We start from the raw sequence: 71,821 nt of genomic DNA on the forward strand, positions 1-71,821 counted from the left end.
TGATATACAGGGCACCACAGTTTATACAATGTGCTAGTATGTAATTATTGTTTTCTACGTCACCATAATACAGCAAGCCTGTAGTGCGCTCGGTCACTTCTGCATTCACTCCTTAGCCGGCAGATGGGCCCTGATCCCTCAGTCTTACTCAAACTTTCTGGATGCCCTGTTATGCACATTATCATAGCCCTTTACTTGGGCCTCGTATTTATATACACTGTGTGTGCGTGTGTGTATGTATATATGTATATATGCATAAAATAATTGTATATAATAAAAAACATGTTATGACACAAAAATGACACAAAATATTGTAATGCATACATTTTCACTGCAGTTTAGTATGCTGCTTTTTGAAAGCTATTTCAATATGGGTGCACATGAAAAAATATTATTTGAAATGCTTTTTTTATCCAATATCTGAATTTGCATTAACTCGGTCGATGTTAATCAGAATTGAAATCTAGAATGCCGAATACTGACGTCACCTGGCAGTTTTATGAATCACACTATATTAAAGGTCTTTCTGATTATTCAAATCAAATGCTTCAGAAGCTTGTGTGGTCCACCGTAAGGCAAACAGTTCTTCTGTGGCTGCTGAAGGATCCTTGAAATACAGTAATTTCTGGCTCGTTTCATTTCATCCAAATCATCTAGTGTGCGTTTATTTTTTCCGATAGAGAAGCCATTTTATTTACTCAAAATGGCCACTGATTTGAATCTGAGCTACTTTGAAATGGAGATGTCATGTTAAACATTGAACCATTCACACGAATAACCTCTAAGAAAGATAATTACGAGGGCAATCCATCACCGCTGATGTGGATGAAAATGAACAATGAGTCGCAGCCAGCGATAGGGTGCAGCGATAGGGGGCCGGTTGGAGGTTTTGGGCGGCGGGCTCTCACGCGCTCGCCCACTGATCTAAGCGCTCCTGCCACATCGGGGCCCGCAGCCGGACTCCGCCGGACCCCCAAATGCGGCGGGGCAGCGGAGGATGACCCCAGGCCGCCCCCCGACGCAGCTCACAGGGGGGAAAAAAAACAGATTCCCCCTCTCTCCGCCGATGTGCGGCCGCTGTCCTCGCCGCTTTGATCTCCGTGGCGACGGGCGCCCCGCAGCAGATGCCCGTGCGCCTGGGCCAGCCGCTGGAGCCCTGACGTGACGGTTTGGGACCGGTGGGGGCCGCGGGCTCGCCCCCAGCAGCCAGGCCCTGTCAGGAGCAGGACGGCGGGTCAGCGGCGAGGGCCTGGGCAGGGCTGGCGGTACGGGGGGGGGGGTGCAGGGGGGTGCGGGCACGCTCCCTGGAACCCCTCCACACCAGCCCCCCAGGCTGCGGCCATTACTCTCATTAGCGAGGGGGTGGGCTCCCTGCCTGATGGAATCACGGTCTGCGAGACCCGCTCCTTTCAGCTCCGCCAGGCACGCAAAGCATTGTGGGAATCCACCAGCCCCGCCCCCTCTGCACAGGACACAAAGGCCTCCCATTCCTGTGTCACTGGTCTTCTCACTAGCATCATTACACACAGACCTTCTCTCGACCCTGGATACTAATGAAATTTAAACAGAGCACTCAATGCCTTCTTGCCATACATATAACATAAACATTTAAACAGTCTAGATCCAATCAACATTTGTCCTTAACTCTGACTAAATAAAAGTTTGAATTTCAGAAACTGTTATCCAGCTCCAAAATTTAACTTGCCACCTGCGTTTGTGATTAGATCACTTTAAGCTAATTTAGTTGTAGGCTTTACAGATGAACATGCTGCAGTTTATACTGCAAAAGAAAGCGCCAGCCAATATTGCAGAGGGAGATCTCCTGAACCTCTTTACAGAAGGTGGTTTTGTGTGCATTTCTCATGTGACCGGAGGTCATCAGCTGTGTCAGATTGGTCTCTTCTCTGAAATGCAGCGGCACTCACAAACGCATTCCTCCCTGACCCTCAACAGATGTTGCATCATCTCTAAAAACTCAACAATTTCTCTCTCGTCTCACAGGCAATCACTTAACGAAGCGTCATCCAAATCCATCCTTAAATTTTTCATTTATCCAGCTGTCAGCACACACAGGGGCGGTCCCAAAACCTCTCTCCCACCCCCCAGTGGCACAGGTAGCCAGAGTCACAGTAACTAGCAATAGAGGTTCACTGTACATTACCTGAGTAGCTATTGAACACAAGATCATTCACTCCACACAGCAACTGTACAGCTTCCTGTTCCTGTGCTTAAAACTGTAGAGAAAAGAATCAAAGAAAAGTATTTTCAGCACTACAGCAGTGCCAAGGAACATTAACATCTTTCTACTATGTTGGAATTATAATAAGTAATCAAATTTTAAAAATTAGCCAGGTAATTCTGCCAAAACCTTAAATATACTGGATATGAAAATGAATAATAAGAATAATGATAATGAAGCATACATATTTGGTTTTAAATCATTGAGATTTTATTTGATACGCTTTGCCATTATTGCTAACTGGGAGGCATAATTGTTTGAGACTTATAACAGTACCCAAGGCAGCACATACACACAGTGAATGTGTTACATATAATGTTGAGGATTTACAATAGATCTGCTTAATCTTTTTAATGTAGTGAACATTCAAGTTATGGTTTCCAATAGGTGAACACTGATAACCTAGGAGAAGCTGAAGCACAAACATGTTACACAGGGAGATACAGTTTTGGCAGTTCAAAGTATGAATACCTTGATAACACCATCTGGTCATTTAAAATGATACTGATATCAGACACATTTTAAATGATATTACATTCATTATTATTTTCAGACTGTTTTAAAACTGAAAGATTTGTGCATGGCAGACGGTGAAAAAAATAACATACAATACTGTACCATTGTGTATTACACAACACACTCTGTACCAAATTGAATTATTTAAACAGGCATTACATTGGTATTTGACAGTATAAATATTTGCTGGCTTTTCTGCTGCTAGTAATGTATGTCTACTTCAGTAGATAATACTTTCCCTTTATATATTTTATGAAATACTTTCATGCTTCAAAAAAAAAGAAAAAAAAAACAGGCATGGAAAACACTCACAATGAGTTATGACCAAGCGTTGTCGCTTTTAAAATGAATCAATGGCACTAAAAGTAAAAATGCCAATATAATTAAAGTTAAAAGAAAAGTCTATATAAGCACCTGTTAACATGCAATCAACTACTTTTTTTTAAAATAGAGTACATTCCCACACATTAACCATGGCAAGAATCACACACAGACCTTCACACAGACAGGGTCTGTGACTGTACAGACTTATCTGACTGAACGGTGCACTAATACAGAGGTTCTCTGTGCAATGGCTGGTGCCCCAGGATAGCACTGTGTCCACTGGCTTTGTGCAATACCGTACAAAAAAAAAACCATTCAAGGCAACCAAGAACACCAGGCACCGGTTACATATCAACTGCCCTGATCTGAAAAAGCTTCTACAGCATTTATGAAAGTGGCACGGACGTGTTTGTGACTGCTTAAGCTTTAAGGACACCGTTGGCTGCACACACAAAAAAAAAATCAAACTATTTTAATTCAGAAGAAAGGCTTTCAGTTTGCACAGGAGATAACACTGAGGAGGTGGCATGCACGAAAAGCACATTTGGCAAGCGAGCGGCTCCTGTCCATCAATCAAGCACAGAGTCTCGCTGAGGGTACAGATAAAAGGGCAGCACACGGTGAGCACAATTACACGGGGAATTTCTGATCTGATCTTTTTTTTTAGGCAGGCTCGCGATGAGAGTAGGGGACTCAGGGGAAGAGTATTATGCAAGTGGCTGAAAACGACACGAAATGAAAAGCGCTATGGAGGCTACATGAACAGCGTTGCTGCTCGAGCTAAAAGCTAAGTGCTACACATGGCAGCAACCACAGTTCATAAATTCATACCTAAGCCTGTCAATTCCCCAAGTTTTACAGATATAATCAATCTTTGTTTTCAGCATATATTTACAGGTTTATTGCGGTTTATTTTCACAATGTCTCTCGCACACAGCTCTCAAATATACCAATTTAAAAATGGAAACAAGTGAATCAGCAAATTGTTTTAAAGGAAACCAATAAAGAATAGCAGAATGTACCCTCATTTCATGTCAGAACAACAAAACTATATAGCGCCCTTTAGCTGGTTATATTTTAGGAACATTACATTACATGTAATGTAATGTAACATACACTCATTTTATCCAAACAAGTACAAGTCTACATAACACGCTAAAACAAATAACCCCCATATTATCCAGACTATGTAGTTGCTTGGAAAATTCAACCTGTTGTATAAACATACAACAGGTCGATTACATTCAAAAGTGATTTCATTCATTGTTCTAGTTATATCAATTTTTTTTCATATGCTGGTAAATTGAAGTTCATTAGAAATCCTTGATAAGCACTCACTTCACAAACACATCCAATCCTGGCAAGCCTACTCACACTGCTAGTATGAATAGAATACTGTGGGGCACATTTCATTTCCACATCACTTATATTAGAGGAAGAGAGAGAGGTAATGCAGTGAGAATAAAGGTACCTATTGCCACAGCTCCTCGTCTAATACACATCAGCAGCAATTATCTTGTTCTTTCAGCTAGATAGCAGCAATTGTTTTTTTTATTTAATTTCTACAAATACAGGGGTTACGCATTAAAAAGCACAGAGCCGCTGCAGCGATTACAATCTGCACCACCGATAATACAGCGGGTGTCCTTGGAGAACTGAAGGTCTGAACGGAGGGGAAAGCTCAAGGAGCTAGGGAATACAAAGACATTAGGGGCACATGCTGAAAAGTTAAAAAAATAAAATAAAATAAAAAACATGCAAGTAAAACATGCATTGGACAGAGGAAAAAATTATTTAAAAATCTAAAATTAAAAATCTGCGGATTAGAAAATAACAAATGAACTAAGTGAAAGTTAAATTCAAAATTCCACAACATAAGAGCAACAAAACTCATGCAAAAAAAAAAAAATTAATTAAAAAAAAAAAACATTCAAAACATTCCTTGCTCGACCCGTTTCATCAGTGTGCTCTGCCACATTGCTCAAGGCTCCACTGCAAGCCCACGCTAAAGCTTCTATCACAACACGTTTCGGACTTTAGAGAAATAGACCAATAAAAGAACCGGAGACATATTTTTTGATTTACAGCCCACGTAAATAAAGTGGATGAGGATCCTGTTCCAGCGCGGACCCTGCTCTAGATCAGGACCCTGCTCTGAGCCTGGTGGTGGCGCTCTCCCCCTCCAGTGGCTCTGTGCAGAATGGACGCGGGCAGCACGGCATGCGGATGTTGCGGGTGTGTGCCCGTTCGAGATCACTGCGAGCCGCGCCCGGCGGTCCGGCGCCGCGGCGACTCGCGGCCCCCGGAGCGGACAGTTACCCAGAGGCCCCCGGCGGCCGCACTGTCACCAGTAGAAGGAGCGGGACAGAAAGTTAGCGGCGGCGCTCAGCCAGCCCACGCCATCCTGCATGGAGCCCACGCGCGACACCGCCTTGTCCAGCCCCCGGGAGGGGCTCTCCTCCTCCGGCAGGTAGTCGGGGAGGTCAGTGTTCTCCTCCACCACCACCAGGACATCCTCCTGGAACGGGACTATCACCTGACGCACACAGGCACAGACACACACAGCTTAGCCAGCCGGAATGAATGCATATTTTGAGCACTAAATGTATTTTTATCTTAGTTAAGTCTTCCAGAATATTTTCCAGTGAAGTGAGACACCAGAACAGGAAGTGTTTGCATCTTTTTTTTTTTACAATTTTTAAAAATAGTAAATTGTCCCATTCTGAAGTACTCCCACAGATCTTTCATTAACTCAAAAGCTACTGTGTGTAACATCCTCTCGTTTGCACTGTCTAATGATAATTCATCCAACTCTGCCATCTGCTGGCCAACAGCAGAACAGCAGGCCTGACAGACGCAGCAATGCGGTACCAGGAGCTACTGCCTCAGCACTTGGACGTTTCAGGTCGAGGCTGCGCACCTCCAGGTGGCGAACGTCCTTCCAACAGTACACGAGGAGTAGTAATTTAATTATGGCAGAAGCGCTGCCTAAGCGGGTCCCTGCGTGGGCGCGTGGGGGCCCGCGGGCGGCCCGCGGCTCTGACACGCCGCTCCCAGGCCCTACGCGTTGCCTGGGACTGATCACGTCGCCGGGCGGCGAGCGAGCGGCTCTGCGGGCCGGCTGAGGGGAAAACACCCCGGGCAGACAGACCTCATGAGCTCAGCACGTCAAGCTGCATCTCTCTCATCTCTCACCACGGGGCTGAGGAGAGGCTGACAAACCAGCGGTTACCTTCGCTGGCACGCGGGCCCCAGCCGAGACCTCAACCAGCCTGGAGAAGCACTCTGCTTCCAGGGGGAGTAAAGATCAATGGCCTGGGCCACAGAGCTCTCGGCTGCCTGTTGTAACGCTGCCCGTTCACATTCTGCGATGGGCAGCAAACCCCCTTGACCACTGCAAGATGGTGACGGATACAATGGTGAACATTCTGGTCACCACTGAAGCCGTTTGAGGCATCAAGTGCTATTGTGAAGGGATGCTGGGTGCCAGGGACACTTTTTGACCATAAAAGGTCAAGCGCATTCAACAATGTTGTCACAACTGGGGCGATATATCGGGGCGATATAGCTCAGGAGGTAAGACCGATTGTCTGGCAGTCGGAGGGTTGCCGGTTCTAACCCCGCCCTGGGCATGTCGAAGTGTCCTTGAGCAAGACACCTAACCCCTAACCTCTAACTGCTCTGGCGAATGAGAGGCATCAATTGTAAAGCGCTTTGGATAAAAGCGCTATATAAATGAAGTCCATTTACCATTTACCATTTACAACTGAAAATCTGGGATGATACTCAACTGTACTGAAAGCTCTACTGTATCTGTGTATGTGCCTTGCAGTATAACGGACTACTCACCTCATCACCTTCCTCACTCTTTACCACTTGCTGAGCCTTCATGACTTTGGTGGAGGCGATGGCAGTGCCCAGGGCCTGTGGAACAGAAGATCCAATTTAGTCCCGCCCACCAGCCCCACCCTGTCCCACAATGCCTAGTACTGACTGGAAGGCCCGATGCCCAGACTCACCTCTGCCTTCAGGTCCGACCTGATCCTGACGACGCACCTCTTGACCGCCATCTGGAAGGTGAAGCTGATGACGCCCCTGATCCTCAGGAGCGCTTCTTCACAGAGGCCCCTCCGACTCTGAGACAGAGAAAGCGAGTCGGAAAAAAAAAGGAAAACCCGTGCCCCATCCGAGCCTGGTGAGCCTTCGCTGACTGAGCACCGCCCCCTCTGACCATCTCAAGCACAATTACACAGGGATGGGTGGCCTTAATTCATTATCAGCCTGCCGCGAAATCTGCTGACTTACGGAACGGGGCCGGGGCAGGTGCCGCAGACCCGGAGGGAGCACGTCTTGGGCGTAAGTGCCGCGCTGTTCAAATCCCTGACACTTAGAAACGGTGACCCTCACGCTTGGCAGCATGCGCTAAGCAGGTAGGCGCTGTGGGACCGCAGCTCGGAAGGGCCTTTATCTGCGGCGACGGGCGGAGGAGCGGGGGGGAGGGGATTACTCACGGGGTCGTCCAGGCCGTCGATGTGCAGGACCACCGTTTTGGCACGCTTGTTGGTGGCCCCCAGGAAGAACTGGGCCTTGCGCCGGTAGGAGGCGGCGCCGTCCACCTGCTCGGCCTCCGCCTTGCCTGACGCCTGAAGGATCTCGTAGATCTCCGAGGCCAGCAGCTTCGTCTCACCAGGAGTGGTGGGCCTGAAGGGGGGTTGAGTTTGGAAAGGTCCAAATCCCAAATTACCTTCTTCAACCAATGACAAATCACTGTTATTTACAACTGTCTGTCAACATGCACGCTTCAATGCAGATTCAGCCAATTTTCTGAACTTTTATGCATATTTTTGCAGTGTGAAACCCTGTAGCTTTATAAAATGGAGCGTAAGAGCGCAACATTATGCTTCAATCACAACAGGTTTCAAACCAAATTTTTGGTTAGTCATGAAAACACTCACAGAACATACTGGAAGTGAACTTGTGAAATGATGTAATGGCAAATAAAAATAAATGATAATGTGGAGAACATCTAGCACATCAGCAGGGTGTAGGTCAGAACGGATGCCATGTCTCAGCAGTGCTCATGCATTTTGCAGAGCCCTTTAAAAAGGTCATGTCTGCACCCAAAGGGAGAAGAACAATGCAGCTGTGAAGGGGGGGGGGGGGGGGGTGTTTCTGGTCTGACCGGCTTCACAGAGCAGCACTGACAGGGCCGTCGCACGCTAACCTTTCCACTGTAAAAATAGACGCCCTAACAGACTGGTAAACCATACAGGTTGCAGGGCCACACAACAACACAACCCACACCAATGCTCATTCTGATCAGATCTCTAACGAGGCCGCCAAAGCGCCTGCCCTCCAGTTGACACACTGATCCATTTGTCCATTTAGCCTACACTTTAGCCATTTTGCAGACTCTATTCATTCATACAGCTGGCATTTTTTGCGAAGTAATTCAGGTTTCATACCATACTCAAAGAGACAAAAGCAGTGCCCCACTTGGGAATCAAACCTGCAGCCTCTTTGTTGCAAGCCTAGTTCCAAAACCATTACACTGCACCACACTGCCCCCACACTGATCTTGGCCCGGCTTCACAGAACCACTCTCCCGTCTCAGATTGACCCTGGCTGCTTCTCCCGCGACTGTGGAGAAAACGTAATGCACGGGGCAATCGATGCAAGACGGAAACGGAGCGGACAGCCGGAGTCGGGGTCAACAGTGTAATAGCGTGCATAAGCATAGCAAAGCGCCATCATCGCCGTTCCCACAAATTGGACGCCGTTTTTAATGTATTGCTTTTGACAGATTGTATTCAGCTTTGCTGAGGGAGAGAGAAAGGGGAGGGGGGGGAAAAAACAGCAGCTCTCTTGGCACATTCGTACGAGGTCAGTAGTGCCAGAAGGGTTCGGAAATGCGCCCGTGGGCCGTAAAACACGGGCCATGTCACCAGCATATCATTCACGCTTCGTGACTGGAAAAGGCATCTGCTCCACAGCACAATTCCAGAGCCCCCTATAGGCTCTGAGCAAATTAAACTTACTGGTTTTGCATTTGGGTTGCAAACCGAACCCAAATAATTTACCCATTACCCTTAGAAAGGATTAAATAACAGCCCCTAAGAACAAAAAACACGTATGTAAATATGCAAATGGAGGTCTCAAAACTTTTCTTCCGAAAAAGTGGGTACAACAAAAAAAAAAGCACCTGCTCGTGAGGAACACAGAGAAACGTGGCTCGAGTCAGGCCCCAAGTCTGAGCCAGACTTTGTGCGAGAGCCCACACAGAGACTCCAGCCATGAACGACCTCTACCAAAGTCACAGAGCTTGGACTGATAAGACGGGGCCTGCTGGAACTCCGGGGCACTGTTTGACGAGCGCAACCCTAACTGAAGTGACTGGCCAGTTACAGGGCCTTCCGGGGACGAGAATCAACAGCGCGCTGCCAACTGCTGGCACGTTAGTCCAACAGCGTAATTATTAACAGCAGTGGCCTATCGCCACAGTCCCTCCCAAAACCCTCACTCGAGAACCTGGATGCCACTCCCCCAAAATATTCTGAACCGGTACTTTGACGGACCGCCCTCTAGTGGATGCTCCTGCATGACACGCTCTCGAGTGCGAACCATAGACTGTGAGAACACGGAGAATTTTGCACATGCTCACATGCCCATATGAGCCATGCATCAGAGAAACACAAGGGGGCAGCATACAATAGCGCAGACTTTGCTTTACAACTATTTTCCCCCCAAAAGTTCCTCAAAGGAAAAGCACACCGACTCATCATCAAAATTTTATAAAGAGCTAATTCGGATGAAACAGCAAATCATCTCAAAAGAAAACAACAGGTCAACCACGCACTGTCAAAAACCTAATATCAACAACATCCAAATTCTCCTGTGAAAAATGAATTTCTTGCTATGGAATTTTGCAGACTAAACCTGTTACATGCAGTGGCATTCTTCTGGGGGTCGGGGGGGGGGGGGGGGGGCATGTATTATAATTCTGCAGGGGGGTTCATGCATTGGCATTCTGCAGGGGGGGGGGAGGGTCCATGCATTGGAATTCTGCAGGGGAGACTTACTTCTGCATGACATTCTGCAGACTCAGCATCATCCCCAGCTCGCCCTTCATCTTCTCCCTGTTGGCACGGCATTCTGCCAGGTAGCGCAGGGCCTGGGGAAGGACACAGCCGCACGCTAGGGGTCACGCCCGCACACGCCAGCAGACGACACCCAGCACTGCGCAAACCAGCGCAGACGATGATACAGCGCCCCCAGGGGGCACACAGCTGTCCTGCAATAATGTGTGCATGTGCCTGACTGAGACCAGAGCACTGTATCCAGCCCCGCATGCACGGTTTGGTGGTTCAATTACACTTTAAGCAACTGACAACCTTCTCAATGTGCGCGTCTTCACCAGCTCCTCAACAAATCGCTGGGCACGCTGGTACAAATCAACAGGGCCCAGGGCTGATGACCTCAGTCGGCTGCCTGCATTAACATGTTGCCGGGTAAATACGCGGTGTTGATATTTCTGCTGAGCATGCGTGCTGTTGCCTGTTCGCTTGTCTGTTGTGGCCCAACAGCATTAAGCAGTAGGGGGAGTCACATGATGCTTTTAGGCGTTAATCAACACAGCCAGAGTGCCTGGCATCGCTCTGATGGAAACACAGTGCTTGTGTTTCCATGCACACAGATGACCTCGATTTCATAGCTAAGCAATAGAACGCAGAAGCACCAAACATCACCTTCATCTACGTACAACCATGCATCCATTCATCAGTCAGAACATATACTTTATTGTATTGATTATGTGTATTTAACGGGTCGGGGACAGTCAAGACTAATTTCACCTGTAGTCCCTGGGAAGGTTGATAGTCTTATTCTATATTCTTCCTCCCTGAAGACACAGTTTCTTCTACTCAGCTGTGTTCAGTTTAGTTACCTGTCTCACAAAGAATCAGTGCTTCTTTTACACCAGAAACAAAACGAAAGCACACAGCAAGTACATCCATATCAAATATTTCTGATGACACAGATGCAATGGCCAGATTCCCTGTTGAACATGCTGACAAACTGCTAAAAAACCCCAAAATATGACAAAGGACAATGTGTCCCAGCATTATTAGAGAACCAAAACATAACCTTTCACCCATGTCACTGTTTCATCTCTTTTGGAAAAACTAATACAACAATTTGCCCACATAATCCAATGCCATGACACCTACTGTAGCACAGAATCACAAAACAAATCTTATCAACTTGATTAGTGACTTCTAGGATAATAATTTAAATCCAATCCAAATGGTGATGCAAGTACAGTAGTGAAGTGCTGTGTCTTATGGCCGCAGGTTACAGTAGATTACACAGGGTTAACAAAGATGTCAGGAAGAGACTGATGTGACACAATCTGAAGAACACGTCCTTGTTGTGCATGAGTGCCTTACCAAAAGTGCAGAGTAGACCACCTGTGGGTTGGGGTGGTCCAAGAACAGGATGAGGCCTGGCAGGCAGCCTTGATCCTGGACAATCGGTCGCCTGTTGAGGGGATCAGCGGCTAGGTCCCGCAGCTGGTTCACCACGGCAAGCGCGTCCGGCTGCCCGCTCATCATGTGGTCACTCAGTGTGCCATGCACATGGAAACTGGCTACCTGCGCTATAGAACAGAAGCATCAGCACTGACCAAGAAACCTTAAACCCCCCAGTCAACAAGCTATGTCAAATGAAAGGTAAGATAACTGGCTAGGAACGTAGGCTAACTACTTAGCTACCCACAAAAGCATTAGAAATGGAACATTTAGCTGATTAGCTAGCTATCCACCAAAACCAGTTGGATAGCCAATTGCATTCAAGTGGACTGCTAGCTAACTTTAGCCAATAATCTTTTCACCCTAAGCACAACGAGCTGCACTATGGAGTCAGATCCCAAGCTGTAGCAAAACTAGCATAGTTACTAGCTAACGTTAGCGATGTATCACTTTCTCGTGCCAGCAAGGCCACACTACATTGGCTAGCTAGCCTTGCACTCCAGTTGTTGCGACATTGCTGTACACCCACATTTTCAGTCAGCGTAGCTAGCTACCAATCGCAACCTAAAGCAGCACTGTTAACTTCAGCTAGGTATTAATTAGTTATATACACATAATGTCATGTCCTACCTCACGGATCCCTCTTCAAATAACCACAACAGACAGCGTCAAGGTCAGAATAGAAGAACAGTAATAGTAAAGTGATAATCAGATTAATACCGTTGTTGCGCTGTCACCCTTAGTAATTAAACGCAGAAATTACAAAAGGGCAATGCAACCGATAGTCCGCTGGTTAGTCCAATCTTTTTTCTTTTCTTTTTTTTTTTACAATCTATAGGCTTCCCACCTTCCACGTTTTCAATTGGACAGCCCAACGCGAAACACCCTTAAATACCAGCCAATCAACGAAATCTTTCTTGAAAAGGAAAACGTAATCACAACACTACCACAGTCCTGAGACGGGTCTGGCAGTGTGGCAGCAACTTCAGAGACCCTCCCTCTAGAAAATCTCTGGTAACCACTTGGGTGTGGGTACAGTTCTGTGCTCACTACCACTGGTGTGTGTGTTCTGCGGAGATCCAAAGACACTGGCGTGTAGCTACGTATGGTTGCGACAGTAATCATAAGAAGGGGAAAGGAAAGAGACAGAGAAGGGTAGTGAGAAAAACTTATTGTATAATTATTTTGGGTGACAATAGCAGGTGATATTTTACTTGAGACTTCTGAGACTGAAAAGGATTCCAGCCACCTGTTTATTTGTTAATTTTAGGTTACCTGCTGCAAAAAGCCTGTGAGTGTGAAGAGAAGGAGGAGGAGAAAAGGAGAGGGGAAAGAGGGGCTAAGAGTGAGCACGTTAGTAAGAAGAACCTATATTGCATAACATCTAAAGCTGAACTGGCAGCTGATCTCCTGTGTGGTACCGTCATGTTTGAACTGAGAGCATGCAGACAATGTTTACTGGCTCTTGATTAGCTCTCTATTGTCCTTAAATTGGTTCTGATGTTCCTTAGATGGCTATTACAAAGAAGTCATAATGTGAAATTAGCAAAACTGGACTGGCATCAGATATTCAGGTCATAAATGAAACAGGAAACACCCATTTTAAATAGTTTAATAGTCTTTTGGGCCGCTAGTGTGGACACGGCATTGACTCTAACAGCAACTGAAATCCTAAATCCTATGGTACTATTTTACAGCAAAAAAATAATCCCTTAGCTAATGGAAATGAAAAACACTGCCATATTCACTTTTCCAGAATATCCTTTAAATGCTTGATTACACTCATATCTGGTGAGTGATAAAGCCATTACCTACTGTATGGATAGCATCAGTATCATGCTTCTCAACCCGCTGAGTAACAAATTATGCTCTGTGGACTGGGACATTGTCATCCAGAAAAACACTCTTTGTAGGAAAAAAGAATCTTTCACACAGTTTTAATATGATCGATTTAAACATTGCTTTTAAGGGCATGTGTAACCCAAACCATTCCAGAAGAAGAAAATAATTTCACATATTTTGTCATGATGGAGGTTGAATACATAACTTAAGAGGTCGCCCATTTGGCTTTGATTTTTAAAGTGATATCGGAGAGGGGTAAGGAGAAGGAGGGGGTAATGAGAAGGAAGATAGGGAGAGAAAAGTATAGAGGGTGAGTGGAAAAACATACATTGTGTCATGATGAGCTGAGTTGGCAGCAAATTATATGCATTACATTGCTGTGGCATAATTTTAACCAGAAGTATGTAGGCTACAGTCTTGGTATCCCCGCAGTAAGCCAGCAGCGAACTAGGAGTTAGATTGAAAGGAGCAAAGTGTGTTTGTGTGTGGCGGGGGGGCGGGGGGGGGGAGATATAAAAAGGACCAGAGACTCTTCATTGACTACTTTGCACTGTCAGGTTTTCGCTAACGATTCATCAACTTAATTCATCACTGATGGACAGTGACTGGAAGGAGAAAGGGAGAAGGAGAAAAATAAGTAGAAAGTAGAAAGAAAGAGTGGGTGGTATAGGTAGGGAAAAGTTGAACCTTGTTGTGTAATAAATAGGTTTTATTTGAGGACCCACAAGAAAAGAGATATTTAATCCAAGAAATATCGATTGGTCGGGAAACCTAGGACTCTTGAGAGATTTAACCATATTTTATCCACAGAGATAGAGAAGGTTGAATTTTTCCAGAATTTCCCCATGGAATTTTCAATCACGTGTTACCTACTTCGACGTTCATTGGTCTAAGAAACTGCGGGTCCACCCACACGCCGACGTAGAGGTTGGAGTGTCTTAGGACTTTGGAGAACACCATTCTGCATGGATGTCGACGTTGAGAGTAACATTTAGTAAGTAATGTCTCATATTATTTACATAGACAGTTACTTATTTCGACATCACGCTATATCACTTTGTTAAGATCAAACTGACAAATTAATCAGTATTTTAAATTGGTAGTCTAGGTGGAGATATGGCCATTATTTTAGTTTTTCCGTTACCTGGTCTTTACCCTGCTAGCGTATTTGCTACCCTTGACAAACTAACGAAAGACTCGAATCGTGGATAAAATAGTTTTCAAGGTAGTCTAAGCCGCTAAGTAAAGAATCGAAAAGACACGATTATCTCTCCAGCTAATTTAACTAGACATCACTCAAGTTAATTACCTAGCCAGTTAACGTTACAATTCCCGGCCTTTGGCTTTACTTGGTCGAAGACACATTGTTTCCATGATACATTGCGCGCACTCAGTTAACGTTGGCTAGCTAACTAGCTAGTGCTAAGTAATAACGAAACTGACAGGCAGCAAGCCGGGCAGAAAGGCTTTTTGTTTGAATGTGGTCATTATCATTGTAAAATATTTCAATTAGCGTTTAATAAACTGCCAAACTGGCTACTTTACCTTTATGTCAGCTAGTCACGGATACATAGCTGTTAAATAACTAACGTTATTTCCGGCTATCTTTTGTTGTTTTTCTGTTCATTGTAACGTTAATCGTTGTTATGTTTCAAGTCAATAGATAGGTGACAAAGTTAACTAATGAACGTTAGACTAACGAACCTCGCAAAATGCTAGCTAGCTAACATATAACTGAGGGAAATCGGTAACGTTATCTAACTAGCTTGCTTGGATTGCAATAGAACCTATTAGCGAGGTGGCTAAATAGCTCTCACTACTGTTGACAGTTGTTTTTGTTTTGTCTTTTTACTTTTCTGACCGTGCTAATAAAAAACAATGGTTTGTTCTGAAACTGCTCTTGTAACTTTAGGCAGTGCAAGTTTTAATGTTTTCATATTCCTGAGAACAAAAACACTGCTATTCATTAAGCCCTGTTCATGCCAGTGAGAATAAACGGGCTAGCTGAAAGCGAAAACAATTAAAATAAAGGGTCCGAAGCTAATTGTCTAGCTAATTATCTTTTTGTTATAATGGACGAACTAGATTCTTGAATCTTTTCAATGAATTTCAAAATCAGACCTTGTGGCCACAACAGGTGAGTTGTTTATTTTCGCTGTTGTGTTACGTCACTGCGGCAACTTGGATGAAGACACTGATGATAATCCCTTCCGTGCCCAAGAAACTAGTAGCTAACGTTATTATGATCCGTAGTATTTTTTACTGATCCTACAATTTGCTGCTAGAAATGTACCAAACTGTCACTGCATTAACAGAACGAGGACTTTGATTAGAGCTGACCACATTTATCTGCTGATATGCATTTCTGTGACCATTTTATTGTCCTGACCACCTGTTTCTTTGCTGTTTTCAGAGGTCTACAACTACCTAGACAGTCATGCCTTGCTTCACAATGCTATTAACCGTAACTGTAGTATGCTGAAGATGTACCTGTTTGGCTGCTGTTCTAACTTTGTGTTGGGCGGGCAAAGATAAGATGACCAGGGAACATGCTGGAATCGAAATGGACCTCGTAAGTAATGTTATGTTTTATTGTTTTTTAGTTTGATTTATTGGAAAACATATATTTGTTCATTTATAAATCACTGGGTTTGTAAATGCCTAACATTCAGGAAACAGTATCTGTCATCTTGAAATGTTAAAAATTGATTTATTGAATAATTCAGTGATCATACAATATGCATACAAATGATCATACAAATGTATCAATATACATTAAATGATTATACAAACATACATACACCCAGTTATTAATATAAAAAATTATACGGTAATGTATTTTGTTGTCTTTCAGGCTTTTGGATCAGTTAAGCCTTATGGGTCCTCTCGGAGTATAGTTAGAAGAATTGCTACGAGCCTTCCTCTGAAACCTTGCCCTCGTGTTCACTTTCAGGTATGGAAGTGTGCCTGCACTGCAGTGTGTTAGGTTAACTTTGGCCTGCTTCACAGCCAGTTTTTTCTACTTTCACACAAGCAACTGATATTACAATTATTCCCATCTGACTGAAGACAAGCTCTTTAAATGCACTGTGAAATGAATTTGGTGGAGGGTGGGGGGAGGGGGGGCACAAGATATGATTACTCAGCTCCAGAACACTCCCACTCATATTCCTGTCAATGGTATATAATGGGACATTTAGTATTCATTTTTTTATCACAAGCTCCAGCATTCGTGTAAAACTTTTTTTTTTTTTTAACTTGACAGACTTCAGAAATAGCCTTTCTAGATTGACAAATAAATTGGTACAGCACATGTATTATAGAAATGTTTACTGGCTGAGTTTGCATTTGACCTCTATATGCATATCTGAAATTTTAATGCATTGTTTAAATGACAAATACTGTGAGGACATAACACACTATTAACAAAGATACTGAATTCTCTGTCTTATTTGCTTCTCTACATTTCCTCAATTTACGGACCAGCTACCTTTACTCTGGTATTGTACTCTAAGCATTTTCTTATGCTGAGAAAATGGCTGCATTTTAACTGCGCGTGCATGTGTGTGTGTGTTTTACTTGGACTCACATGGATAAATGATTTTTATGTTTTTGAAAATATGAAACCTGTCCATATTAGCAATAGGCATGTTATGAATGCGCTTTGCTTCATGTTGGTCTTTGCAGTGTCTCTTCTGTTTCTTACTGTCTGTGCACGCGAGTCCAGTGCTGCTGTCAGCCTGGAACCTGTCTGGATTACAGTGCTTGTATCGTTCTGCTAGCCTTGTTTTGCGTTGTCCGTTTAGTTCTATGCTTAAGCTCCAGTCTGCATGAACGCTTGCCAACATTGCATGCCTGGTTGCACATCAGATTCACCACACTCTTGCATGCTGCCTATACATGGAACAATCTGATTAACCACAGAGTATTGTGACATTGCTTGTACGCACTAATGAATATGGTGACGCGCTTTTCTGCTTGGCTCTCTGTCTTTGACATGGCCTGTTTTACTTAAAGGTGGGGTGCTGTTTTTTAATGTACTTTTTGAAAATTTCTCAACTAGTTTTCGGACATATATACACACAAATTAGCAGTCTTGATTGGAAGGTGCTTAAAGCCCTATACACATTCAGACATACAAGTGTCCCATATGGCTACAGTGGCTCGGTGTTTAGAATGTTCTGGAAGGTCGAGGGAAGTCTCCATTCCTCTGACTGCACCCCACCTTTCCCATTCCTTTCTGTTGTGACAGTCAGCAGTACTTGTCTGTCTCTGTCTCTCTCCTTCCCTCAGTGCTTTCTCTGAGGAATGCAGCTTACCTGCGCTAGGTCAGTTTCTTCTCTTACCGGTTTGAGATTGCAGTGTGTTGACGTGTGTCAGCCTTTCTCTTCTTGCCTGACAAATGAGTTGGTGTTTAAAAAAAGGAAAATCCACATTTTCTGAATTGAATTATACATATTTTAAACATACTGTGCTTGTTATTCTTTACAAGATAAAATAATTCGATATAAGAATTTCAGGTACTCTAGGCTTAGGCTATATTTCTCCTCCCAATAGAGACTGGAATTGTCGTATCCATTATTTATTTTTTCATGCACCACAGTAAAACTGTATGGTTTCAGAATATTATTTGTTCTGAAACATGAAATAATTGACATCAGCTACTGGAGTTCAGTCAACCGTCAACTATATGCATGTCTGTCCTTACCATTACAACACTGGGAAGCTGGGTTCTTGATGTCAGTGGCATTTGTATTGAGTATAAAAATGTGAGGAGATTAAGGTTTGTATTGTGTATTCTTTTGTGCGTGTGTGGAAATGCACCCCATTGTCGTCATTACATAGTTTTGTTAATCAGTTCAAGTTATTTGTCTTGTGCAAAGTTTAACAGTGCAAACAGTGCAATATAAATCTTTTTTTGTGCAGTCTCTTGACTGTGTAAAACTTTACAAACAATAGAATCCCAACTGTGTGTTTTTGAACACTCACAGGATTGACCAGCTGTGCTGAATGCCCATATGAGGTTTCAAAGGTCTCATCTCCCAGACGTGTACAATGTAGACAACCAAAACAATAGAATGAAATGGCTTATGTCTTAAACCCATGTGCAGTCATCCTCATGTGCGTTTATCATTTTGGAGAAAAATTCTTTACTTTGCATCCATGGCTTTGGTCTTGGTCTTTCATATCATTTGCTCTGGCATGTATATGATACATGATGCGTTGATTTATCATTTTGTAGCACATGTTCTTTGGGCATAGCTCACAAAGCGCTTACCTGTTCCCCTGTAAACCTGTCCTTTAGCTTCATCCTTATACCGAAGGTGCCAGCAGTCTCAACAGCTCCGCTGAGCAGAATGGGTTTGTGGCCTCGCTCGCGGATGTGGCCTGGATCGAGAGGGGTGCGGGCGACACCCCCGCCAGACTCCGGTGAGATGCTTATGTGAGGCGGAGGTTATTTGGTGACGGTCCCTCAGACCTGAGATCAGCAGGACAGGCATAGTTGCGGAACGTGTCGCATTCATGACGTTGTCTTGTGTGTGAACAGGTCGGGGGCGGAGGCGGAGGCGGAGCCTGGGTTTATTTTCCGCTCCCACCAGCGCCCGGCTTCCAGACCTCTGAAGAGACAGCGGTCTCTGCCCTCCTTGCACCAGGAGGCGCTAGAGCCCCAGGCTCCGGCATTCCCCAACCAGGAGGCCATTCAGAAGATCAGCGCCCTGGAGACTGAGCTGGCCAAACTCCGGGCTCAGATAGCACAGATCGTATTGGCCCAGGAGCAGACCGCCCAGCCTGCTGGTAGGATGTTCTGTCTTCTTTAATTTTTATTTAACCTTTATTTAAGCAGGAAAAAACCGCTTTGAGTTTAAAATCTCTTTTGCAAGGGGGACCTGGCATAAAACACAAAGTTACAATGTTACACAAGACCGTAGACAAGCAGGTTAAAAAGATGAAATGGAGAAAGAGACAGCAGTGTAACAGTACCTAAAAGCATTGCAGATGTTAAGAACAGGAGTGTATTTAATTCACAGTGTCATGAATGTCTTAACTGTAATTTGTCTTTATTTTTATTGTAAGGATAGTCCCTTTCTTCTAAGTTGAATCTAAGTGGTAACAAAGCACAATTTAACAGAGCAAAATTAAACCTCAGCAGACTGACCATGTGCTGTTCATATTCTCTTACTGCTCACAGCTAATAAAGCAAAATGTGAAAATTGTTTTGATGAAAGCAGTATGCGGACAGTGCTAATAGTTATATTTTAAATTGCAATGGTTTGTTTCTGCCTTTAGATGGCATAGTTTTTACATTTAATGATTTCAAGACGAGTATAGTTAAGGCCAGTTCAGCCAAATGTTAGTATAAATACCTGTACTGTAACTTGACTGAGGTTGTCCATGTCAGTTTTATGCTTTTGAAAAAGGCATAATTCTGTGATGAAAGAGCAGTGTTGAACAATGTTTTTTCTCCTGTTGTTGTGTCTCAGTAGCTGCACAAGCTGGACCTGCTGCTGCCCCAGCCCCACCTGGAGGGGCTCCACCCCCGCCTCCACCACCCCCTCCCCCTCCCCCTCCCCCTCTACCCCCACCACCACCCCCCGGCCTTCAGCGGAGCGTTTCGGCCATCGACCTCATCAGAGAGCGCCGCGGGAAGAAGACGTCGACGCAGACCGCGCTCGACCCCGGGCCCAAGCAGCCGGAGATTCCCAGCATGCTCGACGTGCTGAAGGACATGGGCAAAGTCAAGCTGCGCTCCGTCAAGAGGTGCTGCACACTCCTTCATGCGTCACCTGCAGTCATGTGATCTCATTCAGCTGACATGCAGCTGTGCATACAGTGTTGCTCAAAGTGCAAATATGGAATACGTGTGTCCAAAACCACTAGATGGTGACAAATACAATAGTGGTGCATAAATAAGGGGAGAATGAGACTATTGCAACACTGTTGCAAAGTGCAAATATGTAAAATATTCAGAATTGTGGCATAAATGTGTGCAAAATTCAGTGAAGGTGTTAAGACGAGATGATTACAAATAAAATAGTGGTACATAACTATGCGTCGTAAGAATAATATTTTAATGTACTTTTAGACATTTAGTCTGCTCTTTTCTAGAATGACTGCATGCGTACAGATTTCGACAACTATACGCTATTTGTTAAATTCTTAATATCGGTAGTAGTAGTATTGTTGATAATAATAACATTAATAATGATAATAATAATAATGCATCACAAATAATGCCGATGATGCGAGACTGAGCGCGTTTTGTTTTTCAGTCGGCCAGAGGACGGCCTTGCCAAGCCGAAGCCCAGCGACCCCACGGACGCGGCCTCTCTCATTGCGGAAGCTTTAAAGCGCAAGTTTGCTCACCGGTACCGGAGCGAGAGCTGGAGCGAAAGCTGGAGCGAGAGCGACTTCGGGCACCCCGCTCCCAGAGCGGAGTCTCCCCCAAACACCCCCGTGGTGAGCACCCCCACCGGCCCTGCAGAACCAGTGCGCGGGTGTCACTGGCTGCGTCCTCATGTCTGCTCTCTCTCTCTCTCTCTCTCTCTCTCTCTCTAGTTTGGACAGCACATGTTGAAGCCCACGGGGAAGAAGAAGCTCCTTTAAGAGCGGGTAATCTGAGGTCTGGCCTGTCCAATCAGAGTTGTGCTCCCTGCGCGCAGTCTTCTCGGCGGGAACTCGTGACCGGACAGATGGATAAGGGACCAAGGCGACCACCACATTGTGGTGCTTGTGTCCTCGGGACAGGGAGAGGGCTTTCGCCTCTATAATATCCGCACTCGTGTACACATGCAGCCACTTAGGTTTTAACTTATTTTGTCTAAAACTCTTCTAAATCGATGCTAATTTCATAATTCTGTAAAAAATTGTATTCATTTTAAAGGTCATGAGGGGTGTTCTTGAGCATCCTCCTCTGTGATACCTGCTTAAAGACACCTTCCTGTTCTGTTTAAATGATTCCAAGGCGGGACCTGCGCTGAGAAGACCATTTTGTTTTCCATGTTTGGTCATGTTAGGTGTTTTTTTTTTTGATGAAGCGGAGCTTTGTATACAAAGGAAAGCACCAGTTGGTAATCTTGAAGTCTTTATGACCTTGAAACACTACAGGAAATGGAGGAGGAAGGGGAAATGGAGTTCAGAGAACAGACTCCAAAGCTAAGTGGTATGAACAGTGCAGACGAGAAGGTCGACTGCAGGAGGCAGCCGATCCTATTGGCTGGACAGGTATTGTACTGTGAACGTCACTGGTCTGCCTCTGAAATGTGCCTTTTGGAGGAACATTACTTTCATCTCATCACAGTTGCTGCTCACATCAGATGAGGGATTAGAGTTCAGAGCACTTTCTGTTGGTCTGTTTCATCTTGTGGAATGTTGTATTACATTTTGCTGTAAAAGTGTTTTTATTTTTATTATTTTTTTGGATGGTTTATATTTATATTTGAAGTTTTTAGGAAGTATTTTTAGTAGACTAACTACTAAAATTTTGCCAAGTAATTTATATAATTTGTGCTTCATGTTAATGATGAAATTGAAGCATTTGTGGTAAATAAATGTATCCATACATATTCAATGTGTAGGAATGTTTTGATCTGCTGACTTTGTGTAGTGTTGAAATAAGTTACCAAGAATCCACTAAATCAGTACAATGATAAGAAATGTTGCTATTTATATTTATGGTGCAAGACCGGTAAAATGAAGCACAGAATTATAGCAATGTCCTGGTCTTCTGAATTCCTAATTAAACTTGAAAATGGTAATGTCCAGTAAATGATTGGTATGTCACAGTATATTCTGACAAACAATATTCATATTGTGACATTAAATCAGCAAAATTTGCATTCCAATGCCTCCTCGTAAAATGCAGCGTCTTCAAATGCAGCCTTATCATTTTTGAGTACATACATCAGTGTTATAAAGCCAAAGACACTTGGATGCATAAATAATATGGGGGGGATTTGGTTTTTATCAAAAATAAAACTAGACCACGCAGGAGCCATAATTGTTTGAGTGACATTTTGCCTGTCCTGCACTGATAATTTAGTCATTCACAAATGGTTTCAAGGAAAATGCGTCTTAAAGAAAGGTTTGTCTGTGTTCTTTTTGTAGAACAACCAAATCATAGTCAGCCTTGGACCGGTCTAGAGTGCCTACGGCTGTCCCTGTTATAAGTTACAAAATGTTTCAATCCAGTGCACTGTGCTCAGGCTAAACGTTGGATAGTTTTCTTCTCCTGAACAACAAAGCGAATCATTAATTCATCTTCAAGCAACGTGTATTCAATTATTGAAAGGTTCTTGTGTTCATTAACCTTTTAAAAAATTTAACAGATGTGAAATCGTATATTGATACTCACTTGTCACCTGAAGTTGGGTGGGGGTGATCATCTGTACATTGTATTGAATTAAATGTTAAGTGGCATGTCAGTATACTCTAGTTTGCTGGTGAACATTGCAAACTCACAATTTTTATTACTGTTTTTCCCCCAAGGTATTACTTGTATTGTATTTGAGACAAGGGAATATTACGTGAAAGGAATACATTTTATTTATTGCTATTACAGTGGTGTCCAACCCCCCAAATGTAATTTAAGCAACCAAATTACACGGCTAAGCTGTCTGTAAGGAATAAATGCTGGTAAGACTGGATTTAAATAAAATGATGAAAACATGTTTGAAGTCATAAATCATGGCTGTGCCTTTAAAAATGTGAAGCTTGACACCAGGCTTGAGGCATGTCCAGAATTCCACAGGTTTAATACCTGCCATTTGCTTCACTTAAAACAAGGGGGGCAGAAGTTTAGCCTCATTCATCACTCCAAATGATTCATTTCAGATTCAAAAAAATAATAATTAGCATCCATGGCTACATGTCCTCAGAGCTCATACTTTATTGAATTTTGTACCAATTTGTCAGTATTGCACACTGGTCCCTCTGAAAACAAGCAGAATGCACACCCCCCCTTGTAAGTGTTCACTTATGACCTGGTGACAGGGCCCGACAAGTTCTTCACAAAATTACTATTGGTTGGGAGTTCTGAAATATGCAAGTGCTGTCAAAAGAGAGATGTTAAAATGTATCTGGATGCACAACTGGCAAGTCTGTTTTCACAATTTTACCGCATTTTCTCATGCTTTACCGGTTTTAGATTAGAATTTTGTTAATTGAAATAAAGTTGAAAGATGGAAGTTTGTCAACTTGTTTTATTAATCAAAATGTAACTGCAACAGGCATGTATCAAAAGGTCAATACAGCAAAGCCTTTACAAAATGGCTTGACACTGACGTCTTCTCCCCAAAATGGCTGTTACAACAAATTGTAAACAGGTTTTCATCAACAGTCTGACAGCAATTACAAGAGAAAATACAAATTGGCTAAAATAAGCACCTGGTATCGTTTTAAAAAAAAACAAAACAATTATAAAAGCAAAAAAAAATAAACAATTATAAAAGCAAAACGGGAAACCACTATACAAACGATACCAAAAATGTAAAAACAAAATGGAATGTGATGTTAAAAATAAATCACTCGAATGTTTAAAAAAAAAAAAAAAAAAAAGTCCACACCAAAGGCAATACAGTTGTACAGTGCATTTAGAGAACAAGACACGATGCACTTGAAAGTAAGAGCTGGTTTGGTCACTTAGCTTTGTGCATAGTTAAGGCATCAGTATCAGTCTTCCAGGTTTGCATGTTCACACACAGCTGTGACAGTCGGGAGGCTTCAGCGAAAGTTACTTCCTTTTAAACGTGGCGATGAGACGGGGCCAGCCAGCAAACCGCAGGGTCCCACCCGCTCACAACTTCATCCAGAAAGGTTGGCAAAAACCCTGAGAGAGGTCTGTGTTTTAAACAAACGTTCCTTTTCTTTTAAATTCAGATCTGCGGCATTCTCGTAAAAAGTGGTTTGTTCAAGTGTTGAAAGGCAGCGATGTCTGCATGCTTCGCCATCGCTGAAAGAGCGACAATTTTAAAAGTCCGATACCTAGAGGAAGAAGCGCACCTCCTCGGTCACCTCGGAATTGAAACCTGGGCTGTGTGTGTGTGTGTGTGTCCAAATCGCATCGTTTCACAGTGCAAGAGAAAAACATAATGAAGCACATGAGGCTTTTATGGCATCTGGTGCGCTGGATTGAGCTGCGGTCGAAGTTTGTTCTGTAGTTCATCGAAAGGGAAAAAAAAAGCGGCTCTTCAAATCTGTGCTTTAAAGGCAAATTACAGAACCGACTTCATTCCTTTTCTTAATACACGTAACAAAAAGACACCTGTAAACAGTCTTCAGAGGCAGCAAAACAATTGGGCTCTTCAGAGTTTTTTTTTTTTTTTTTTTTCTCTTAACGAGGAAGATTTGTTGCAAATGCATCATCATTATCATTCCAGGCTTTCTATGCAGCCTTTAACTCAGTATCTGAATACTCAAGGTTTTACAAATCACTTTCAAAGCAATTAAAACTAAATTGTTTTCAATGGCACTTTTACCTAGAACCAGGCATCTGGTATGGTGTTCCCTTTCGTTCTCCATTAAAAGGGCGGTGTGTTCAATTAGTAATGCCAGAAAAGTACAAGGTGGGGGGGAAAATAATAAATAAAACTCACAAAATACAGCAGAAGCCAAATGAGGTATCTATGCATTGCTCTGTGTCAAGGGAAAAAAGGGGGAGGGGATTTAAATAAAATAAATAAAATCAGTGGTTTTATCGAAATGGGAGTCAATGCAACTACAATGTGGTGACGGTGTTGCGCTGGGTGTGGAAGTAGCCGTTCAGTCCACAGCAGACCCTCCCACCGGCCCGCCCCCTCTCTGCCGAGGGGCTGGGCCTGTCGGGCGAGTCAGGACTCTTTGCTTCCCTGAGGTAAAACTTTGGAGTTTGTGTCGTCCGCGGGCGTCGGCGCGGTTGCGGTCGCGGCGGAGTCCGTCCCCTCGGCCGCCCCCGCCCGCTCCTGCAGCAGCCCGCTCCAGCTCGCCTTGTTCAGGCCCAGGTAGCCCAGCATGGTCCGGGACAGGCGCGTGTCCGAGAAGCGGGCCCACTCGGCGAAAAGCGGCTCCACCACGTACGTCATGAAGCCTGCGCGGGGGGGGGGGGGGCCACAATGACCGCAACTCTGGAGACAGCTTTACAACAGCGACAGAACCCAGCGTTAAATAAAGAGTTATATAGAGCACTGCAAAAGATCAACGACTGTTACATCAGCTTCATTTAGCCAAATCAGGTGATGGAACGGATCGTGGTTGTTGGCAACAGGTTTCTCACAAACAGAAGTCTAGCAGCTAGAGCAGCTCTGACACATTTGAAAAGCCAGCTTACTTGCTGTAATTATTAAGTACTACAGTACATTGCCTTTATGCTATAGTGTTAAACCTTTAGAGGGAAAAGCAGCCAGCCTTACCAATCTGAATTTTTCCAACAGAATTCATTTGGCTGTCACATAGTGGGCTGACTTCAAGTTTGTGTTTCTTTTCAATATCTCCTGTTAGAATAAAAAAACTCATTAAATACAAATGAAAACCTACAGAAACCACACATTTACATTGAGTGATTTACATGTCTTATATACAGACCGAGATTATATATACTTTTTTTGCCCTAAGAGGGACTACTGCACTTTTGTGCCCTTGGGCTAAAATTCATATATGGCGTAGTGCACATGCATAACATAAGAAACCTGTGGAATAGACCACAGTGAAGGGCACACTTCCCCTGATTCTCATGGCTTTGGGACCTGACACTGGAGGCTAGTGAAGGAGGGATGGAGGACGTTATTGTACCTTGGTGGAAGAATTCTTCCGTCACTTTCTCACTCCACTGTTTGCTCAGCTCCCACGGTCTGCAGGGGTTACAAATGTCCGCGCACTTCAGCGCCATCTACGGGCAGGCAGGAAGAGCATGGATGTCAGGTGAAGTATTCGGGTCTTAACTGCTGGGGGAGAGGAGCACTAGGGCAAGACGGCGACTTAAATGCAGGGGGGTTGCTTCACACCTGGAGGACAAAGTGCCGGTGGCCAGCGTTTGCCAAGCAGAGGTCCTCTCTGTCCAAGTGTTCCCTGAACTTCGACAGGTATTCATTCTGTCTGCTGATGTCAGTGGCCAGAATCAGGGACCCCAGCTGCCTCTCCATGTCCAACCTGAAAAGCAGAAGCGGAGATGGCACCACCCTCTCTTGGTTTCAGCAACTCTGAACTCAAACCAGAAAGAAGAGACCAGGCACACCACCCTCCTCGCACACGTGTCATGATGCAACTCATTTTTGCGGGCCTTGTTGTCGACCTCGAGTGGGATACTGACCTGTCCTCAGAGGGAAGGTGAGAGAACAATCCAGACTCTCGGAGCAGGCCAACCGCGGACCTCCAGTGGTGATTCTCCAGAACTGAGGTATTCTAGAAAAGGCAAAACAACTGGCTATCATTATAGATCAACCCTCAGGTGAAAATTAAAAAGAGAGTGAAAATCTAAAAACTAGTTAATATATACACACTGCCATTATAATTCATATAAAACTTAATAGCGTTAGAGTTTAAAATCCTACCAACAAACTCTTCACAAAGGTAAAACAGGTTTTCAGGCTGACTGGTCTTAGTGGCCACTGACATGTATTTCTGGTCCCTATACTGAAAACTGAACAGCCGAGTTACAAAAGTTGTACCGTAAAGTTACAGCTGATAATACTTTTGTTAAGGCCACTTGTGAGTCGGTCTGGTGTAACCGTGTTTGTTTTAAAGGTACGGAGTCACAAAAGATGCTTTTGTTTGACCTCTCTCTCACATGGAAAGAGCTGTGTTTGCATATCTGTGTAAAATTCAAATCTACCAACAGACCTTGTGTACTTACCTGGTATAATGCAGCTAGGTAATGATTAGTTTTGATGAGGAAAGGCTGGTTCACACCGGGGTGGTCCAGATCATGGGTTGCCGCTGCCAAAATGCCCAGGAGTATATCGCAGGAGGTGAGGGACTTCGAAAGCTTCACAAAGCATAGCACAATCAGGAGGTGAGGGACTTTGAAAGCTTCCCAAATCACAGCACAATCAGAACTCATTCAAAGGAACACCAGGAACAGTATGAACGACAAAGTATTCATGAATGATGAGGGCTTATGCGGCCCTAGAGCTGGCACTGGTCGAGCCTTCAGCTCATTTTGCAAGCTGGATGGCCTAGCTAGCGAACGCATGCACACGGAAGACAGCCGATTATCACACGTGTGATCACGGTCGCTCACCTTGGGCTCCTTTAAGTAACAGTGCATGGCCTGAGTCACGTCAGCAGCATGGACAGCATTGTGGTATGGGTTCTGCCTATGATAGTCTTCTTGAACCATCACTAACCAAACAAAAACAAGCCCATACATGAAACCATAAGTATAAACTGGGTTTTCGCTCCATGTTATTTTATACACTATTAATAATGTAGACGAAAGTTCAGATTAGCACATGTGCATACATAATTATATAAAAAATACATCCATGTGGGAGAGACAATAATGAATTTTAATAAATGAACTTCATTCCAGAAGGCAAACAGTATAGTCATGTCAAAAATGCACAAATGGTATCAATAATGTGAAAGCATGTCTTTAATTTAGGAGGGGGAAAAAAGTTACCTAAAAATCTACGAAGCTTTACCATATCTAATTGGAAGAGCTCAGTTAATCCATACAGATTGAACAAATGAAATGTCAAGTTGATAAGACTATTTCCTGGAGAGGGGGAGAGGAAGAGAGAGATTAATACACAGTACATACAACAGAGCCATACAATATATAAAACAGAACCACACAGCAATCAGCTTTCTTTTGGTCCAGCCCAGCTATAATACTTTGCAACTGGATGTGCATTGATGTACACTGTTGCTGGGATTCTTTACCAAGAGGCTGGACACAGATCCCAATATTTACACAATGACACAAAGTGGTAAGAAGCACTGTCAATTTGGATTAAACATTTTAATTACTCTTGGAGGAAGCGGAGGTTCAAAATCCATGTTGTAATGCTTGTTAAAGGAAGTTCACTCAGACTGAACAATGCACTGAAAAAACTGCAGCACAATGGAAACATCTGTTTATTCTCACAGGTTGCATATAACCACTGTCGGTTGCTATACATGCAAATTACACAAAAAAGCATGAATTCGCAGATAAGTGAACTCGGCTACATCTGCATTATACCAAATATCTGAAACTTTAATCATTCTCATAACATGAAGATGCCTTGTTTGGCCTTCAGTTACTCATGTCAAAATGACCAGCAGAGGGCAATGTTGACAATAAGTATTTATGAACGTCACTTCAATAGGAGAGCCATGCAGAAATAAATTCTCTCACTTAACTAAAAAGCATGTATGTTCAAAAATAAATGTGGTACGGGTTACAGCATCCTGAAATGATTAAGGAAGGTGAGTCCTGAACCATAAAAACGTTCATCCTAAATGCATCAGAGAAGTTCCTTACAAATTTTGAAGGTTACATTCCAAAATCACATCAATATTATTCCCACTGAAAATAAGTGCTTGATATCCTACACCACTGTCAAGTGCAGTGCACTTTAAAACAAGCCCAGACCCTACAAGCTTCAGCTGGCTCTGGGTGTGCAGTGTCTGTTCACAAAAATAGTTTGCAATATTTTCACCTAACTGTAATGAAAATGAAATAAAATCCAAGTCTTAACGTGCCCTTATGATTTCGATTAAAATTAACTAAGTAGTCAGAAGAAAGGCAAAAACGTCAGAACGCTGCTTATTCTTTTCAGAATAAATCTTACTCACCATTTGTTAATCTATCAAAAAGAAATATATCGAAATTCCAGCTCCCAACCTTCTCCAACATACACTGTAGGGGCAGAGAGACCACAAGTGAGCCAAAAATGCAGAAATTGAAATAAAGCAGCTTCACAGTCACAAATGGAAGCCTGACAGAGAGCCCGGGAACATGTTTCAACATGAACTGAAGTCTCCGCCTTCCCCCGTTTCATCTGATCTGAGCCTGTGGAAGTGGAGACGGGAGCAGACCTTGGCCTGGCCGGTGTAGTCATGGTCCAGGATGTGGAGGGGGTTCTGGGGGGTCACACCGCGACACGCGCGGGAGGAGTGCAGGTACCTCTGGAAGCTGAGCAGCCTGCGGATCTTCCGGGCAGAGACGGGCCCTGCAGATTCGGGCTGCGCTGCGGGGGGGGCACAGACCCGGGAAGGCGTCAAAACCGGCGGGCTAGCCGCTTAGCCAAGCGCCGCAAATGAGCCCAATCACACTATGCGAGTCTATCGATTCCTGTTGCCCTCTCAACACTGATTTGATTTCAAAGTGAACGAAGCAAACTTGAATTTTAGCTTGACATTTTAACTTGGGAAAGCATGCTTTTTGATATTTCCCTCATATCACAGATAAGCGTCATTTAAAATGTGTTAATTTACTGTTGATCATTCTACGCATGCATATGGTAGTTTCAGAAATGTAATAAACAAATTGCTAATTTGTGATTCTTGAATAACCTTGAATAACATTCCTTAATGATTTGGTAACATCATTTTAACAACCAAGCCATGTCAACCAACAATGAGACGTCACATGTTTTATAAAAACAAAACAAGCATACAATAAAGACAAACAGTTAAGACTCAAATCTGAATTCTGTCAGACAGGCTTACTCTATGCTTTTGTTGACACCATCATTGCACAAAAATATTCCAAAACACTGCCTGGACTAAAGATAGGATAATGGCAATCGAAACGGTGGATTGATGCACTGCCGCCTCCCCATTGGTCTGAATGAATAGAGCGCACACACAGCAGAGAGCATGTCAGGCTGCTCTGACCTCCTCTGCTCCCAGAGGACACACAGACACACTGCTGACACAGCAGCCCTCCCCCCCGAGGCCGCTGGCACGGTCACACAAGCCAACGTCCCGCACCGCGAGCGGCCGCACACCGCGCCGGGCCTCCAAAACATCGGCCGGCCTGCCGCAGCTTCCCAACGCTCTGGGAGGGCAGTCACCGCTACAGCCAGGGGCTGCCCTCAGTCCGGGCTGGGATTACGAGAATGCGCCAGTATTGACTGCCATTCACTACACTTTCCGTCAACATGATATAATACCAGCACAATATAAACTATGCCAGAGACGGTGCAAGAACACTGGCATACCCTCTGCATATGGGGGACATAACAGAAGCATGGGGGCTGCCTCTCACCCTGACAGCAGTTCCAGGCTCTGCAATGAAACAGCAGTATCCCAAATTCAAGATCGTACATGCCCTCTAAACCTGTTGATTTAAAGCTGGTGCTGTAGCCTGAATTACACCCAGTCAAGCAGGCATTGCACATAAGGGATCATTAACTGGATGACCTAGTTATGTAATTTCAATCTGAAATTCTGTAATCTCAAAGTGGTTTTTAGTTTAGGAATCCTTGAAACTACCAAGCCAACTGCTCTGTATGTAGCATGTAGCAGTGCCTCTTTCGTATTTGTAAGCACTTTCAAGCTAGCTCTAACTGTAAGACGGAAAGATGAGGATTCACTCAGATGCACCATTCAAGCTAGAGAAACCACTGTTTCTAGAGCGGGTAAAAACTCTTGTGATTCTGAGAAACATTGTTTATCCTGTGAAGTTCATTGGTAGATGGGAGAGTGCCAACAGCTGTGTGCGTCCTCTGTACTTACAGTGCAAAATTCGGAAATCGATGGACAGGTAGGGATGAGAGCCTCTTCGTTCTGGTTCAAAGCCAACCCGGCTTCTCACTCTCACATCTCCTAGAAGGTATCAACAAAAATGTCCTCAAAAGATCAGCAACAAAGGGCACTTTCATTTAGGGCAGCATTTGCCTTGGCAAAGAAGGACTACAGAGAGCTGAACTAGGAACAGATGAGCATGCAGCTTCGGGCCAAGAGTCACAATTAGTATTCAAGTTGACACCAGCAAGGATCAACAAACTAAAGGAAGGCTTGTGCTTAGCATTCAGACAAAACCAAAAACAAAACAAATAAAGGAAATGACAGACTTGTCAGACTTGATGCTGGTCAATGCAACGACTAGTCACATTTGTTAATAGTCATTCAGTAATCCTCTCAAAAGGCTATCAGGAGAATTGCAGAGACAAATACAAAAATAATGGCAGCTTCCAGCATGTCAGTTACTGATGATTGTGTGTGCATTAAAAGTTAGAAACTTCCCACTAGCATATTACTTACTTGAAAACAGCTGTTTGAATATTACACAAGCCCCTATCAAAATACCAAAACTGTGAATTACAATTAAATACAACAATACAATATATACGATCAAATTATTTTTTTCACATAACAACACATACACTGTGCAGCACTTAGACAGAGGGTAAACATACTGATCAGGAATGTAGGAGGGGGTGCCACACATTGTGAAGACATGCAATGCAAGTGACAAACATTCAATACAAAACTGAAAGTGACTAACATGCATAAAAATAAAAGGTGTGGCTTTTATGGAGTGAGGAGCAGTCTGAGCACAATTGTACCTTTTTTTTTTTTTTACATCAACATTACGCTTTCCATCGGCAGCTATAATTTTGAATGATTCAGTTCACAATGACAGTAAGGCACAATTCCAACAATGCTTTGTTTGCACTTTAAAGGAAGTAAAATCCAAATACAATGGTTTCACAACAACTGACTTTTTCAAAATGAAACTCCGTTCCAGAAACACAGAAAATAATTTTCTGAATTTATTTTGCCCAACAAAAAGAATACATTCATGAAATAAAGCCTCCCCTCATTTTGTAGGGGAGGCTAAAGCAGACATTTTTACATGGAAATTCACACACAGAACTACAGGCCGGGTATTGCTTGCGTGAGTTCTATAATGTTTGGCAAGCTAAAGTAGTAGTTACTGATTTGATGCACTATAAACAAATATTTCAAACATCCACCAAACACAAACACATGTACATTTTTAATGATACGGCTAGTTTGGATAAACGCAATGACAAACAAGGTTGTTCATGAGGGTCAGCACAAAATTTAATAAGAGCAAAAAATTTGATAGGGTTATTACAAAAAGGTTTAAGAAACATGCTTTTTCTTCTTTTTGATTATTCACATTCTGCCATCCTTGTTTTTCATGTTGTTTACAAACCTACTTTTGCCCAGTATGGTTTTCACACGTACACTGGCCACTTGTACCAAAATGGTGGTGGTTGACATGCCTGACCGTGTGGTCTAAAAGTATAATGACCCTTAACCTGTTGTATGCTGTGCAAACATGTTCTGTTCTAACTAGGAGGCTGGTTCATGTTGCAATCAGATTTATCCTTTAAGGGTTTCATTACTGACATTCTTCATTTAGTCACTAATTATTCCCTTTGCTTTCTGGCACTTCAAGCAAGCAATTAGTATCTGTGAAAGCGAATTAGGCAAATGGAGTCTTAGGGGGGACCTATACTGTCTTAGGTGAACCACTGTAATATGCAGAAAGCATTCCAGAACCTCTGAAGATAATAAAAAAAACAAAACAAAGGGAGTATTTCATTCAAAAGCTCCATATAACAGGCTTCTAAATCTGCATAATGCAGAAATGACCTAAACTCTTTTCCAGGGTCGAAGGGCCTCTGATCAGACACCCAGTAAGATTTTCTTTCGCCTCACCTGTGTTGTTGCACATGGAGACATGCTCCTTGCCTCAAACACAAAGGGATTTCAATCTATGCTTCTAATGAAACGATTCAGGCTTTCAAGTTTTGATGCACTCCGAGTCTGCCATTTTGAAGTTTCATCTCAACAACAACACAGTTGTGTCTCTGTGGTGGAATGATTGACAGATGCAGCGCACTTACCTAGCATACGAATGTAGAGAGCGGTTTGATCGGAGCTGTCATAAGAGATTGCCCCACGTCTCTGAGGACAAAGAAAAGAACAGGATGTTTTCAGAACACCAAATGGAACTAGCTCATTTAATGCAAGAACTATTACAAAACCTGACCACAAGCAAAGTCAAAATTACAACTGGCAGTTTAAATATGCAATCTTAAAATGGTATCAGATAAGAGAGCTGTTAACAATTTTCCCAGTTTCCTGCTTGCTGTATGTCACATGTACAGCAGTAAATGCAGAATAATCCTTAAAAGTCCAATTTAAAATCCAATCATGAAGTTAATTATGCCTTGTTTCTCCACATGATCTGTTTCTATGCAACAGTTAAGATACAGCAAAGCAGCTTGATGATTACACAAGAACAGAGTAAAACTATAGACTACTTGAAAAGCATACAAAACATGCAACAAATTCAACTGGAAAGGGCTGAGAGAACATTCCCTTAAACCAGGATTAAAATCAGATGTAATGTGATGACCTGGTCATTACCTCAGTTTCTCATTTTCTGTTTTTAATTTCTGTCATTTAGAAAGGTCTAAACGAGACAAACATGCAGCACCTCAATAGAAACCGCAGGTTTTTGACCGAAAACAGCACGATTAATTTTTGCTCAAGACACTGTCAGAATTGGTGTAGGGTATGCTTGTGTGCTCGTGACCGCACACGCGTGCGTGCGTGCGCGCGTCGGTTTTCGCAGACTAATTAATCTGGTCCATTATCCTATCGCCAGAGGACTGTGTCGTTATTCGGCTCTCCTGGGAGAGAAGCGAGCACATCTGCCTGTTTTCTGGAGTTTCTGGCAGCTGACAGGGGTGGAGGGAACTCGAAAAGATGCAGAGAGCCCTCCTGCGGGGCCTTGCCCTCCTCACCCCTGCTCGGTCACCCGCGGAGGGTTCACTGCAGACGGCAGGGGGAAAGAAAGGGCCGCCACTTTCACAGCTCACCACCAACTGCAAACACTGGCCCCCCTCCAGGGCTGGCTGGGCTGTCCCCAGATGGCATCACATTCAGAGGTTCAGACTATGACGTCATCGGCTGAACCAATTTGCATACTTGACTTTTATCCATTACCACCCTGTCCTGCCCTTCCTCCCCTATTTCCTTATACTCTCGCAAATGAAAAACAAAACCGTTCAACAAAGCTGCAATAAGCTCAGTCTACTTTGTAGTAAGCAATCAGCCTTAAATCCTTAAAGTAATATACTAATTGGTAGACTGGCAACTAGTCTATAAACAGCAAATAGCTAACATTGGAAAATCATGTTCTTTGCAAAACTGTAAAATTATGAAATGCTGAAACCATGAGTTTTTATCAAACTCAGGAGTGCCAGATCAGTCGCAGCTTTCAGAATTTGTTAAGACTGCTCCCAAACCACATCCAGGCCAAAAACATAACCACAAAATAATCAGCTACTTAAATACCCGCTGCTGGTATTCGCACCATTCTCTATTTCAGGAGGCAAGCAAGGGAGTTTGCACAAAATCAAAAATACAGACCCTCTCCCCACTTATGGAGTTGTCAGCTGTTTGATAAATGCCTTTGACAAACCAGACACAAAGTTCATGGGGGTTCCAAAAAGGAAAATATGGTATGCTAGTGACTATTCCAATAAGGAATGGATGTCCAAAATGTTTCCTTAAACAGAAAAGAAAAACAAAAAAATAACGCCATCAACCTGAACGGTCTAATAAATTAAAACATGTCGGTGGACTCAGGCACTCATCCCATTTACTGGGATGCAGGCCCAGGGACTAAGTGGTTAAGTGCTGCGTAAAAACGCAAGCGAAAGTTGAGATAAAAATCACCTGCCTACTGTACATTCACATAAGAAACATCAGTGTTCTCACGTAACGTTCTGTTCTTTCCAAAATCTAAATGACACTTTTAAGAGGCTACTCTGCCTGTGTGCTGCGATCGAGAGCAAGGTCTGGAATGAAAGCCTTCATGAATTTACTGCCTGGCCCGACCTTGGCGTCTCGGCTCAAACTCTCCTTCAGGGCACTCATTAGGCGGGAGAAAACGGCTCATCGCTGCTCCGGAACAAGGAGTGTCCATTCCTGCTCGAGCGGAGCAGAGATGTTCTCGCAGATAACCCCTGAACCACGTTTTGAAGCGTCTCTTGCCTGCCGCTGCGACCCACAGCTAAACATTTTACCGATTAGCGCAGCCACCACTCGAGCCGCCAGCGCGGTGCGGTATTTAAGTATCAACAGCCGCTCTGTTTACAGACATCAGCTTTTGTTTGGTGTGTGAGTAATTTGGTTCTTGACCGGGGGGGGGGTGGGGGGGGGACGGAGCGTTGCGTGACAAGCGGGGCCTCGGCGTGCTCATGCGGGCGTTATGGGCTTTTTTTGGCGAAAAACAGCGGGCCTGTGCTGGCACCTCCCCGCCGGCGAGAGCGCGGCCGTGACGAGGCCGCCAGCCTGCCAGGCTGCCCGCCCGCGTCACGACCGGCTCGTCTCCCCGCGCCCCCGCAGACGGCCTGTCGTCTCCGCGCCTGGGACGGGCATATGCTGCCGCGCTCAAACATGTGCCTCTGAAAGCACCTTTAAAAACAGAGGGCTCCCCGAGCTGGCTGCAGGACTACAAAACCCAGGGAGGGGGACCAGCTGTTCGTACCTCGCATTAACCAATTAGCCATATTATTTAGTACATACCTTATTCAAGCATGTGGCACTGAAAGCACCTTTACAACAAAAGGTGGTTGTGTTAGAATACAGTATGTTAAATCCAGGGAAACCCATTTATTAAACTGCACGTACATACACGCTATTAATTACCCTCAACTATGTGTGCGTAGCTGATATGTTTATGCCTGGCAAATAACGTATGGGTTTTCTTCAAATGCAAACATTGTCCAGTCACCTTAGGCTATAACTGCATCAGACTTGGCTCCCCAACTTAAAGGAACCAACATCTCAGCTTTAGATTTGAGGTATGGAACACACTTCATGGAAGGCCCCATGGCAACTAACAAAAGCAGCAAAGGCCTTAACCTCAAAGTCACTCCCATAGGTTATAATTTGCTTAACCCCGTTTCTCAGCCATAGCTTATGAAATTTATTTTTTAACTTTCTGTTGGGCATAATATTTCCATTTCAGCGCTCGATTTAAATGAAAGGCGATGGTATAATTATGCCATTTTGCACCATGGAAATAGTTACATAGCAGAACTGAGGGTCAATATCAAAACAAAACATGTCCAGACAATGTAAAAGCTGAAACACTTATGCTTGATTTTTCAACGAAAAAAAAAAAGTTGTAACCATGTAATTGTTTTTGTGAGTAAATAAAGATTATGCTGTTTTTTTGTTTACTTCAGGTAGTACAGGCGAGACCCCAGGCCCAGTTCCCCAAAAAAAAACAGAACGGCGCCTGTACAAAAGGCTGCTCCCCGGGACCTCTTTGATTAGCAGAGGATAGGGTTTCAGCAGCCGCATCACGCCAGCCCGAGCAGAACGGGCCAGCCAGACACCCACACCGGGCCACTCCCCCGGGTGAACCGCATTTACCGCCTGGCTCCTGCCAATTCCCTCCGTCTCACCCATCGCTCGGGCAGGGACCGGCAGGATTAGTCAACAGGTTCATCCGGAAAAAGACCGATAAAGTCAGCCTGATGAATTCCCCCACCCCGCCCTAGTCATTCATCAACAATTCAGCCTTAACAACAAAGAAATGCACCACAGCAGCACCAAAACACACTAATGACTCCGAGTCTAAAGGAGAAAGAGAAGCCATTTTACAGCATGGCCAAGTTAAACTGAGAAATCTTAACCCTTGGTTCAGTTTGGAGATGTCCTTGAGGAATTGTTTGTGTCCAACTTGTACTCTGTAAGGCACCTATAGAGCTGGATTCATCGTGGCATTTTTATTTTGGTTTATTTTTTAGACTATTTTTTAGAAGATTTGAGACAGCGCGATGTGTCAAGTTAAACAGAGCACTAAACAACAACAAAAGTGTATTATCTACTACTTCAGTTAAGTGTAGGTCAAAAGAAGTGTCATACAGTGTCGTCCACTAAATTCAAAACACATACATTTGATAGGCTAAATGCAAGACACCCTGTTGGTCCTCATTAACAGGGCAACAGTAAATAATCTTAGTAGGCTAATGCAGTGCAACATGCTACCAAGTATTTATCAATCACACAAACAAATTTAGCTTAGTATAAATAAAACACAATGGTCACCAGAAATTAAATCATCCCTGTAAGTAAGAGTACACTAGCAGCTTTTATGCAACTACAGCATTTTCAGTGAAGAACTATATTAGTCGCCATTTTCTATTTAAAATGTAGAAAAGATTTTTTTTAAAGCCACAAGTGAGAGCTAGACTCATTTTGAACATGTGCACATGGATCGAGGCTCGACAGCAAGCTCTGTCCTACCTTTGAGAAAATCCACCTGATAAGAACCACAATCAAGGACCAGATCAGAGCAATTCCCATTGGACCTTCCCAGCACCAAGGAACATAGTCTCCGTTTCATGAGTGGGCACAGTGTGTGTGCAAGCGTACGCATGTGTACGCGTACAGTATGTGTGCGTGTGTGTGTGCGCGCGCGTGTGTGCCCGTGTGACAGCTCGGGGCCTGATAAATCACAGCAGGCAGGCTGAGAGCACATCAAGGCCCAGACATTGAGCGTGTAGAGCCTGCTGCAGCTGTCTTAGCCAGAGCGCTGTCACCTGACTACGCTCTCCCGGGACACGCTGAGCAGGGGAATGCTGCGGACCACCCTGCGGCCAGCCAAGACTCGGACCGCGAAGAGCGCCGCCAGACCCCCCACCCCAGCCCTCGCGGCGCCATGGCAACGGCCAAACAATCTCACAAACAGAGCGATGTGGGCGGAGAGAAGGGGGAAGAGTGCGCACGGAGGTCTTCTTACCCGCCTGATACGTTATGTTATGACGCACGCTACACTTCCAGTTAGTTCCTGAAAGAGACTTAGCCAAATACATTCTCGCATGGAATTTCTTTTAATACTTTCAAATGATCTGTCGAGAACTGAAATATGGAGGCTTGCATACTTTGTATTAAATGGCTGCAAAATTTGTAGATTTTTTTGTAAAAACAAACTAAAGATTTATCATATCAGAATTTTATGTTTGGTGAGGTGAGGCAAGCGACAATACTAAGCTAACAATTCCAAAAGCATTGAGAAGTGTGTGTGTGTGTGTTTCAACAATCAATTAATTTTAAATGCATTATCCGATCCACACCCTCCTCACAGAGCCTTAACTGCATGCCATGCAATTCATGAAAAGAGCAGCAAAGGTTTTAGACTTAGAGATGCACCTGTCAGTCTTGGCCATAGCCCTGGAGAAGCCAGTAGCAATACAGGGCAGCGACGTGCCCCTGCCTGAAGACACACAGACCAAATTAGGACTCCCAACCTGCGCTGACATCACAGCTGATATCTGCCAAGGCCCCCCTGAGAGCCAGAAATAGCCCCATCACAAGGCCCGTTACATGAGCGCTCCGTAAGAGCCAGGCTGCAGTCTCCCAGCCCTGCGCTGGGAACTCTGCACTTGCGTCCCTCAGAGCAGCCAGATCCCCGGCACGGCCAGCTGCTCAAACACCGCGTACCATTCCCAAGAGGACACAACCCCCCCTCCCTTATCCTCAGTGGTCTGCTTCCTATAAGGAGCTGAGAAATGAAGGGGAGACCGCAAAAAAAAACGACAGACACAGTTCTGGGGCACAATGTCATTTTAGTATAAGTAAAAGGAACAGGTAGACATGAGACCAGAAGGAACAAGCGTCTTGTGGATGTCCAGAGCCAACCTGGTTGAAAGCTGGAGGCCAAGTACACTTCCTTCGAATGACTCTGTCAAGCGGCAGAGCATGTACATGAGAGATGTTTCAGGATCGGGGGGGGTGGCATTGTCCACTACTGATCACGCACTGTGAGTGACTATTAATATTCCTGCTTCAGGCTGAGGGAAGAAGAAAAAAAACCCTGGCACCAAGCACTTTTGTTTAAGACCTTAAGAATCCCATTACAAAAAGCCATGTAATACACACCATTGAAGCTACTGGATTCACATAACATCAGGTTTGTACCCTGCCATACAGTGCTCTAAAACTGCTGAATACCATCAGAGAGCCAAGGACACTGCAGAGCACGATTTACGCATACTTCACCTCTTACAGTATGGACTGTGATGAGAGATAAACACCTCGCAGAACCCGTCTGCACAGACAGCCGTCTGAGAGGTGGGGGGCGGGGGGGCGGGGGCGAACAGCTGACGCAGGGGGAGGCCGGCCCGTCCCAGCTGACGTGCGCCACAGCGTGACCCTGGAACCTCAGTGGCCCTCCGTCACTCGCCGCCTTCGTCCTCGGGGTCCGGCCGAAAAAGGCGGCGGACCGACCTTCCGGCGAGCGGCGGTCACGGCTCTGGGCTGCGGCTCGCAACCTCACGGAGTCATGGGAAGCAAAAATCCTCCCAGGGATCGCCGTAATCCCTCCAGCAAGTCTGAGCCACAGGGACAGGCCCCAACTTCCCCTTAAAGGGCCAGTTCATTTTCTGGAGTTTTTTTTAAAAACATTATTTCACTTTTAGTGCACGGCCAAGGCAGTTTTTGTGTGTGATAGAAGATATTTTATGTATTTGGATGGGTTTCTGATGACCTGTCCGCTTTACAATGGCAGGAATAGAGCATTTTAGGGCCTGTGCTCAGGAAAATTCACATTAAATAACCCCAAAACAGCTTGTGCTGCAACATTGTGTCCAGGCTGTATGGTACAAGATTATTCTTCAAAAAGTTCAGTCAGTTGAAAATATTTTTTATGGTGTAAGCAACTGGAGACCACGGTATAAACCATGTTATAGAAACTGATTTTTAGGCCCCAGTACCACACTGACAAGTCCCAGAAGTCATCAGTGGATTCTGTACATCATGGGTTCCCTATATATCCCTCAACGACATATTAGAATGGAATACTCAAGCCACCAGGACTAAACATCAGGAAAAAGCATTCATGTGATAATGCTCAAATATGATTTAATGTAAACAAAAATTCAACAGCAACTTCTAGTCGTTAAAACATTGTGCCTGAAGTTGTCAAGACCAAGAGAAAGTGAGCCTAAGAACATATCTACAATTAGCATTACTTTTAGTTAACATAGAAACTGTGCAGGACTTTACAGATGATGGGACATTGGATATTTTTTTGCAAAACATTTTCAAGGACGCATAGTCTGTTCCATTAGGGTAGCCAATAAAACAATCAGTACAGTCTGAATGACTAGGCAGCTACACAATATAGACCAACAAGGATTGTGGTTGTACTGGGCAGCTCCCAGGTGCGAATGTGTATGAGTGTGAAGCAGGGCGTTCCTGCAAAAGAGCATCCGTGGTCAGTGAACCTACCCTGGGTAAATAAAGGTTAAATAAAAAAATTAATAAAATATTAATCCCATAAAATCTAAATATAGGTGTAATATTAACAGTGGTGTAAATCACTAGACCGAAAGTATTTGGCTCACCATACGTCATAGGTAGTTAACCAGCTATCAATAATCAAGTTCTGTTTAAGTATGGAGGTACAGAAGAAACTGTCTGCTTGCCACTGGCTCAAACAGTATAAATGGTATGCAGTGATACTAAGCTACTTCTCCAGTAACGTTTCTTAGGAACAGTACTCTGTGTATGTGTATGTGTGGGTGTGGGTGTGTGTAATGTATGTAGCAGGCAGTAGATACAGTAAGTGAACAATAATGGCTGTACATCCTGGCAGTACAGTGCATCCTTGAGCTGGTTCATACACGTCAGAAAGTAAAATGTAGTTGGCCAGGTTTAGCTACGTTTAGGTTAGGCTATAACTCCACCAGAATTCTTTGTGTCGTTACCGTGGTTAATTGCTTGTTTGTTTAAATGACAGTTTGCCAATCGTCACCTGGGCAATGCACCAGAGGAGCCTCTGCAGTCACAGTCAGCACTCGCATTGGTGAGCACTGTACTCAGGATCCTTGGCAGATCACTGCACCAGGAACTGGTGTTTTACCTGAATGTGCCACCCTGCAGCATGACCGTGGGCCCATAATGCAGCTACAAAAACAGAGCACTCTGTCTGATAAACTACACACCAATAGCAGCACGTCTGTGGAACACTCAGACTTCACGGCACCATGGAGCAGCAATCACATCATGATCAACATTCCCCCACAATCACTTCTCTCGGGGCACACCTTTACACTCATCAAGAGTTCACGCGATTTAACAGACTAAAGGAACAAAAATCCCCCTCCCCCCTCACAAAGCAAGCTTTTTTCTGGAAAAAATGATGCCATCTTAAAACTGAAAGGCTGTCTCAAAGAGGGCACATCAAGTGAAAAAAACAGATTCAGACTAAGACCCAACCAATACATCTGTGAGCCAATAATAACGACAGATTAAGGGCTTTCACAGATTTATCTGTATCACCGGAAATCCCACCGATAAACCACTGATAAAGACTCTTGAAGTGCCATTAAACAAAACCCCATTCACTGACATGACAGCTATTTTTGAATAACAGCCACACATAAAAGGAGCTACTAACTTTGCCAATACGGGGTGTCAGAAGGTGCATCTCACTGAACTCTATGATCCCTCCGCTATGACACGGAAGAAGTTTGGGGGCTGGCAGAGTTGCATCACGTGTGACTACACCGCACACTTGAGGCAAATGCAATTTTCTCACAACTTTAAACTGCAACCAGAGATTGGAGTGCAATAACTGTATCTGCATCAAGGGTAGAGAGCAAAAGATAAACTCACAGGTCCCAAAACGTTTTCCACCTGAATCTGCACTCCAGAACGGACATCATTTCGATTTGGCAATCTCTTGCCATGAGTTAGCTTACATTCGAGCGACTTCATAATCTTTCAAAGACAAATTATACAGATGATACTTTATTTCCTCTGATTGCTTTTCCTCCATGTTTACCAACACCAGTCAAAACCAAAATAATGAATGACAAATTTTGGCACAGCCTCTGGCCGTGTTCCCTCTGACATAACAAAATAGAGGTGCATGACTGAAAAAAAGTGTTGAGCAACACTTTTTTTTCAGTTGAAAATAGGCCATTTTTGTCAAACGACATTTGTCAACAGCATTGTGTGAGGTATAAATTAGGCTTTCAGTGAGTCACAAGCGGACGACTGGACGCAAAGCTAGCAGAAATAGTCAGTGGTTCACAGTGATGGATTCAGTGTTTTCAGATAGATGCACACTCATTTGCCACCTATCAGAGATTATAGATTATGTAGGCTGCTGTTGGACCTCTTATTTACAGGGTACAGTAAATGTATTTCTAAACAGATAGAAATTGTTATCTTTGTGAAAAATAATTTATGTCCCCCAGTCAGAGTTTTTTTTATCTCAATAGAGAACATCCGAAAGGACAGGAGGAGCTCCCAGGCAGGTGAAAATGCAGAGAAGCTATGCTTCCTGTTCTAGAACGTCTCACTAATTCACTTGCAGTATTTATGGTGAATGCTGTTCAATGTAAAATAGCTTGACATATAAGGTTAATAAAATATTATTTTAAAAAGTTGAAGAAAACGACCCAAGTATCTTGGTATTTCTCTCCTCTAAAATCGAAATCGGCCTCAAAAGTCCCATATTGTTCAGGCTCCAATACTAATTCAGGCAAGGGGATGAAGGGCAAATACACTGAAATTTCAAAGCAAGCTGGGACTTTTTCCCCCCTTCCATTAAAGCGAAAAAAGGTTCTGTTTGCCCAACGTAATCAAATGAAGTGCAGCTAATGAGGGGCATGACATGTTCCTCTCCTTTTAACGTTTCTCCACACATGTAAGCTTCAAATTAAATTCATTTTCCAAGGTGCATACTTTCTGTTATGGGCGTTACTTGCACTCGCTGGCTTTATAATAGATCTCTTTCAGGTTGGATAAGCGCTGCATATTTTGTTGTGAACAGGGTGGAAACACTAGTGTCACTGCATTGCATTCCACCACCAGGGGACTTGTCTTCTGCATCGTACATGATCGTCTGGTCTGCTAATCTACAAACCCCATCTTCCACCCAGCAAGAGGACTGTACAGCAGCTTTACAGTTTACCATACACACACACATCTATCAGCAGCCTGCTTTTCATGATAACGCTGCTGGGAAGTGCTTAGACTAGCAGTTACCCTTTCTTCAGCAGTAAAACTCATTCATGTTTCACTGTTAATAAAAAATAAATAAATAAAAAAATCACACACAAAAGGTTTATTGTTTCATCTGTGGACAAAGCAAATGCACAACAACAACAGTGCATTGCTTCGCACAGCAGGCCTTGATGTTGAACAGTCATCGAAAAGCCAAGTGATTAGTTGCATTTAGTCCATAGCTCAGCTTAAATGGAAGGTTTTTTTAATATTGCATTAAACATACACTTATATGTACACACTTACTTGCAGAGGCATGCTCACCCTCTAAGGCTATGTTTACACCACCAGGTAAAAGTGACCCCATTCCGATTTTTGGCTCACGTGCCACAGATCGGATATGTATTATGAATGCGTAAACAGGAAAAATGAATCAGATATTTTCAGATCCGTTTAGGGTCACATTCATCTGTGGAAATAAACTCAATAGGAAACGGAGATTTGCCAATGCGACTCATCTAAATGCACAGGTTGGAATTTCCTGATTTTCGCACGGCATTCAAAATAGCCTACTTTGTTCACATTTGAATGCCACGTAGCTAATGTATATCAGACGCACAACCACTTTCCGCATGGTAACGGTAAATGTTAAAAGAAGTTAAATGGAGGACGAAGGCACAGTCCAGAGGCGGTTACCGAGGTTACGTGCCTTTTAAGTACGTGGGGCGAAGAGTAGGTAGGCTATAAGGCCAAAATACAGCGGATGTTCGTTGTGGACCTAAGGCGCTTCGAAAAGCAATAGCTTGAATTATTATTCAATTATCAGAGATGTCTCAAGTCTTGTTTTGTGTCGATTGCAGATGGCGATAAAGCCGTGGCGGTGTGGCGGTTGTTTGCTTTCGTATCGTTAACCAAACCCTTGTGTACGCATGCAGGTTGTTTCAAGTGTAAACTGGGCAGCAATAGGCATGTATCACTACTGGTCTTTTGTTGTGGAGTGACTGGAGTGAGCCAAACACAACCAGTTGGATGGCTGCTTCTTCCAGTTGTAGGCAAAAAAGAAGCTGATCGACATGCAGCCCCACACCGCATTTGGTTCACATGACTCATGGAAAACTGAGCCGTTTGAAAAACCTGCACCTCATTACACACGCAAATCAAATGTAAAGTAGTACCTGACACGAAAGTAGACGGTTTAGCTGCACTGTGGCTGAGGGTGTGGATTTGTGCAGTACCCTAAATCACCATGGAGGAATGAAGGGTATATCGCATTTATGTGATTGAACATACCCAAAGCCTGAGCAATTTCATGCTTATAAAATCTCATTTATCTTACTCCATCTAATTCACCTTTCAAGAAGTGTTGGGGAACCAGAAAATGACATGGGTATTACCTGGCATCATGGGCTACTGCTGCTTCAAACACACCACATGAACAGTGCCCAGATCATCCTTAAGAGTTCTCATGAAAATGCCATTCCTTCAACATTATTGCTCAAGTTTCTATATATACACATCCCAAACTTCCCCAAAATTACACGCCTCGTGCGATTCTTCAGATTAACAGAGCGTTGCACTTGGGCTAAATTCTCAACCACTTCCAAGAAGATTTACGTCAAGACAGCTCCGATTTTAGTTGCGATAAAATGCACGTGACCCAAAGAAAGTTTCTGTTCCCTGAACTCGGTCGTGCTGCAAGAGAAGTGAGCAGCTCTGCTGAAGAGACACACCGAGAGAAAAAACAGACCGGAGACGAGGCCAGCAAACTCCTCTGCCCGCAGTACACATCTTGTTTCTAAACTCACTGAGATTAAAGCAAAACTGTTCGGCAGTGCTTTCTAAATTCAAAGCTTGCTGGTGAATTATGGCACACTGCTGTGAAATGCAGCATCAGGGCAGGGGTGGAAGTTAAGAGGAGGTGGTTGGGGGGGGGGATGGGGTTTACATTCCTCAAAGTACACCGCAGTAAACTCCAGGTTTATAGAGAGGCTTCTTCTCTTAATGTAAACCTTGAATCAGGTCTGCTTGCAAAAGGCCTTTTATGCAGACAGACTGCAAACACTGTGAGCAATTAAAGGGCCTATAAACCAATCACAATCTTGAGGTGAGGTGTAATCTTCAATGAGGTGATACAATAAATGCACTTTCATCATATATAAAAATCCGGTATAACACACTACCCACCTCAAAGTCAGTCACAAATGCAGCCCCAGTACCTCGTATGGAGAAAGAATGCTGCAAATTCTTTTAAGACTTTTTAAAAACAATAACATATTTAAGAGCTTCTATAAACATACCTAAATATCAAATTAAATACATTCAGTAACACGGGTGAAGGTCAAGTGATTTCCGAATTACTCTCAGCTGGCATTTGTTTTCAAAAGGAGAACCTCAAAGGCCTTTTTTTCCCCCCAGGTGAGCTACACCTATAAGAAAATTAAAAATACATCACAGACGAGAATGGAAAATAAGCAATGTTTGTTTATTGCAAAATGTTTCAGCGTAATACACTAAAACCTTAATAAAGCATCGCACAGTAAACACTATTTGGCATTCAACTGAAAACAAACTGTATGAAGCACACTGCAGAAAAAATGCAAAAATGAAAGATCATCTCATTTAACCACAGGCTTCACTGGGGCATCTGTATGCTGCAGGTATCTTTTCACCAGGTACAAATTTTGCATGTAATAATACAGAAGTCTCCAAGTGTTTGTTTGATTTGTTTTTTTAAGCACACAAAACACATCCCTGTAGTAACATTACAGTACATATCAGAAAACAATTGAAGGAAGAAAAAAGAAGATGAGCTCTAAGAGGGCTGGGGCCAGTACGTTTCCTTTCCACCGCCCGTGTGTGGCTGCAGCCGTTAAGAGGGGGTGGGGGTTGGGGGAGGGGGGGTGATGGGGGGGTTGTGGGCTCATTGCATCACTGACAACAAAGCGCCCAACCCCAAGACCCGAGACAAGAAATCTATAAAGCTCAGAGAGGTGCAGTGCGCCTATCGGAGCGAGCGCTCTGTTTCGGCCTGAAACGCAGCCATTATTGCTGCATACCTGCACTGCAGGGGTTACACAAACAGGTTGTGAAAAGCAAACCACTGAATGAGCTCTTCAAGCTTTCTTACCACATCCTGCAACTACGTCAGCCCAATAGCACCTCGCATCAAAAGCAACCTTATCACCGCTTGGTAAAGATCCAGTTCTGTAAACAGACTCCCTCAACAAAGACCCTCGCTGTTTTACTTTAACTGCAGTACTGCAGACAAAAAAAACGTCTCCTCGACTAACCTTGTCCTTCGTTTAGCACCCTCTACTTAAAGGTAACCTGACCTCAGATACTTGCTAGTGTTTAATGTATTGTGACCACACCGATATGACAGCAAGGTATTTCATTTCCCGATTGTTCAAAGCCATTAAAAACTTAGCGGTGCTCAAATATGTACAAATCGAAAGATGCACTTGTCTTATTAAGGAGGAGCATGGTTTTCAGTAACACCCATTCAAAAGAAAAATAGCTTTGGATTATATGCCACCTAATCCTGACCAACTGTACGCAAAGAATTTCAACTGTTGCAGCAGCAGAATTCAGACTACATTCAGGTCACACGGCAACGCCCAGGATGATAGCAATGTGACCATTTAAGGAGTGATATGACTGGCGTTTCGAGTACCTTTACCACACGTCTGGATGATGGAAAGCACTCCCCAGGAAGAATCGGTCATCGCTATAGAGACTACGGTGCCAAAGGAAGATAGGGGGGGGGGGGTGAGGAAAACAGAGTTGCACACAATTATTCCTTAACAGTCTACGTAGGACTGAGGGGGGAAATTAATACACGAAGGAATCTCATTATCTAGTTTACTTATGAAGCCTATTGGCCTACAGATTACCTTACAACATCTAAACCATCTAAAGCTAGTCACAAAACAGCAACCCATTAAAGACAAATCTACTTTAAATGATTAAAAAAAACCTTTTCATGTCTGCGCAAATGTATGGCGACTGCAACAGGACACTGCTCCGCAGCATTGACAGGTCTTGTGATTCAGGACTGGTTGCACTTCACCATGAAGCGTTATTGGCTCTAAGCAACATAATGTAAACTGTATAGCTAAGCTAACATATATTCATTTACCCTGCATGTATTAGGAAGTACCCATGCAAGAGCCGAAATGGCAGCTTCACCCAACAGTGCAAGAGCAACTGAGCACAAACTCTATTATTTTTAGCCATGTTCTCCTGAGCGGCTAAAAATCACTGGAGAAACAGGCAGGAATACCATTAGAACAATTTGTTCTACACTGAAACAATACTAATCACTTAAAAAGCAGCGCCATTATCTCACCTTTTGTATGCATCTCTGATAAAATGCCTGCCTAGCAGCTTTTCTACCCATCATTACAAAACATTTGTTTCATGTGGGTACATCATAGGGAATTCTTAGAAAACACACCTGCAGGTAAATCATTTTTGGTCATTATAACAGACCACTGAAGTAATCAAAATGTAAATGAATGAATGTTTTGGTGTGATTTAGAAAGGTTGGGTGCTAGTGTGGTGTAATTAGGGAACTGAACTTGCACATATGAATTTGCAGCCATTTTCATACAAAGATCCACAGAAGTAAATAATTTTTTGTTGCATTACATTTTTTGTTTATTATCCAGAGCAAATTTTTAAACATAATAGCATACAAGTTTTCAAGTATTGTTGTAAGTCTAGAGAAATGAATCAAATTTTGTTCATTTTCTGCTCCAGTTCTCTTGTGCACAGTGGATTTTTTTGCCCTTATTTTAATAAGGGACATGTTCAATACAAATAAAAAATACATACAAATATAAAAAGAGATATGTAGATAGATATTTATTAGGAGTCTAAAAGTTCACAAAAGTTATGGTTCAGTGCAATACACATTTTTGGTGTCATGGTTTTGGTTTGGTTCAGTACATTTTTGGTAAAGCAGAGAAATAAGTACAATTACCAATGTCAATTTAATTTTCATTTATTTGAAAAAAAAAAAGTTTTTAAAAACAGTTATTAGCAGCTTTTCACAGGTTCTTTGAAAAGGAAAAGCGCCACTTATTTTCAAATAGAAAATAAGACCCACATAAAGACCAAAAAAAAAATGCAGCATTAGCTCAACCAGCATTACACAATGTAGCTAAACAAGACAAGAGTACATTTGAATCTCAGATTAAAGATCATCAATTCTTGAAAGAATAATAGATTTTCAACTTGAAATTTTAATGCGGTATGCATGGTCGCAACTTAAATCTCCAAAGCACCACTTAAATTTGGGTTTCTTATGTTTGTAACCGACACACCAGGGTGATGTCAACACAAATGGGCCATCATGTTCCACATGGTTACATTACCATATAGCACATGCTTGCTTGCATGTGTTATTTTATCCACCACCTTCCCCACCATCACTACCGTTGTTACCGGTGTCGTAGGGTACTCCAACTGTCATTTCTCTCACGCACTAGCCATTTTGTAAACTGACCAACTGTCTGGTGCTTCGGCTTTAATCAGCTATAAGCTGCACTTGCCACAACTTCACCTGTACAAATAGGCTACTTCCAAATAGGATTTTTTTTATTTTTATTTATTTAAATGAAAGCAGCAAGAGTAGACTGATGTTTGTGTTCCTTATTTTCAGTATTATATGAAATCAAATAGAAATGGCCAATATAACCTTTACATGACAATTTTAAAAAGCACAAAGGTGCGTGCCTATTTGTTAAACACAGCTAGACAAAAGACCGTTTTTGAAGCAAGTGAACCAAAGTAAACGGTTCATTTGTTTAATGTGTTACGTGTACGCCGTGTGTGTGTGTGTGTGTGTATGTGTGTGTGTGTTGGAGTAAAACGAGATACAGAGAGAAGGCCTGAAACTCTGACCATCTGTGATGCAGGCAGCTTGCCAAACCACTGCCCCCGTAGCCAAAGCACATGTTCAACTGCTTCCCACCACAACGGTAGCAGGCCTGAGCTCCCACAAACGCAACAGCACCGTGGCGGGCGCCACACAGAAAATGGAAGACAGCTAACTCAGGCACAACGTTAGTATATGGCTGCACAAGATAAAACATCATTCTGAAAAAAGGGAAGTGCTTTTATTCTGTGGCAAAGTGCATTTGTGTATGAATATGACAGCATGTGAGCTTGGGGTGTGGGGGGGGGGGGGGGTCATGTCATTGTCAAAGTCTTCTGAGGCTGAACAGTAACACGTAACACACCAACCAGTAACGCATACCATTTATCCCAACAACAATTAACGGTACATCACAGTAGGAGTACACAGGCCAAACCTAATTTGCCTGAGGTTATGTAGGCTACCTATGGCAGCTCATGTGATACTGCTGATTTTGTGGAATGCTTGTCAGTGAGTGTGACACTGCCTGAAGAACACAGTAAATCTTCACTGTTAAGAAGGATTAATGAAGTTGCCACGTAATTAAACAAATTGAGACCACGACACATTCTGCATATTGCTTATCAAATATAGCCATGTTTTTTTTTTTTTTTTTCTTGAATGTAAAAAGGTTGTACCTAATCTTCAATCCAATACTCATGAATATATATGCTACTCCGGCAGCAGTGGTAGTTTAAATTAACAGTATAAGGACAAGCACAGCAGTGCAGCTGATGCAGCTTTTGCAAAGATTATGATTTGTTGGGTTACTGCACATGTGAGGGCAAAAAACATCTCTTCAGGCAAACCAGATCACACACCTAACCCAATTAAAAGGGTTTCCCTGGTGCAAACATAAGACTGCAAGGGAACGGTGATGTTCCTTCCAAAGAGGCTGCTTTAAGACATAGTCACGATATGCTGCTTGAAAGTAATCTGCTCATGGAAAAGCTCAACAACAGGCTCCACCATCATGCCAATTCTTCCCAGGTGCCATTCCCATGGGAGAGGAATAAAGGCCACCTGTGTGAACCCATGGTGACAGACAACTTCTGTTGTCTATCCGACATTAGAGCTCCAAAAGCTAAATTTCATTTCAAAGCAGGTTCCAAACCTGCTTCACACAGTGCTTGTGGTCCCTTTGAATTCCAGGTTCTTAAAATAGAGAGAGCCGTATCTACAAGATGCGGTCTTTACAAAGAAAAAAGAGGTGAGAATCTCGCACATGGGTAGCCAAGCAGAGCTGTGATCCGAGTTTCTGTGAACATCCAATGAGGGACACATTTAGGCTACTTCCCAATGCTAAAGTGAGAAGGACAAACAGGTACACGCCTTCCCAAATAATTCATAGTGGAGAATTACCATTCCAGATATCAATATTTCAGAGAAATATTGGTATGAATCCACTGGGAAGATGTCAAAGTGTGGTTAAAACACAACTTTAACAGCACCATAAGAGCCATATGTGGTATACGTAGGTCAATTGTTTTTTTGTGATTATTTTTTGCCCTCAGAGATGGCGTACTGACCCTGATAACCACAACAATTTATCTGGTTTTCAAGCTTTTGATACAACAATCATAGATCCTAAATGGCACCATGCTGTGATAAGCTCTTCTGGTCTGTCTCCATTAGCTTAAACGGTTGCAAGACAGCTATCTCTTACAGATTAGAGAAGATTTAAACCTTAGTGTAATTGATTCCACCGGAACGTCAATCGCTGAATGAAATCCCGTGAATGTGGCTTCCAGCATAAGGAACCTTTTATCTACAGTAAGCCAGTTTCATCTCTTGCGCTCAGTAGAAAATACATCAAAATGCAACAGCACTTACAAGTGTCCAGATTGCTGGCTGCCACCAAATTAAGACCATTTATCAAGTCCCCCATGTGAGAGTATACAGGGTGGCCACGTCCTGGAGAACATGCAATGCAGTGTTCCAGTTACGGAAAAGTCATGGAAAATAAGAAATGTCCTTGAAAACCATTAGTTCTCCAGGAAAATATTTTTAGTGCAACATAGGGTTGCATGGTATACCAGTACTAAAAAGTACCATAGTACCAAATTTGTTTACAAAGTCGAGTGAGAGAGTGTGTGTGTGTGTGTGTGTGTGTGTGTGCGTGTGTGTCTGTCTGTCTGTATGAGCTGGCCACATGGTTCAGTTTCCTCACAGAGGAAGATAAGTTAGCCAGATATAACGGCAGTAGATCACACTGACTATCCCCAAATTGTTGGAAAGCAGGGCACTTGAAGTAAAATACGGCCTACAAAGCCAATGACAACGGCCAACCTGACAACACTATTACAGCACCAGTTTGCAAAAAATGCTTTAAAAATGAGCATAAGCCCTTCTGTGGCTAGGTACACTACAGTCTACAAAACACGCACGCACACTTTCCCTCGGTTGCTAGCTAGCTACGCTAGCCACCACTACATACTGTATTTTCTGCGATAGCTCTTAATAGATAACCAACACGGTAAAGTAGCATTAATAAAAGGATACAAACATGTACTACAAATTTTTTTTTACAAATGACAACCTCAAAAGTAAACCACACAAGGATGTGGCCAAAGTGATCCGGGGCCTATGGGAGGGGTACACTACAGGCTGACCTCAGCTGTCACGGGCTATACATTACACAACACCCTAACGTCATCAGCCAACAAGCAGCTCCCACAGCAAGACTTAGGCCACTGCAGGAGGAGCAACCACCAGAGATCATCAATTTACAAAAATGTGTTTGCATACCCTGGGGGTCAGCTGCTGTCAGCTGATCCGCCACGTCTGTAAGAAGCCGTTACTGCAGCACATGTGCAGGGCAAAGAAAGCCCAGGCGCACTTAAAAAAAGAGATTCAACAACTAATTTAAGATGTTGGCCCTACAGCTAATCCAACAAATACTACTCCCAAATAATTCTAGAGGAGAGACTACTATGTAAATCCTCAATGCCACAAAAATACATTTGAAAAAATTAATGAATGCATCATTCAGATAGCAATTAAAGCATTGCTTACATTTTCACAACTTGTCCAATTACCAAAATTATTGTTGAGACGATACAAACAAAAAATGTGTCAGATCTGTAAATCTTAATATAGTGAACCTACACACACTTCATAGTTCCCAGGGATCAAACATGGTAGTACAAGCATACAGCATTCAAGAGTATTCTTGAGGTCAACCTTTTAATGAATATACCTTTTTAACCTGAAGAAATGATTGCCCAGCTGAACTTGTTTATACCATGTCTAATAGTGTATTGCACTTCATTTTGTTATAGGAAATTTCCCATTCCCAAGAGACACTACATTCTAGCCTCTGAAAATCACATGTAAGGGTCTAATATATCCACACTATAATGAAAAACAAGATGTAGAGAATTGCTAAACTGAAACAACATTTAGATAATAGATCCCTAGGATATGCCAAATAAGCATTGCAATAAACTGCATCTCAACAATTATGAATGATTCTACCATATTTCTCTACATATATACCTCAGAGTATTAAAAGTCATTTTAATACAATACCAAATATTAAAAATATCTTTTATCCTTTTATCTTTGAAATCACCTTTTCACCGAGAACACAAATATACTATAGATGTAACTGCACATGCACTAAAAGCTATTTCATGTATGCCATTTATAAAATTTCATTGAATTGTAGGAAAATTTGTAATTAAATATATCCCAGTATCAACTTCTGGCATCTTGGCAAACACCTTATGTCATGAAACAACACTGAAAAATATAGTTTCCTCCACAAATTCTGAACCCATCACGACTAGACTAATAATTATATGATGCATTTTTATAAAATGTAAGCAAGGTACATTATAAACCTGAGGACAATTGTGTAGGCTATATTTTTTTAAATGTAACGTAGAAAAGATTTGAAACTATTTAAAAATAAAGAAGAGAGTCTCATCTTCAAACTATAAATAACACATGTAAATAGGCTAAAGGACATGATAAACATGATGCGTCAGTCTATTGCATTAATATAAACGGTGTTCACTGCAACACATCTCAACTAGTCAACTAAAAACTGATCACAATAACTTGTTTTGGAGCAAATCCCAAATGTGTGGGCCGACTCTGGAATGCTGGATCTAGCCTATGTACCGTAGTGTTTTTAAATAAGGGCTGAAGAGGACACTGAAACGCCACTAGAACTGCACATGGTGCCCCGAGGGCAACTCCAGGAGCTGTATTTCCCCCTTTTTGTGGCTAGAAGAAAATAATGACATTGCACCACATCTGCTGTGTGGATCCTTGTTAAGATACTAAAGTTTAAAATGTGAAATGGACATGGCAAGGCCGCATTTGCCTGGACTAATGTAATTGTTCCCTTAATATCACCAAATGTGTTGATTTCTGAGAACAAATACATTTTAAAATTGCTTCCTCAACTCTCCACACTCACTCTATGAATGGTATTAACTTTCCATTGTGATTACCACCTAATTGTATTTTCATGCACTATGAAGATTGGACTGATAAGATGTTGGCCACAAACTTCTTCCATGTAGAGCTAACGTCTGCAGTTTAGAACTAATTAAATCTACAAAATGCATACTCAGAATATACACTAATGAATAATCATCATTGTATGTAAAATTTCGTACACAGAACTTTGTAGGATACCTGCCATTCAACATTTTGTCTTTTTTCTTGTTCTCAGGCTATTAAACCATCCATAGGCCAACAATTTGTCCTCCACATGGACGAGTTCATTGTGCAAAATGTAAACATCACCATTGTTTTGGTAAATGTTTATGATCTAATAATGTTACCAAAGCAGGCAGGCACTAAATCACAATTGTAAAAAGGTCATTGTAATTCGGGGAGAAAAAAAACTATAAATACTCTAAAACACAGTTCTGAAAACGAACCATTTGGCTAGTTCGTTCATTGCGCATACGTCAGAATTTGGATTCAATTAAATTCATGTTGGACTTTCGGGGGTGGTGGGGGGGTTCCACAAATCTTCAACATGTTAAACTACTAACAAAACCTTAACCAAAGGGCAAAGCGTTCTATTTCACGTTATATTTAAAGTAGCAGTGTGTTTGTGACAAATGTTTGGGAAACTGCGGGTCAAAAGGTATAACATCTTAGCATCGTGTTAACTAGACCTGATGTGGCGTTCCCCCCGTTTTAACAATAGGGATTCATGGTACAGTACTGAACGCCATGGATACAATTTAGTTTAAGCCTGCAGCAAGTAGGCTACAGCGGTGACAGACAACAGTATGAAAACATTTGCCCTAACGCCACCTGCTCCTTCTCCACACTTAATGAAACCTGTGATGCAGCGGGAGCATCCTTCGACGACTGGAAAAAAATGCACGATATTTTCTCATCGTGCATTAATACCAGCAGCAGCACCCTATCGGTTGTTTAAAAAAAGCAAACGAGTACATCATTCAGCAACCAACTGCACTTACCTGTGACAGCTGTCTTGGATCAGGGGCACCAAAGAGAGAGGAGCTGGAGCTGAAGCTAATGGCTCCCCTCCGGCTGAGAACATGCTTGGGGACCGGCCTGTCCAGAGGCAAAACCGGCAACTGATAACATACTTCCATTGAACAATGTCAACGCTGGATCCAGATCAAAATTCAATAAAAAAATTATAAATAAAAGATTATTCATAAAATAAAGAGGGCGAACTGCGGGAAAATGGGAACGTCGTCAGCCAATGCCCCATCAATGGGGGGGGGAAAAGTCTTCCTTTATTTTGAAAATATCAGTTTTAATGTTAAAGACAGAAAGTACTTCCTTTTGTTCTGAGAGGTAAACTTGCACAACGCGCTGTCATTAATAAAATATCTATGCTTCTCTTCTCCTCGCGTGTCTCGTTGAGTCCCATTTTATTCAAAATTTTATTCATCGGGCTTCAGTGCCCCCTTTTCCCCCACAGATCCGGGCCTACAAAGGACGAGGCCTCTGTCTTTTTCGTATCTCTTTTAAAAATTGCTTCCTCATTTAAAAAAAAAAAACTCCTTTCAGGCGTGCTTCATCGTGACTAGGCTCCACGGTATGAAATCGAACTGAAGACAAATGGACACAGTCACTTAAAAATGTGTTTGGAGGAAAAATACAAAGTAAAATGAAGTCTTCTGAGAAAATATCAAAAAACTTGCCTTCAGAATGGTTCGATGGTGTTCATTCTGTCCAGAATTGGCAAAGAAACTATCAACATTTATTCAGTCCGTTCTCTCCTCATTGCAGGCATAGATTGCACCCGTAATTCAACACACAATTCACCAAATGCAGCACTGTATGTATCAAACAGAAAGTGGCTTGGGGAAAAACAAACAATGTCCAGTTCGTTTCAGAACCAATGCACAGCATATATGGCACTCTACCCAAAACCAAAATAAAAAAGAAAACAAAAACAAAAGGTAAACCAAGGTACGCTGATTTCCTAATACTAGCTCTCTCTCTTCCCAAACCTTACAGCTCTTTACGAACATGCACCACCTGCCAGAGATGGAGCTGTTGACGCGCATATAAAGCACCCTTGTTAAACTGGTCCAATCGCCGCGCGCTCTTCCTTACTATGTTGCTTATTATTGGACAGTGTGTGACGGTCTTTCTGTTACAGAGGTTTCTATTGGATACACTCAGAGGGTGATTCCGAGACTGATTTATGCAGTTGTTCACCGACTGCACGGACCGGGTATTCCTCCACAAAGGGGTTTGCCCTGCCGCCGGTCTGCATCATTGCTAGTGATTACCTTCTTGCATGAGTCATCCAGTTGTACTTGAGCAGTGATTCTGTTAACTGTTCTCAATGCTCAGCTGTGAAGGCATGTGGCGGCTTGTAATAATATTTTCACTTTTTAAAGGATTCAAGGAAACAGGCAAATCACTTCTGAGAGGATAAATAGCAAACTTCCATTTCACCCTTTTTTGACAATCTAGTTCGGTTTCAAGAAAATATAAAACCCAGTTGGCTTTGTATTGAATTGCTAGCTGTCCGCACTTATTCAAAGCAATTGGAACAATAACCATTCACGTTAAGCGTTACCGAAGTGTTGAAGTGAAGTGTGTGTGTGTGTGTATGCGTGTGTGAGGGAGCGGGGTTGAATGTTTGCATTTTTATAAAACATTTAGACCAGCCTATCTTTAAAACTTAAGAGCTAAAAATAAAAACCCTCCCTCATCCCCATTATTACAATTTACAATTTGTTATTTAGTAGATTCTCTTGTCCAGGGCAACCTACAAAGCAGTTATCAGAACGCTTTCTGAAATAATCCTGTGTGTGTGTGTGTGTGTGTGTGTGTGCGTGTGTGTGCATATGTTATATACTTTTTATTAGTATTTTTAAAAAAATATTTGGCATGACCAGTTCACATCGTAATTTGGAATATCCAATTAGGCCTAGCTATGCGCTCATGCTGAAATCTCTGCAGCTGATTTGGAAGAATGGAAGAACGTAGACAGCCATGTTTGTCCTCAAAAACTCATGATGTCGCCACATGCTTCTTTTAACACCGTAGCCCATAAACCAAGCTTGCACAGACCTCAGTCAGAGAAAGACAGTCCATGTGCGGCTTCTGCTCGCTGAACAGATGGGAAACACAGACCCCCAGCCATATGAACTCTCCTTTTCCTCTCTGACACAAGCACCAATTGTGTGTCGCTCCTGTTGGGCCCTCGGTCAGTCAGCACTAACACTATATATGTTTAAATGCAAAAGTATTGGGACAGTGACACAATTTTTTGTTTTGGCTACATACTCCAGAACATTGGATTAGAAATAAATAAATGAAAACGAGGTTAAAGTGCAGACTGCTGAAATTTGAGGGTATTTACATCCATGTCGAGCAATCTGTGTAGTAATTACAGTTCACTTTATACAAAGTCCTCCTATTTTCGGGGAGCAAAAGTAATGTGGCACATGAACATAATCTGAAATAAAGTTGTCTTATATAGTACTTGCTAGCAAATGCATTCAATGATCGCCTGAAGTCTGTGAAACAAGGACATCACCAGAAGCTGGTTATGTTCCCTGGTGATGCACTGCCAGGCCTGTACTGTAGCCATCTTCATTTCTGGAGCACTTTGCCTTCTGTCTTGTCTTCAGAAAGTGAACAACATGTTCAGTTGGATGCAGGACAGGTGATTGAGTTGGCAAGTCAAGAGCATTCCACTTTTTGACCCTGAAAAACTCTGTGTCTGCTTTTGCAGTATGTTTGGGCTCATTGTCCTGCTGCCAGGTGTAGCGCTGTTTTGAGGTATTCGGTTGGATCTGAGCAGATAAGATGTTTCTGTACACTTTAGAATTCATCCTGCCGCTGCCGTCAGCAGGATCATCATCGATGAAGACAAGTGAGCCAGTTCCAGTGGCAGCCATACATGCCCAAGCCATTACACTTACCTCCACTATGTTTCACAGATGAGGGGGGTGCTTTTGATCATGTGTGTTTTTTTTCTTTCTCTACACATTACTCTTTCCATCGCTTTGGCACAGGTCAGTACTCGTCTCATCTGTCCATAAGATTTTGTTCCAGAGCTCTACAGTTTTTTGATGCACCTTTTAGCAACCTGCAAGGTTAGGTGAAAAACAAGATTGCCAGGTTACTGTAAGAAATATCTAAAGGTAAGGTAAGGTAAGGTAAGGTAATCTTTATTATCCCCGAGGGGCAATTTGTTGCACAGCCAGCAGTAAATACAAACATCAACAACAAGCAACATACACCAATCAACACACAAACAATTCACACAAAAAACATAGAATTACCTAATATTATTTAAAAGGCCAATAGCAGCATTAGTTTTTAAATGTACATGTATGACATGTATTCAAGTAAATGCCTCCAAACTCATTGGACACTGCTGTATCCCACAGCAGGACAACAATCCCAAACATACTGCTAAAGCAGCAAAGGAGTATTTGAAAGCCGAAAACTGGAAAATTCTTGATTGGCCAAGTTATTCACTGTATCTGAATCCAGTTGAACATGTGTTTCATATGCTGAATAGAAAACCCAAGGCAACTAGCCCCCAGACAAGCAGGAACTTAAGATACAGGCCGTTTAAGAGGATCACCAGAAAAGATATTCAGCATCTGGCGATGTCTATGTGCTACAGACATCAAGCAGTCAATGAATGCAAAGGATATTGCAACCAAGTACTAAACATGACTATTTTCATGTACATAACATTAAATGGGGGTATTTATAAAAACTGTGAAACCAAAGTATATAAAAAATACCCTTAAATAAAAGCTGATAATGTGTTTACTTTTTTAGATTACAAATCAAAAAATTGTGGAGTACAGTGCTACATCAAGATAAAATATGTCTTTGTTCCAAACATTATTGAGCTCACTGGTCACTGTATGTTCTCATCTTGGAGAGTGTTCTTGATCAGTTCAACAGCTGAAAAGGGGTTTTTCTTCACAATTGAAAATGTTATTTTGTCATCCACAACAGTGGCCTTCCATGCTCTACTAGGCCATTTGCTATTGCTGAGATCACCAGTGCTTTTTTGATTTCTAACAATGTATCACACACATCTCTTGGCAATGTCTCTGATTGATTTATTCTGATTTTGCAGCTTCACGATGGCCTGATTTTCTGGCATGGACATTAATTGGTCTTCATGTTGGGAGACAACTGAAATATACTACAATTGAAAATTCCATGCCTAGAACTCTAGTCCTGTTGTCCTCAAGTCTTGTGCATGAACTACTGGTGCAAAGACACAGATGCTGGCCAAGAAACCGCTGAGCAGCTGATTGTCAAATTTTTGCTCTCCCTAAAATGGAGGACTACGTATAAAAAGTATTGCTGTTCCTACACAGATCCCCTGATATGGATGTAAATACCCTCAATAAAGCTGACAGTCTTGCACCTTAACCTTTAACCTCATATTCATTGTTTTTATTCAAGTTATCCCCCCCGTCCCCCTACTTTTGCAACTATGTATTTTGCTATATATATTGTTTTTTTCTTTTTTTCTCTCCTTTTTTGTTCATCTGATATGGAAGTCCTTCATTCTGTTTTCTACTTTGTATTAAGACAAATGAAAGGTTTACATTTGTGCTTAGGTGGTGGTCTGGACATTTCTTCAAAATGTGCTGCATGATTCCCTGAAAAGGTGAAAACACCATCCTTTCAATTTGCCGGAGGCCGTTGCTGGAACATTTTCTGATGTTTTTAGTCAGACTTCTGAGTCTGGTGGAGGGGAACTGAGGGACAATACCGAACCGCGCCATGGCAACCGTCAGGCTGTGTGCCAGGAGAGGGCATAATGACTGCTCCCCCCACCGCCACTCCAAATGCATTTCAGCTCCCGACTCCAACCCCCCGCCATGCCACCATGCTTTTTTTTTCCAGGCAACCAGGCCAAATTCTGCCAAATTGCTCAGACAATTAAATTCATTCAACATTCACTTGAGCCAAATTCATTCTTATGAACCTGGGGTGGTTAAACAGAGTGGCACTGCCCACCTCCCTCAGTCAAACATATGCACCGTACCTTCCCAGCTAATAACAGCAACGCAACCTGGGCAAACCTCATCCTATATGCTGCAAGTTTTTTTAGATCTTTATTTTTTAATGAAGCGTAGTTTTATTTATTTTTATTATATAAAACTGGGTACAGTATGACATTTCTCGACTCCTCTAGCTCCTGCTTTTCATGGAACTACAATGTCCCTCGCATGTGCTGTCAAACATGCTTTGATTTTTAAACTGTTTGTTTGGTATTTTAGAAAAATGTTGTTGCACACAGCCAACAACACTCAAATAGATAAGATAACCGCACACTGCAAAAATATCAGTCTTCGTTGAATCAACATCAGTTTATTTCCACTATGACGTTCATTAGTTTCAGGTCAATTGTTATTGTGCATTTTTGAACTATGGGTGACATGATAATGCTTCCATGGCCTGAAAAGTGTAGTGTGAAGTAAGAGTAAGGAACAGATATGTAACAGTTAACATTTTTAGGTTAGGTTATGGTTAGATTCTCATAATTAAAGCAAAACGTTTTTCAAAGCAAATTCACCTGTCAGGTGAATAACAAAGTAATAATGAAAGGGTACAGAACTGGTTCATAAATAAACATACCAAAGAATCATGCAGGACCATAGAGGGAGACACTCCCACCTGCGTGATAGAGTCAAGAGCCCTTAACGTTACTTGCAGACAAGGTGGAACCTTACCTGTTGTATGTTAAACTGTTTACCTCTATTACTCTGATGTCCTCTGTTTGACCTGCACTTTCGAGAGTCCCGTCTCGTGTTTTTTTTTTCCCCCCCACAGGACACTGGTACATTGTTCCGAGCCGGGCCTCTTTGGGAGCCTATGCACAGATTTTCATTACTACATTTGAATAAGGTTTCCTTTATCCTTCAGGACTGCGATCTGGCCCGGCCCTGTATAGCCCTTTGTTGAGGGCAGATATGGCCAGTCTGTTCTCCCGAGAGCAGTTTCCCTTTCCTTCCGCGTTGGTGAATTCAAGCAGAGGGCGAAGCCCTGTTCTGTGATTCCTTCCTTTCATTCTTTCTTTCTGTTAACTTTCACATCAATGAGAAAAAAAAAACATTTATTTGTGACTAAATATGTGTCTTTTGGTATTGTTGAACTACACCTGAATCATTTTTAAACCATTACAAAATTGTGGTCTAAAACGCACTAACCATAAAATTAACATTAATGGCTGACTGAATTGATGCGTTTATGTCAATGAACAGTTTGTGCAATGCACATTGTGTCATCACTAACTGGCTTGGGGATTGCATAAAAGGTGCAGCCGCGATGAGTTGAACTGCGATTATTTCCGTGTGCCATAAACTAAACCGTGTGGTATGTGCCGAACTGGATGTTTCAAGCTCCTACTATACTTGTGCCAGGGCATGTGAAACTGTTTCTTCAAAAAGATTAAGATAAATGCACTAAAGCATACCGACAAACAGGTGTGACCATGGTAGCATAATCATTACTCAAACAGTCCTGGCCACGAACGTTTGGCCACGGGTGTTCAAGGTTCCTTATTTGTGTCCTAGCCCTGGATAGCAAAGTCATTTTAAATATTCTTGATTTAGGAATCGACACAGACATATATATCTATATAGGGATGTTACTTTTACATTTCATGTCTGCTTTATTCTCTAATTTGGTAAAAAGCAACCTTCTCTTACTAATCGACCTTCCTCATACACATATCATTTGTCTATTTTTAACCTCAAAAACGGGGAGTGAATCGGCCTTTCTGAGGAGTTAGAACATAACAAAAGAAACAGCTGCTCTTCTTGTAGCCAGTTAAGATGTTCAGTGTTAAAAAAGCACAAGTCCCTGTAGGTGTCCAGCATCAGTGGTGAGCCTAACAATGGCACGCCAAGCAGGCCTACAGCACCTGTGGGGGTAGTAATTTAAACACACATCGCCCAGGCTAGCCTGGAAGAAGAACAGATGCTAATGGGCAAAATTGCTGAAATACATGGTATTCATGATGATGTTTATAACCATGATTAACCAGTGTCCAGACAATAATATGTACATACCACAAACACTTATATTTGCGATTTACTCCAGCTTTACCGCATTACTGGTTTTTTATTTATGTATTGCTAAATTAATGCAAGCATCACTTTTTAACTCATAATTCATTTCATTTAGTAAACGTAGTCCGTATAGCTTTTGCTATACGTCGGAATAGGACAAACACCATCTTCCCTGGGTAGGCGTTCGTCCCTCTCGCGTTTTTCACACGCACCAGGTGAGTCACACGCCAGTGAATTACCTCTGAGGCTGGGACATCCGCCCGCCTCTCCCAGTGCGATCCCACAGAGGCCTGCCGGGCCGGAAGGAAATCATAATTAAAATTCCTTTCCACACAATCAACAGTGACAAACCTCAGGGCTGGGAATAAGCAGCTCCCTGCAATTCAGATGAGCATTCAAATTCCCACGGCTGCTGAGGAGTAGCATAGCTTCGTTTCCATTGGCTAGTGGTTACCCCCGCAGTGCATGTGGTGCAAGGCAACCATTAGAATTCATGCTGATATTACAACATTCTCACAGACGTTCTGTAATTAGTGATGCGCTACAAGTTCTAAAATAAACAAGCCAGCCCTGCCCATTTGAGGCCACTGCTTGAACAACCTAAAGTGTCCTTGAATCCTCAAGTCTTGAGCACTGGCTGGAAACCAGGAAATATCTCCTTTCAAGTCTTAAACACTGGCTCGAAACCAGGAAATGTCTTACTTATATGTTCAACCTCTTTTCAGGTCCTTTGTGCTCTCCCTGATGCATGGTTTCGTATGTTTCATTTGTTCATTCAATGGGTGAGACTAAACTATTATGATGATGATGATGATTATTATTATTATTACTACTACCACTATTATCCATTTATATATAGTCATTGACCTCAAAGGTCTTAATAGTAAATGGGGGGTTTTGGGGGACTTACCTACTTTCAGGACACACAACAGCCCTTCTGTGTCAGAATGCAAGCCATACATCGACCGAGGAGGAAATGGGAGGATTCTTAAAACCATGATCGCTTTTCCCGGACAGTGGGCCAGTAATCTAACACTTTTCTATAAATCCCACGGTGGAAATCCCCAGGACCAAAATTTTACATCTCAGACCAAGTGTGACGCAACCTACGGTGCTGTGTGCTTATCGAGAACATTTGCTTTATATATTTGGTGCAGAGCAGAGACTGCCTTCTACCAATACTGTTTCATGCAGCAATCGGGGTTCCATATTAGGTATGCAATCCAGTAGTAACCAAGCACAAGTCAACATACTGTAGCTTTGAAGGTTACCAAATGGTATAGCTTAATTTTGTTTTATCATTTAAAATCACTATCTTTCCTATTGGCCAATATGTTGATGTTTGTTTGTTTGTTTGTTTGTTTTTTGGTGAGGAGGCTGGGGGTAGGGTGAAGGTGGGGCTTGAGAATGCTTGCGTGTCGGACACCATGCTGTGGAGAAGCCATAATAGGCAGCCAAGTTCCATCTATCTTCATACAAGTCAATATAAAAACTGCAATCAGGGTGAAAGCAATAACACAAACACAAGCAATAATTTCCTGCAATGGTAAAGCCACAGCAACTGTACTGTAAATCTGACAGAGCTGTTAGTAAATTTCATTTTATTCAGTGATTCATCTTTTTCTGCATTAGGTGATTAATCTGTCAATCAATCAGGTCACTTTAAATAATGAGAGTTACATCCTGGCATTTTGGTGCAGAATGTCTTATTAAGTCATACAACATTTCACACTCTGAGCAAGTAATTATCATTGAATCTTCAATGCCCTGTCTTTCCTGAATTATAAAACTAAAGAGTTATGATCGATTTGCCGCACCTGCTTGGTGGAAAGGTTTTCAATATTATATTCAATTTGAAAACGCAACCCACACTGTGATAGTTAACATGCTCATGTACTGAAAATGTCCATCAATAGTTCACAGAACAATTGGAATTTTAACAATTCTTTACATGGCAACAAATTTAGACTTATTTATGTCTTTACCTCCATCTTGTGGTGAAATTGAGTTAACGCAGGCATTGCCAGCTGTCAAAAAAATTGATGGACAATACATATTGTGCATTCTGAGGTTATTCATATCACCTTTTGTAACATCTTTATACTCTCAGGTTACTAACTAACACTAGACATGCCTCATAAAATGGAAGTTGAATAAAACAAGTATAAATCACATCTATAGAGGATTTGTTCAGGAAAATAAACATTCAACAAGGTACACGTTAAGATATGATTCTTTTTTTTCCTTTAGGGTAATATATTATTTCAGGAAAGACTGAAACGGGCTGAAAAGGGAAGTGAAAAGGGGGTTCAGCATCTTAAATGTAATTAAAGTCATCACTCTTCATGCCTGTGAAGTGCGAGGGCCTAACCAGCGGTGTTTTGTGCTGAGACGTGTTGCTGTTTCTGTTTGTTGTTTGTCCGTTTTCTTATATTTATTAATATGCCTAACAGATAAAGGCTCTTTTAAAACTTACGAGTGCATTGAAAATTTGGGAGCTGAGTCATTATATTTATTATATTATTATATTATTATTATTATTATTATTATTATTATTATTATTATTATTATTATTATTATTATAATTCTATTTTGTTTGGCTGCTAGATGGTGCTGTTTCCCAGAAGGTGGAACAAATACAGGCCTATTAGCTCCACAAACAATGACCACTTTTATTGTAAAGAATTTTACTGTGGGATAATGCATTCAGTGTATGTCCTTCAAATGCATGCAGCCTACTGTGACTCATTTTCAAAGCTGATCTTTGCAGTGAAAAACTACAGATCATGTGCATGCAAACCGCATGTCAGATCAACCACAGGAACTGCTATTGAACAATGAGGTGGGGAATCTCTCCCCCCCTGGGTAACAAACAGCATGTACTGAACCACAGCGCAAGCACAGGATATCCTCAGGTACGGAACAGCACAGAGGCAGAGTCAGACCCAGGTCAAAAAGAACAAAAAGTTCAAGAACAAAATCATAGAAATATGATATGAAAATATTTTTCCCAGGCACGAAGACAAATCATGTACACTGAATTTACCCTACCTTTACACATTGCTTACAATTAAAGAAAAAAAAGATTATTTTTCTTTGGTTTTGGAGATCAAACTATTTATTCTATTATTCTGACTCAGTGTGCAAGCCTTACTTTAGACTACACCACTGTCGCCATTTTCAACATTCCATTCTGGGCCATAGGCCATTGCTTCAATAAGAGCCAGTGCTTTAGGTGTGTCATCTGAACACCCAACTAAGGCCTTTTCATGACGTAGGACAGACTACACTACAAACTTGTTTCCACTAGATGGAGCCCCTGAGCCAGGCTTCATAGAGGCCTTCAGAAAGTCTGTTGGGAAGGCGATCCGCACTTAGGTCTTACATTATGCTGTAAGACATAAGTATGTGTCAAAAGTTTTTCCATCATCCTGACAAAGACACATAAAGCACTTTCCAAAGACTGATGATTAATGGTCTCACAGACTAAGCCATAATTTGGTACCTGGCACTCTCCAAGGTATGAGTGATGTGAAGGGAACAGGAGATTCAGAAACAGACAGACACCTGGCTTGATGCTGGAGAGATGCAGAGGTACAGGTTCCCAACTTCACCCCCTTGCCCTTTATGTATGACTGGCATACTGGGGAGATAAGCTGGCTACCTAAATGCCCAAATCTCCCTCAAGACGGTTCCTTGAAGCTGGCTGCTGAAAGCTGATCCCAGGCACACGTCTGTTGGGTCATTGGCTGCCTCAGAAACTCAAACCCATGACTTGATGAATGTTTTATTCATTCCAGCCGCTAGACCTGTGTGCACAAAGATGAGCAACCTGACTCCACTGACCTGCACGTCTTTGCTGGGAAAGGACCAGCATCCAGGGGCTCAGCGGTGGAACAGGTAGGAAAACGGGGAAATCTTGAGAGATAGAGACCCTGTCACCCCTGAATCTTTAGTCCAGCTGTTGCCAGGTGATCTCAATGAAGCCCTAAAAACTGCTGAGGACAGATTATAATGGGTTCCTTTCTTCTTCTTGTATGAATTTCGTCACTGGTGACCTGATATGTGCACCATTTTACTGAAATGCACTTAATGTCATTGTTCTTGCTGTTTAAGGGTGTTTAAGAACTGTGTGATAATTTCTCTTGAATTAATGGTGATAGTGGTAATGAGAGGAAATGTGCCTTGCTGTCTTTATCTGACCAATTAAATGTAGCAGGTCAGCAGAATGAGAAAGAAAGCCCTTTTGAGAAACAAAACATTTTTCAAAGCTGTTTGTGAATAAAGAAATAAACCATTGGAATACAGGGAAAAAATAAATAGTTTGTCTCCGCAGGAATTTCTAGATATTTAACTGGTGATATATGAATAAACAGGGGGGGACCTCTATTATTTCCTATTTTTCGATACAATAGTACTTCTTCTTAAATGATACGGTAAATATCATTCTGTAAGTTTCGTAATCATATACACTTTGACAAGGGAAGTGTTTTTAATTCATATCTATCAGAAGTTAGCGATTGTGAAACGCTTTAGCTAAATGCCTTCCATGAAGACAAAATGCGTTATTATTCTTTAGTCGCAGCCCTATCAATAATGAATCGAGATGCACCAGTGATAATGTTACGGAAAGAGTACTGGCACCAAAGCTGGTCTAAAAAGTTGAGTGGCTGGACATTACAGACGCATATAACATATATTTTTTCTTATCCCTAGCCTGGCCATTTAAAAATGGGAGTAATCGCCAACCCAATGATTCTCAAGGCTACGAAACATGATGAAAAAATAAAGCACATGAGATGTTGAAGGTTTAAATGACATACGGTGCAGTGGTGTCAAATAATCTGTCCGTCAACTTAACCATTTAAATTCACTAAAATGACTCTCTACAGTTTCTTTGTTCCTGATGCTTTACTAACGAGTGTGTATGTGTGTGTGCTTTGTCTTTAAAATGGAGGTTATGGTCATAGAGCATGTCTGAGCAGAGGCAACGCACACTCTCCACGTCAGGAGAGGCCCTTTACCAGGTGCTGGGCCTGGACAAGAGCTGCACCCATGAAGACATTAAGAAGTCCTACAGGTGGGTACATAGGCACAGCTGCCAGCCCTTCAGTGCAGGGAAAGAATAGATTTTCCGGGGGGGTAATGAATGTAAGTTAACTAGTTAAAACAATGAGAAACCTTTTTCCAAATGACCTGTGAGCAGATGCCATCAGTCATAATGTGAGTGGGAACCGTGGGATTGTATTAACAATCGGGGCTTGTGATTTTACAGAGGCTGCAGTAAGTGACTAGATTAGTCACTGAGAAAACATCCTTGTTTAGTCAGTGGTGACCTTTAAGGTTTCTCTTAGGAAGGAGGTTTCTCTTCACCACTGGTGGGGGAGAAATCCCAGTGGAGTCATCTTATTTACGGGACAAATGAATGTGGAAAGTGGGAGGCTGGGTTGGTCCTGGTGTAATCACAGTATTTTGTTTTCATCCAGAAGCATGTATATAATTTGACTGCCACACGACTGAAATATTAATGCAGCACAGCAGATGGCTGCTAGTTTCATTTGTGACCCTGTGACTCCTCCACTGAGGGTCACAAGGGGGCGGAGCTTGGGCAGTGTGGTGGGACTGCTCCACTCCACTCAGCAGCACTCACGTTAACCCCTCCCCCCCTTTTAACACACACACACACACACACACACACTCACATACGCACATGCACACACACCCACACACACACACACACACACACATACATGCACACACACACACATGCACACATGCACACACGCACACACGCACACACACACTCACATACACACATGCACACACACGCACACACACACTCACATACGCACATGCACACACACGCACACACACGCGCGCGCACGCATACACACACATGCACACACGCACACATACACCCACACACGCACAGACACACACAAACACACACACACATGCACACATGCACATACACACACTTCACTGGACCAACAGCACTGGCCTGGCGGAAAAAACATGCCCTGATTGTTCATGTCCTGTAGCCTGTAGCTGAAGTTGCAAGTATAAGGAGAAGGCAGTTTTGTTTGAAAACTTACTCCTCTCTTACCTGGTTTCCTCTCTAAATTCCCTTTGAAAATGACGTGGTCTTTTGGTTAATTATGAGTACATCAGATCAACCGTTCCTATTTACAGAAATGAACTGCGCAAAATATTACAATATTACACATCTGTTGGGTTTTTTTATGAATATTGTTTGCTGAGATGTGTGAACACGTCCAGGATGAGAACCTTGGCATGCGTATGAATATGTACATGGCATTACTAAATATTATCCAGCTCTCTCCTTCTTTTGTCTACTAATGTTCCAATTCTGCCACAAAGACTGAGAAAACATAATTTAATAAATATGACTACTCTATAAGCTTAATTAATCCCAATATCTTCTGCATCAATATTTCTTAATTTGTCTAATTTATATCAATTTAAAGACTGATTTAAATGGCTAGCATTTTTTAACTGCAATAAAAGCTCTTTGCTGATAATTAATATATAATTAAGGCAGCCCTTTCTGAAGTCAGTGGGTTATTCAGATGAACAGGCAAGCAAACATGTGGCACTATAGAATGTTGATGAGAGGTTACAATTCAGTAAAACTTTGCAAAAAGAATAATTATGTAAATGCCATGTATATTTAATTATTTTCTTTTGAAAGGGGCTTATTATTGGTCCTAATTCCTGAAAAAAGGAATTGCATTGAACTCATGTGTGGTTTAAGCCACTCTGAGCCTCACAGCACAACTGATGGGCTTCCTATATACAGGATATAGTATATGCTGTCTGATTGATTATGCTGTCTGATTGATTGATTGAAATTGAATGCCTTGAATCAAGCACTGGCTGGTTTGCCCATCTAAGCATTGTTACAAAATCAAGCATTGCTACCCCTGCACATAAAAATAAAGCCAATTAATATGTAGCTTGTGTGACCCTGGCCAAATGAAGTGCATCCCTTGTTTGGGCAACAGCTTGTAAAAGGATCCGGTTATATCCTGGATATCACACTCAGAAAGTTGCACGCACTGGTCCCCATGTACAGTGGATGAGGCACTTTGAACATGTGAAAAACAGGCAATCGCATCCCATCCCATCCCAAAGTCTTGTGTTAATTATGAACAACGCCCTCCCCCCCCCCCCCCCCCCCAAAAGTTTAATTTCGCTAGAAGTGATGCGGACGCAGCCTGTTTTCACTCCAGCAGCGTCCTCTGGCTGAGGCGATAACAGCACACGCAGGTGCGTGAGCGGATAAGGTCTCAGTCTGAAATAAGTGCAAAAGGGCTGACAGGCTGAAGAGAAGCCCACAGCAGGGCAAAACACCCCAGAAATTTCTGATTCGGTCTCCGCGCTCAAAAAAAGGTTAATTGCTGAAAAGGTCTTGTGCGCAGGATAAAGATATGATGAATGTTATTTTTAGCAAGGTGCGTGGCGAGGCGTGAACACCCATACTCCGTGTGTATGACGCTGAGGTACCCTTCAAAATTATCACGTCATTAATCATTTTCAAGTTAAGCACAGAAGGCTGTTAAAAATAACTAATACAGGTAATGGCCTGTACAGTATGCTCAAAGAATGGAGAATTACAAATCTTTTATCCCTTGAAATTCCAACATACACAGTATGAGATATTTAGTATTAAAAATAAGGTATGGTAAGATATAAAGGTTTTTGATATTAGGTTAAGAAGAATTTAGAATTAAGAAGTTTAAAATTACTGGAACAGTGGTAAGACTGTGTGGGGGGAGATGCAAGTGCACATGGGGTTACCAAGTCTCCAAAATGTTAATTATATTTACACCATAAGTGCTCGTAAGTACCAGTATATTTCAACAAAAATCTGGCAATCACAACCTGGCCGCAAGTGGATCTTCTAGCAGGACTATCACTGTAAGTACACATCAGAATCTACAAAAAATTGACCACAAAATCAGCCATTTGCCATGTCAATCTCAGTGTGGACTTGAACTCCAATGAAAACCTGTTAAGAGAGCAGTGGTCTAAGACCCTTCCCAATGTGTTCTCCAATCTTAAGAGTGCCATTATCCTTCCAATGGGAAGTTCTGATACACCTAATTGCTCAGTGTGTGTGTGTGTGTGTGTGTGTGTGTGCGTATAATGAAACAAAATTATACAACTAGAGTTCTTGCGCATTACACCAATGCATGCATAGATGATCAGGATAAATGGACAAGGCTCTACTGCTTGTTTCAATAAAATGATCTACGAAATGCACTGTCATATGTAAGATGTGAGAATGGTGTTCAAACACTGCAATTTAAAGAGTGTCTTCATTCACATAGCATTATTGTGTTTTGGTGAAAGAAAGAAAATTAAGAAAACACAAATGCACATGAAAAAAGAAAAGGATATGACATCTGTTTTATATCTTTCAGGAAACTAGCTTTAAGATATCACCCAGACAAGAATCCAGAAAACCCCGATGCCACAGACAAATTCAAAGAGATAAACAACGCTCATGCCACACTGTCGGACGTGACCAAAAGAAACATTTACGACAAGTACGGCTCCCTCGGTCTCTACGTCTCGCAGCAGTTTGGGGAAGAGAATGTCAACACATACTTCATGCTGTCCAGCTGGTGGGCTAAGGTAGCTCTTCTGCACCGATACATCTTCGAGGATTTTTGGAATACTGGATGAAATCTATTTAGAATGATATTCTTTGTTACCTGAAATACTCAAAGACAGGGAAAAAGCCAAAGAAATGACACGCAAAGGCAGTTTTGAGCGTTTTTACGACTAATACAGCCTTACAATTGTGGAAGTGCTGTGCAGCTGCCTTGTGAGCATTGTGTAGCATGTCATTGTGTAGCATGTCACTTGTCTCTTCAATTGACATGCCAATTGAAGAGACATTCCTCAATGTACACTTCAGAAATGTACAAATTTTTTAATGTACAAAATGTTTTGTGGAAAAAGATAAGTCTGCAATTCTGTGCACTCGTCTAGTGTAATTGTCAATATGGGCGATTAAGAAGATCATCTGAAGACATTAAAAACCTTCATTAAATGTCCTAAAATCTCCTGATCATTCCCAAAAATGTATTAATATGTGGTTGGTTCCACATTCACTTTATTGCCACTAACTAGCCTTACAGTAGTTAAATACACTGCAATATATTGTTTGAGCAGTGGCAATGTATTTTTAAAAGATACCAAGTACTTTTAAAAGAAATAGAGTACTATAGAATACTTCAAAATCTGACAGTATAAATAATTGCTATATTTGCCCATTACATAGTTTTGGAACATACTGACCACATACTGACCACATGTTTACATGTATGTGTGTGTGTGTATACCTGTGTGCACGCCTGTGTGGGTGTGTGTGTGTGCGTACATGCCTACATATGTGTGTGGGTGTGTGTGTGTGCACATGCGTGTGCACATGTGCATGCATGTATGCCTGTGTGCGTACGTGCCTGCATATGTGTGTATGTGTGTGTGTGTGTGTGTGTGTGTGTGTGTGTGTGTGCGCGCACGCATGTCTGTCGTTCGCTCCCAGGCCCTCTTTGGCATCTGTGGCATACTGACGGGCTGCTACTTCTGCTGCTGCCTGTGCTGCTGCTGCAACTGCTGCTGTGGGAAGTGTAAGCCCCACCCGCCGGGCGAGGAGGACCCAGAGTACTTTGAGTCTCCTGAGGACCTGGAGGAGCAGATCCGCACTGACATGGAGAGAGGTGAGCACATGACCCACGCCAGCATCCGCTTCTGAGAAACACACAGAGAGCCTGAAAAAGTGGCACTCTCGCACACCTTCTTTTCACCGGTAACCGCGGCAAACCCCACTTGCCTCAGCCAGCACCAGTCCTATCTGTTCATGTCTACTTTTAGGCACCAAAGACAGCACTGACGGCAGACAGGCTGAGTGGCTGATGCTTCCCCTTTGCGAGCTGCGCAAAAGCCATTTTTCATGTTCTGTGCAGCTTGTTCA

General features: G+C 42.5%; 4 protein-coding genes across 9 annotated transcripts in view; 2 read left to right on the top strand and 2 right to left on the bottom strand.

Annotated features, from left to right (window-relative positions):
- Positions 1-2,426: 2,426 nt before the first annotated feature.
- On the bottom strand, positions 2,427-11,688 carry LOC135253565 (armadillo repeat-containing protein 1-like). The gene is made up of 6 exons (XM_064333001.1): positions 11,524-11,688; positions 10,159-10,250; positions 7,591-7,780; positions 7,099-7,215; positions 6,929-7,003; positions 2,427-5,615 (listed from the first exon to the last, which is right to left on the bottom strand). Exons 1-6 carry the CDS (start codon positions 11,686-11,688, stop codon positions 5,424-5,426), a joined length of 831 nt encoding a protein of 276 aa, XP_064189071.1. The 3' UTR covers positions 2,427-5,423.
- A 794-nt stretch (positions 11,689-12,482) lies between these two features.
- Positions 12,483-23,906, top strand: mtfr1 (mitochondrial fission regulator 1). 3 transcript variants are annotated; one of them, XM_064332998.1, is made up of 9 exons: positions 12,483-12,618; positions 14,283-14,440; positions 15,860-16,018; positions 16,301-16,399; positions 18,752-18,876; positions 18,995-19,242; positions 19,929-20,205; positions 20,718-20,904; positions 21,004-23,906. In XM_064332998.1, the coding sequence occupies exons 3-9, from the start codon at positions 15,983-15,985 to the stop codon at positions 21,049-21,051; spliced, it is 1,020 nt and encodes a 339-aa protein (XP_064189068.1). In that variant the 5' UTR covers positions 12,483-12,618; positions 14,283-14,440; positions 15,860-15,982; the 3' UTR covers positions 21,052-23,906. The 3 variants fall into 3 exon arrangements, with proteins under 3 accessions (XP_064189068.1, XP_064189067.1, XP_064189069.1); XM_064332997.1 differs by lacking the exon at positions 12,483-12,618 and having other exon boundaries at positions 13,972-14,440; XM_064332999.1 differs by lacking the exon at positions 12,483-12,618 and having other exon boundaries at positions 13,972-14,440; positions 19,932-20,205.
- On the bottom strand, positions 22,998-55,794 carry pde7a (phosphodiesterase 7A). Of its 4 annotated transcripts, none has more exons than XM_064332994.1 (13): positions 54,742-55,794; positions 33,231-33,291; positions 31,084-31,170; positions 29,440-29,591; positions 29,197-29,260; positions 28,037-28,132; positions 27,656-27,756; positions 27,269-27,400; positions 26,726-26,817; positions 26,421-26,565; positions 26,209-26,305; positions 25,830-25,910; positions 22,998-25,507 (listed from the first exon to the last, which is right to left on the bottom strand). In XM_064332994.1, the coding sequence occupies exons 1-13, from the start codon at positions 54,877-54,879 to the stop codon at positions 25,272-25,274; spliced, it is 1,482 nt and encodes a 493-aa protein (XP_064189064.1). In that variant the 5' UTR covers positions 54,880-55,794; the 3' UTR covers positions 22,998-25,271. The 4 variants fall into 4 exon arrangements, with proteins under 4 accessions (XP_064189064.1, XP_064189063.1, XP_064189066.1 ...); XM_064332993.1 differs by having other exon boundaries at positions 31,084-31,173; positions 54,742-55,793; XM_064332996.1 differs by lacking the exon at positions 54,742-55,794 and adding an exon at positions 37,657-37,785.
- Positions 55,795-65,646: 9,852 nt separating this feature from the next.
- The window catches only part of dnajc5b (DnaJ (Hsp40) homolog, subfamily C, member 5 beta), a 10,921-nt gene continuing 4,746 nt past the window's right edge, over positions 65,647-71,821 (top strand). Inside the window, exons 1-4 of the mRNA XM_064334428.1 lie at positions 65,647-65,715; positions 66,773-66,895; positions 70,263-70,476; positions 71,393-71,567. Coding sequence (XP_064190498.1) covers positions 66,789-66,895; positions 70,263-70,476; positions 71,393-71,567 — 496 coding nt within the window. The 5' untranslated portion in view covers positions 65,647-65,715; positions 66,773-66,788. The remainder of the gene's footprint in view (positions 65,716-66,772; positions 66,896-70,262; positions 70,477-71,392; positions 71,568-71,821) is intronic.

Source organism: Anguilla rostrata, chromosome 4, assembly GCF_018555375.3.
Source record: "Anguilla rostrata isolate EN2019 chromosome 4, ASM1855537v3, whole genome shotgun sequence".
In the NCBI taxonomy this organism is placed as follows: Eukaryota; Metazoa; Chordata; class Actinopteri; order Anguilliformes; family Anguillidae; genus Anguilla; species Anguilla rostrata.

Coding starts and splice junctions, on each gene's coding strand:
- LOC135253565 (XM_064333001.1), bottom strand. CDS start 11,688: ATGATGAGCGGGCAGCCGGACGCGCTTGCCGTGGTGAACCAGCTGCGG. Junction 10,251..11,523: donor TGGTCTACTCTGCACTTTTG/GTAAGGCACTCA, acceptor GTCCTTCCCCAG/GCCCTGCGCTACCTGGCAGA. Junction 7,004..7,098: donor GGTCGGACCTGAAGGCAGAG/GTGAGTCTGGGC, acceptor TCTGTTCCACAG/GCCCTGGGCACTGCCATCGC.
- mtfr1 (XM_064332998.1), top strand. CDS start 15,983: ATGACCAGGGAACATGCTGGAATCGAAATGGACCTC. Junction 20,206..20,717: donor AAGCTGCGCTCCGTCAAGAG/GTGCTGCACACT, acceptor TTTGTTTTTCAG/TCGGCCAGAGGACGGCCTTG. Junction 20,905..21,003: donor CTCCCCCAAACACCCCCGTG/GTGAGCACCCCC, acceptor CTCTCTCTCTAG/TTTGGACAGCACATGTTGAA.
- pde7a (XM_064332993.1), bottom strand. CDS start 54,879: ATGGAAGTATGTTATCAGTTGCCGGTTTTGCCTCTGGACAGGCCGGTC. Junction 29,592..31,083: donor CGATTTCCGAATTTTGCACT/GTAAGTACAGAG, acceptor CCCCCCCCGCAG/CGCAGCCCGAATCTGCAGGG. Junction 26,818..27,268: donor ACCTAGCTGCATTATACCAG/GTAAGTACACAA, acceptor TGCCTTTTCTAG/AATACCTCAGTTCTGGAGAA.